General features: G+C 39.6%; 2 protein-coding genes across 2 annotated transcripts; both read left to right on the forward strand.

Annotated features, from left to right (window-relative positions):
* Positions 1-32,226: 32,226 nt before the first annotated feature.
* LOC110925184 lies at positions 32,227-33,342 on the forward strand. The gene has a single exon (XM_022169153.1). It carries the CDS (start codon positions 32,227-32,229, stop codon positions 33,340-33,342), a length of 1,116 nt encoding a protein of 371 aa, XP_022024845.1.
* A 4,115-nt stretch (positions 33,343-37,457) lies between these two features.
* Positions 37,458-38,555, forward strand: LOC110869412 (leucine-rich repeat extensin-like protein 5). The gene has a single exon (XM_022118669.2). The coding sequence runs from the start codon at positions 37,458-37,460 to the stop codon at positions 38,553-38,555; it is 1,098 nt and encodes a 365-aa protein (XP_021974361.2).
* Positions 38,556-72,089: the final 33,534 nt, after the last annotated feature.

Consider the following 72,089-nt stretch of genomic DNA (forward strand, 5'->3'; position numbering starts at 1 on the left):
AATACCGAATATGCCCTTTTCGGCCAAAACATGAGTTCTACAAGGTCTTTTGACCCGATTCCAGTTGCTACTGATTTTAAATAATAAATAAAGTATTTAAACTTTATAAACTGTTCGGGAAACTCAGATTTCCTGTAGAACTCGAAAAACCCTTTAAAAGTCTTTAAAATGACCGATAAACCCCTACGGGGCGTAATAATAACTTAAACTCGTTACGGGCATCACGGAAGGTATCCTACTGATACCACAACCTCTTTAAGGCATATTGACTTAGGAAATAAGCGTAAGACTCTCATGGTTAACCGTTTCGCCTATTGCGCGCACGGTTCGGCTTATGAAACTAGTTTTCATAAAATAGCCGATACGGGTCAAATAATATTATTTGAACCCCAAAATCCAGAGTGTGAACCATAAACCCTTATAAAACAAGTCTCTGAACTTGTTGGGTCAGAATCACACTCCATTCTCGGTTTTTGCCTTTTCGCGCGATTAAACCATATTCATATATCGGAACCAACCGGTCTAGGCTACGGCCAATATAAAGACCCGTTAGGATTCTAAGAGGTTAATTAAAACCTTCGTTCCAGATTAGGAGCCCCGGTAAAAGCTATCGGCGATTTAATCGAATTAAGGATATATACTTGCAAAGGTAAATACTTTTGACTTATTTCCCCTATATGGGCTTGGGTTACGGTATATTAATACCGCTTGATTGAGCATTATATAATTCCATCGCTTAGGTGGTTAATTGATTAAATATGATTGGCTCATTTAAACAGTGTTGTTTCTTATAAGCCTTTGGGGGGTTATTGACCGTTGTACCAGATATCCTTGGCATCATTTTACGAAATGGCCACGACCATCGACATCCCGGTGTAGGCGTACACCCGGTATATATTGTCGACATTAAATTAAAAGACGTAGCCGTTGGTTTTTATACTACGGTTTTACGCAATGTGGTGTGTCAATACATCTTTAACCCGGCACGACCCGGGCTACTGAACGCATAAAAGAACATGTAAAACGTTCACAAGATTATTATAATTTTCCTAAGTTATAAAAGAGTTTGTGCCTTGTGCATTCAAATCAATTTTAAATAAACATTTTCAAATGTGTCAGTTGAACGTATTTACCAGTGTAAACTGATGTGTTTTCCCCAAAAAGATTAAATGCAGGTACTATACGAAATGGACTGGTATTAGCTTCCTAAGCATCATAAATAGTCTCGCGAACTCGATGCTATATCTGAATGGACAATAGTTTATTATTTTGATCCGCTGTGGATATTCGACTTCTGTAATACATTTGATATTACAACCAGAGGTTGAAGTTTATATATTTATCTTTAAAGCTTCTGCTGTGCATTATATAATTGTGTGGTTTGACTATATTGATGCCAACATCGTCACGGTAATCCCCCACCGGGCCCACCGGTGAAACACGTGGAAATCGGGGTGTGACAATCAAGCAAGGAGGATGCATGCAGATTGGCATGCCGGAAGGCCGGTTGTTGAGGATCCACAACATGTGGATTATGCCTCGTTACCGCCTTATGATGGTAGTGTATCATATCCGACTCCACCGCTTCACCACTCACAATGGATTGACCCGAGGCAGCAAGAGGGAGCCCAACATTAAGTCAGTTTAGGGGTGTCCTTTCACCTATTCTCATCATTGGACGTTTGTGAAACACTTTGGGGGCGATTTTGGCTGTCTTGGCTTGGTTCTAAACAATTCCTAACATTCGGTTTGTGTTTTCGATTTGTATGAACATTTAATTGCTTGTTATGATGATTCACCAAGCTATGTGTGGCTAGAACTTATGGTGATCATCTTAGGTGTAGGTTTCTTTTGAACTTTTGTGTGTTTATTTCTGAATTTCTAGAATGATAACTTGTGTTTGCTTGTTTATCATGGTGTATGCATAATTGTTTGTAGCGTGTTAATTGATAGTGCAATTTCTAGTCTTGATCGTACGTTCTTGGTGTCGTTGGCAATCGAGATATCACGGGAAGGGTTAGGGTTGGTTATTGATTAATTGGTCATCGGGAAACAACCTCGCGTTTATACAATCCGAGTACTTTGTTCCCTTTTATCACTTCAATTATCTATACACGAGTTATGTCTATGTAACTCTTTCTAGTTGGAATTACACACAATTGTTTGAAGAAACTGAATCCTAAGATGGTCATTGTTTTCCTAATCTGTTAAACAACCAATTTCAATTTGCTCTTAGTTATTAATTTAGTTTTCTAAACCAACAATCTAAATCATTGATCTTTATTTTCTGCAAATTAGGTTAAGAAGGGTTACAACTTAGATCATGTGAGTGAGTAGGCGGGAACTGAAGGCCATTAATCCTTAGTGTAGGACCGAGGGTCAGTAGCGGTAGATCTATCTGGGTGTAGCGAGCCCAGCCCCAGGCCCAACAGAACGGACCTCGGGGTGACTTTGAGCCCGACGCAAAAATCTGCTAGGTTTGAGTCTTCCTACTGCACTTCACACATATCAATGGCGTTGCAAACCATTGGTGATCTCTTTATTTCCTTATTTGCTACATTACAGGGATTTTTATACTTACAAAGGTTTTACATACTCACTACACATGAACTCGCTCAACATTTTTGTTGATTTTTTCCAACTTACATGTATCTCACGGAATTAAGGATCTGGCACGGTGTGCTATGCTTTCACGCTGCGTTAGAGTTATGGGATCATCCAAGTTTAGGGGTTGTGGCTTTTACCTGGACGAGTCACATTTCTTAAACTGCGTCTGTTTTAAGTTTGTGGTAATGTCTTATGAACAATGTTTTTATTTTGTTATGTTGTAATTCCGTTGCATGTGTCGACGTTTTAAAACAATGATGTGGTATTTTTACTTTAGAACTTAAATCAATGGATGATCTACAAGGTTTTACTTTCATATAGCGTTGTTGTGATTAAGCTATGGTATTAAGAAGTCACACCAAATTAACCCACGCTTCCGCAAAACCAGGGTGTGACAGAATGGCCACGACCTTAGCACACGGGTGTTGGCGTACACCCGTAGTGCATTCAAATCAATAAAGTATAATCATCGGTACCAGAGAAGTTTCGCGGCAGAACTATACTAAGTGGTGTGTCTATTAATCTTTAACCCGGCATGACCCGGACAACTGAACGCATAACAAACATGTAATTCTTTTACAAGATTATAAGCAAATAATTATCCCAAGTTATAAAAAGTTTTGTGCCGCGGGCATTCAAATAAATTTTTAAACCTTTTCAAAATGAGTCAATTAAATTGTATTTACCAGTGAAAACTGACGTATTTTCCAAAAAGGCTAAGTGCAGGTACTACGCGTAATAGGTTGGCCACTTCTTAGCATCAATAAAAGTCTCACAAGCTTAGGATGCATGATTTCTGTTGAATAAAAGTTTCCTCTTTGTTTTGATCCGCCTGTGGATCTATTTCAACTGTTGTGATACTTGATATTACAATTTTATTCGGTTGAAATAAATCTATCTTTTGCTTCCGCTGTGCATTTATATTTTGTATTGTTTGACTATGACGATATCAACTATGTCAACTACGTCACGGAACCCCCACCGGGCCCACCGGTGACACGTGGAAAAATACGGGTGTGACAATTACTGTCCATTAATTCTAAAAATTGTCAAAACAGTACCAGTATCATTCACTTTACTTTTCACGCTCTCCGTTTCTTCATGTAACACCCCGTGTTTTCCAAAAGTCAAAGTCAAAGTCAAGTGTTGACTGTGATTGGAATTAAAGATGATTTAAAAATTATTTTATTTAGTTTCATTTTAATTTTCGTATTATGTTGAGTAAGTGTTGTATAAGCAAAGTAATTGATCGATAATCTAACCGCGAATCAACGACCGACTGTGAATAATAGGAAGTAACAATGCGATAAAGTTAATCAATCAGTAATCAAACTAATCGAATCAATCATCGAACGCAAGTGTGGGAATTTTAGTACTGTTATACGTGTGTGTGCCTTACGTGTTACTTGTGCATGTTTACCTTTACATTGAAGTGCGTGGTGAATCAATCAAATCAAATCAAGACTCGAAGGATAATCAAACCCAATCGAAATCGAACTTGAATTATGTTGTAAGGATGCTTGTAGGTTAGATATAGTAGTTGGGACTAAAAGTAATTTGAATAGAAACTCTATCCTACTCAATTCCCCATCGAAATATCAAAAATCGTTGCGAAACGCTCAAAAAGGGACATTCTGATCGAACAGGACATCCTGATCGAACAGGACTAGCCGATCGAACAGGCTGTTCGATCGAGCAGCCCATTCGACCAGGAATGCTGTCCGAATGAATGGGCCTTTCCTCTTTTGGAAGCCTATAATAGGGCTGTCATTGTCATTCTTTCCACTTTTGGAAAAGCTCTGACCGACCAGCCTCTTCTCTTCACTATTTCTCAGATTTCTCTCAATCCGGTAAGTGTTTTACTCTCAATCTTGTACGATTTTGTTCACCTATTGATTCTACACCTTTCTATCTTTCAAAACTTGGATTTCAACCGTGAAATCACCAAGATCTAAGTGTTCTTGGGTGATGTCATCATGGTGTTCTTCAAGAACATCAAGATTTGGCATCATTCCACTGTGGTTAGCTTAGATCTAACCGATTTCCACATAAATAACTTAAAATCTACCAAAGATCTTAAGATTTCACGGTGGAAAGGGATTGGAAGATGGATTTTCATCAATCTTTCAACTATTTTACACTCAAACCGGTGAAGACGGAACTTGAACCGACTTATGGGTCATTCTAAACAAACACATGGTTCAAGATTCGAATTTTACCACGAGATTTACCAATTTCGGGTTAAACGTTAAACTTAGGTTCTGAAACGCTCACTGACCGGACTTGGGTGATTCCTGCCCGAGTCAGTGAACCAAGTAAAGACTTAGGTTTTGTGGTTCAACTCGTCATCAAACTATCTCCAAATCACACCAAACAATCAAAATAACCAAGTGTTAGAAGATAGGCTAACCAGGTCAGAAATGTTGGCCGAACGGTTAGGCTGTCCGATCGGACAGCCCAACCGAACGAACTATACCAGCTGATCGACCGGGCCAACCGATCGACTAGCACCTGGGCCCACAAACTCACAAAGTGTGATATGGACAAGGTGATGATCGATCGATTACGCCACTCGATTGTAAACATTACTCGTCGAATCATGAGATATTACACTTCAACACTTAACCTTTTCGAAACATTGGAATGTCACCCGATCGAGCATGCCACTCGATCGAGTGACACATTGCCAAGTCCATAATGCAAACCGATCGGTTGGACTAACCGATCGAACGGTCCGTTCGATCGACCAACTTGAAAGGTAATGCTGCAAAAACTTCAAAAGTTCAAACCATCATACACAAACACATCCTTTTCATTAAAGGAAGAAACAATCCACTTGAAAGGACCAGCCGATCAGCCAGCCGGCCGATCGAATGGGAATGTTCAAACGAACTTTCAAACCGGTCGAACAGCCCGTCCGATCGAACCAGCTGTCCGATCGAACGGCCCAATCGATCCATTATCACTCGTTACTCATCGTTATGCTATCGAACTATTCAAGCTAACTTATTCTCAGTGCTCCCTTCAATCCATACCAAACCACTGTGAGTATACTCGATCCCTTTTTGCTTTCAGCACTTTTGGGTGTTACATACGTAAACTATCAAAATCACATTCAACACAAACTATTTGAACGCTAACCTATTCGCATGTGCTACTTGACTAAATGATTGCTGTTTGTTATGTTTACACGTGGAGTGCTATCTACCTGCTTTAGCAACATAGTACTATTGTTTGGACTCAGCACCCGTTCACACGGGGGTTGCTAAGGACAATTACTTGCATGGATTACGGTGGTAATCATGTATTGCGAACTGTCTCGGACAGTCAACCCGCAGTTGTTGGTACCGATGGTCCCATGTTGATAATTTACATGCATCGTTTTCCCTTGTGTACGTGCCTGGTTATGCGTAAACTATTCGAACTCTATATGCTATATCAAACCTGTGTGCTCACCTTTACATTATATGTATTGACTTTATTTTAACGTATGTGACAGGTGTTTAAGGTGTTAGCTTGCTAGGAAAGCGAGGCAATAATAAGCTTCTAGGAGCCCGCAACCTATGGCCCTTGTCCACGAACCTGATCCGGGGTCATAGTTATCTGTAGATCTTGCCACTGGCATTGTAGTCAGAGGGGTCCACAAAATAGAGGTCTTAGAAACATCGAACAATATTTTATTTGGGTTGTAATAATTAAATCTGAGTTGTCGGAACAACGTTAAATTGTTTAGTTGCTTTCTATGATAACTTGTTATTTATTTGGGATACGGTATGGGACGTATCATTTAACTGAATTTGTATGATAGTTGTTGTGGAAACTTCTGGACAATCTGTTTCGCTTAGTGCCGCGCCTCGATGATTCCGCCATCGGTTGGGGTGTGACAGATTGGTATCTGAGCCATAACTATAGGGAATTAGGTTAGACACGACCTAGTCCGGGTCGCTGTCTTAGAGACCTAGACTATAGCTAGGAACCAAGAGACCAGTTTATGTGCTTATTCATGTTGTTCATTCTATCCTATCACTGCACTCGAACTCCAAGCCAAAATCTGCAGTTTGGACAGGATTAGGTGTGAAAGCCGTAAATTCCTGCCTAAATTGTTGGATTTTGCCGATTATTTATGTGTGATTTTCTATCAACAAACGGGGAAAAATTATACAAAATCAGGGCTGAAACCCGCAATCTGATGCAAATTTTCCTCTGGATTTTCTTGAAACAAGGAAGAAATTGCTAAGCTAGGGGTGAAACCCTAACCTTGGCAGTTGTTCCAAATTTATTTTATCTCGCCAAGGCAATTGACGGACTCCAACGACCTGAACTCACAAGTATGACCTAGGGAACGTGTGCATAATGCCCGAGGACTGAGGCAGGAACACTACCCCTAGAGTTGAAAGTGACGACAAGTCCACTGTGAATAGTTGAATTGCCGTGGTTAGTCAATGTCTAGTAGCCGCAGACAATCTACCTTTTGATTTTAAGTGTTGCCTTGCTGATTTTAGATGTTTGCCTGTTTACGTGTTTTATATTTCCGTTGATTATTCGATTTTATCAATCCGCACGACTTGTATTGCTATCCTACTTCGATTCGATTCCCAGATAAAGCAAATCTAGACGATAGTATTATGATACGCCGTGACTTACGCGACCGCTATACTCGAAAGCTTGTGAATTCAGAAATAAGTAGGGTACATAATGCGCTACTAGGAAGGTTTCGTGATCATAACTGCTTCTGTGCTAAAACGTGAATGTGTTTTACGTGTTTTCGTGTCTACTTGCTTATGTGCTTATGTGCTTCTGTGATTATGTGCATCTGTGAATACGTGAACTTTGTGTATTCCGTGCTTTTATGATTATACGTGCTACGTGTTGTACGATACGGCGTGATTCTAAGCTTTAGTAATCTAAGACGTGTGAGATGAGATTCGAATTCGTTGTGTTGAGCTCTGTGGCGATGTCTATTGCAGACCATGTCGTCATCCATGTCTCGCCAACGTCTTACCCGTCAGGAAAAGAGAGATCGACGTCTCGCCGCGATCATCTCAAAGACTGTAGAAAAAGCCGTCAGTGATGTGTTCGAGAACGCAAGCAAATCATCAGAGGAATCCCGAATTGTCACGCCCAAGGATTCCAACAAAGCTACTTTTAGCTTCAAACAATTCAAGGCATGTGGACCAAAGGAGTTCACCGGTGAAGATGGCCCTACAACCCTGTTTCATTGCTTTGACTCAGTGGAAGTTACCTCCGACAAAGCGGATGCCCTGATCACCTCCGTACTCTCAATGCTACTGGTGTCTTCCAGTCTCGTGCTTTGGACTGGTGGACCGCCGAAAGAAACAAGCGCGGAAACGACGCAGCATACGAACTGACGTGGGAGGAATTGAAAGCGATCATGATGGACGAGTTCTGTCCTCCCCACGAACGCCAAAAGTTGGAGGATGAATTCTGGAGTATCAAGCAGAAAGAGGGAGACAATGCTGGTCTCACTGCTCACTTCAAGCAGTTGAGCATTATATGTCCCGACCAGGTCAAGACTCCCGATATGACCATCAAGAAATACATCCGTGCTCTTCCAGACTGTGTCGCGGATTTTGTTCACGCCTCCAAGCCCGCAACGATCGAGGAAACCTACCTGCTCGCCGCTGAGATTAACGACAAGCGGGTGAAGGCTGGTTTCTGGGATAAGCAAGCCAAGTCTCTGCATCAAGTTACCACCGCATCAACCGACAACACCACTGCTCAAGCCTCCAAGTCTTCAAGAAGGAGGAAGAAGAACAAGAGTTGCGCTGCCGCAACCAATGCTGCTCCTCTTCAGTCCGTGCCAGTGCAACAGCAGCAACCACAGCGCACCGCTCCAGTGATCAATGCGCCGCCAGCTAAGCGTGCGTACACCGGCCCCCATCCACTCTGCCCAACGTGTTCCTATCATCATCCAGTGGGTGTGGCTTGACGATTCTGCACTCACTGCAACCTCTACGGGCATTTCACTGCGAGTTGTCGCTATGGTCCCCGTCAAGCCCAAGCTCAAGCCGCTGTCAATCAGGCTCTACTCCCTGCTCCACAAGTCCAGCAAGCCGCTCAGGCCCCAGCAGCAAATGTTCGGACCTGCTTTGCATGTGGTGACCTTAACCACTTTGCAAACCGGTGCCCGAACAGGGTAGTCAAGCAAGAAGCCCAACAGCCCCAACAACAACAACAACAACAGCAGCCTCAGCAACAACAGCCAGCAGCTCACGCCAGAACCTTCAACATCAATGCACGTCAGGCTCAAGCTGACAACAACGTGGTCAATGGTACGTTCCTTGTGAATGGTATATATGCATCATGTTTGTTTGATACTGGAGCCGATAACTGCTTTGTGTCATTTGAATTCGAGAAGCTTCTTAGTCGTAAGCGCTCTTATCTTTCGTCGTCATTCGAAGTTGAAGTCGCTACCGAAGAACCATCGCTGTAAATTCTGTGCTCCGTGATTGTACTCTCGAGCTCAATAATCATATCTTCCCTATCAACCTCATTCCGATGCAGCTCGGAAGTTTCGATATCATAGTAGGCATGGACTTTCTTCGCGAAAACCATGCTGAAGTTGTGTGCTTCGATAAAATGATTCGATTTGTGTTAGCAAGTGGTGATATTCTATGTGTGTATGGTGAAACTGCTGCGAAAGGTCTCAAGCTCATGTCATGTCTTCAAGCCAGCAAATATCTCCGCAAGGAATATCGAGCCTTCTTGGCCAACATTGTTGTAGCGGAGGAGGACAAGAAAAAGAAAGTTGAAGTCAAAGATGTTCCAGTTTTCCGAGAGTTTCCTCAGGTGTTTCCTGATGATCTTCCTGGATTACCTCCAAGTCGTGATATTGACTTTCGAATCGACCTCATTCCTGGAGCCAATCCCGTAGCCAAAGCTCCTTACCGACTCGCTCCATCCGAGATGCGAGAACTCTCGAACCAACTCCAAGAATTACTTGAAAAAGGCTTTATTCGCCCGAGCACTTCTCCTTGGGGCGCACCAGTCCTTTTCGTCAAAAAGAAGGATGGGTCGTTCCGAATGTGCATCGATTACCGGGAGTTGAATAAGCTAACTATCAAGAACCGATACCCCTTGCCCAGAATCGACGATTTGTTTGACCAGTTACAAGGTGCTCAATGCTTCTCAAAGATCGATCTACGCTCAGGTTATCATCAGTTGCGGATTCAAGAGGAAGACATACCCAAAACCGCTTTCCGAACCCGATATGGCCATTACGAATTCGTTGTTATGCCTTTTGGTTTGACAAACGCACCCACGGTTTTCATGGATCTGATGAATCGCGTGTGTAAGCCTTTCCGAGACCGTTTCATCGTCGTGTTTATCGACGATGTCTTGATCTATTCCAGGTCGAGGGCCGAACATGCGCAGCATTTGCGGTTGGTTCTCGAGTTACTTCAGGGAAATCAACTCTACGCCAAGTTCTCCAAGTGTGAATTCTGGCTGGAGGAGGTTCAATTTCTGGGTCACATTGTGAATAGTCAGGGTATACACGTTGATCCCGTGAAGATCGAGGCAGTTAAAGGTTGGATTACGCCTAAGAATCTGTCAGAAGTTCGCTCTTTTCTCGGATTAGCAGGATATTACCGACGATTCATCGAAGGATTCTCTAAGATCGCTGTGCCGCTTACCTCACTTACTCATATGGACAAGCCTTTCGTGTGGGGAACTGCACAAGAGACTGCCTTCCAAACCCTCAAACACATGCTATGCCATGCACTGATTCTTACACTGCCCGATGGAAGCAACGATTTCGTTGTCTATTGTGATGCTTCGAACCTTGGTCTCGGCTGTGTTCTCATGCAATGAGACAAGGTTATAGCTTACGCTTCTCGACAGCTCAAGATCCACGAGAAGAACTATACAACCCATGACCTCGAGCTAGGCGCAGTTATCTTTGCGTTAAAGATTTGGCGACACTACCTGTATGGTACAAAGTGTACGATCTTCACCGATCACAAGAGCTTACAACATATCTTTAATCAGAAAGAACTCAATATGCGTCAACGCCGATGGGTAGAACTCCTCAATGATTACGACTGCGAGATTCGTTATCACCCAGGCAAAGCGAATGTAGTTGCGGACGCACTCAGCAGGAAGAATTACGTGCTAGGTGTTCGAAACATCCAAGCGCAGTATAACCTTGAAGCTCTCATCCGTGAAGCACAACATGCATGCTTCAACGAGCGTACATTGAAGTGGGAGAGAATCTATCACGATGGAGATCATCTCGAAAGCAAGGCCAATGGGATATTCTACTATCTAGACCGAATCTGGGTTCCGAGAAGGACAGATTTGCGAAAGATCATCATGAATGAAGCCCACAAATCCCGATACTTCATTCATCCCGGTGCAGACAAGATGTACCAGGACCTACGCTACAAGTACTGGTGGCCTGGGATGAAACGAGATATCGCTCTATACGTTGGTAGCTGCATAACTTGTGCCAGAGTCAAGGCTGAACATCAAAGACCTTCCGGCTTACTCGAACAACCGTCGATACCCGTATGGAAGTGGGAGAGCATAGCTATGTATTTCATAACTAAGCTTCCGACCACGCCATCAGGTCACGACAGCATTTGGGTTATAGTCGACCGTCTAACCAAATCAGCCCACTTTCTGCCAATACGAGAAGACTATAAGGTGGCCAAACTAGCCCAAATCTACACTGACGAGATCATTAAGAATCATGGTACGCCTCGAGACATCATCTCTGATCATGACGCTCGGTTTACTTCGAGATTGTGGGAAACATTTCAAGCGGCTCTTGGTACGACGCTGAATTTGAGTACCGCATTCCACCCACAAACCGACGGACAGACTGAAAGAACGATCCGTACTCTGGAAGACATGCTCCGTGCGTGTGTTATTGATTTTGGTGGTAGTTGGAGCAAACACCTGCCATTAGTCGAATTTTCGTACAACAATAGCTACCATTCCAGCATCCAGATGGCACCATTCGAAGCCTTGTATGGTAGGAGATGTCGTTCGCCTATTGTGTGGCACGAGATCGGTCATTCCCAGTTAACCGGTCCCGAGATTCTACAAGAAACGACCGACAAGATCCATCAGATCAGGGAAAACTTGGTGAAAGCTCGGGAAAGACAAAAGAGTTACGCCGATAATCGACGCAAGCCCCTTGAATTCGAAGTCGGTGACTATGTACTCCTAAAGGTATCACCTTGGAAGGGTGTAGTCCGATTCGGCAAGAAAGGGAAACTCGCGCCGCGATATGTTGGACCTTTTAGGATTCTGGAAAGAATCGGAAAAGTTGCCTACAGACTCGATTTACCGGAGGAACTCAGCAACGTCCACCCGACTTTCCATGTATCAAACCTTCGGAAGTGCTTAGCTGATCACGATGCGATAATACCGCTGGACGATCTTCAGGTTAACGAGACGTTACACTTCGTGGAAAAGCCTGTCGAGATCATGGACCGCCAGACCAAGCAACTCAGACGCTCTCGCATTCCGATCGTGAAAGTCCGATGGGAAGGCAAGCGGGGCGCGGAGTTCACTTGGGAACTCGAAAGCGACATGAAGGCCAAGTACCCGCAGTTATTTAGATAGATCTGAAGCGTCAAATTGGTAAAATCACACGGCGATGTACGGCTCTCAGCCTAATTTCGGGACGAAATTCCCTAAAGGAGGGGAGGCTGTAACACCCCGTGTTTTCCAAAAGTCAAAGTCAAAGTCAAGTGTTGACTGTGATTGGAATTAAAGATGGTTTAAAAATTATTTTATTTAGTTTCATTTTAATTTTCGTATTATGTTGAGTAAGTGTTGTATAAGCAAAGTAAACGATCGATAATCTAACCGCGAATCAACGACCGACTGTGAATAATAGGAAGTAACAATGCGATAAAGTTAATCAATCAGTAATCAAACTAATCGAATCAATCATCGAACACAAGTGTGGGAATTTTAGTACTGTTATACGTGTGTGTGCCTTACGTGTTACTTGTGCATGTTTACCTTTACATTGAAGTGCGTGGTGAATCAATCAAATCAAATCAAGACTCGAAGGATAATCAAACCCAATCGAAATCGAACTTGAATTATGTTGTAAGGATGCTTGTAGGTTAGATATAGTAGTTGGGACTAAAAGTAATTTGAATAGAAACTCTATCCTACTCAATTCCCCATCGAAATATCAAAAATCATCGCGAAACGCTCAAAAAGGGACATTCTGATCGAACAGGACATCCTGATCGAACAGGACTAGCCGATCGAACAGGCTGTTCGATCGAGCAGCCCATTCGACCAGGAATGCTGTCCGAACGAATGGGCCTTTCCTCTTTTGGAAGCCTATAAATAGGGCTGTCATTGTCATTCTTTCCACTTTTGGAAAAGCTCTGACCGACCAGCCTCTTCTCTTCACTATTTCTCAGATTTCTCTCAATCCGGTAAGTGTTTTACTCCCAATCTTGTACGATTTTGTTCACCTATTGATTCTACACCTTTCTATCTTTCAAAACTTGGATTTCAACCGTGAAATCACCAAGATCTAAGTGTTCTTGGGTGATGTCATCATGGTGTTCTTCAAGAACATCAAGATTTGGCATCATTCCACTGTGGTTAGCTTAGATCTAACCGATTTCCACATAAATAACTTAAAATCTACCAAAGATCTTAACATTTCACGGTGGAAAGGGATTGGAAGATGGATTTTCATCAATCTTTCAACTCTTTTACACTCAAACCGGTGAAGACGGAACTTGAACCGACTTATGGGTCATTCTAAACAAACACATGGTTCAAGATTCGAATTTTACCACGAGATTTACCGATTTCGGGTTAAACGTTAAACTTAGGTTCTGAAACGCTCACTGACCGGACTTGGGTGATTCCTGCCCGAGTCAGTGAACCAAGTAAAGACTTAGGTTTTGTGGTTTAACTCGTCATCAAACTATCTCCAAATCACACCAAACAATCAAAATAACCAAGTGTTAGAAGATAGGCTAACCAGGTCAGAAATGCTGGCCGAACGGTTTGGCTGTCCGATCGGACAGCCCAACCGAACGAACTATACCAGCTGATCGACCGGGCCAACCGATCGACTAGCAGCTGGGCCCACAAACTCACAAAGTGTGATATTGACAAGGTGATGATCGATCGATTACGCCACTCGATTGTAAACATTACTCGTCGAATCATGACATATTACACTTCAACACTTAACCTTTTCGAAACATTGGAATGTCACCCGATCGAGCATGCCACTCGATCGAGTGACACATTGCCAAGTCCATAATGCAAACCGATCGGTTGGACTAACCGATCGAACGGTCCGTTCGATCGACCAACTTGAAAGGTAATGCTGCAAAAACTTCAAAAGTTCAAACCATCATACACAAACACATCCTTTTCATTAAAGGAAGACACAATCCACTTGAAAGGACCAGCCGATCAGCCAGCCGGCCGATCGAATGGGAATGTTCAAACGGACTTTCAAACCGGTCGAACAGCCCGTCCGATCGAACCAGCTGTCCGATCGAACGGCCCAATCGATCCATTATCACTCGTTACTCATCGTTATGCTATCGAACTATTCAGGCTAACTTATTCTCAGTGCTCCCTTCAATCCATACCAAACCACTGTGAGTATACTCGATCCCTTTTTGCTTTCAGCACTTTTGGGTGTTACATACGTAAACTATCAAAATCACATTCAACACAAACTATTTGAACGCTAACCTATTTGCATGTGCTACTTGACTAAATGATTGTTGTTTGTTATGTTTACACGTGGAGTGCTATCTACCTGCTTTAGCAACATAGTACTATAGTTTGGACTCAGCAAACGTTCACACGGGGGTTGCTAAGGACAATTACTTGCATGGATTACGGTGGTAATCATGTATTGCGAACTGTCTCGGACAGTCAACCCGCAGTCGTTGGTACCGATGCTCCCATGTTGATAATTTACATGCATCGTTTTTCCTTGTGTACGTGCCTGGTTATGCGTAAACTATTCGAACTCTATATGCTATATCAAACCTTTGTGCTCACCTTTACATTATATGTATTGACTTTATTTTAACGTATGTGACAGGTGTTTAAGGTGTTAGCTTGCTAGGAAAGCGAGGCAATAATAAGCTTCTAGGAGCCTGCAACCTATGGCCCTTGTCCACGAACCTGATCCGGGGTCATATTTATCTGTAGATCTTGCCACTGGCATTGTAGTCAGAGGGGTCCACAAAATAGGGGTCTTAGAAACATCGAACAATATTTTATTTGGGTTGTAATAATTAAATCTGAGTTGTCGGAACAGCGTTAAATTGTTTAGTTGCTTTCTATGATAGCTTGTTATTTATTTGGGATACGGTATGGGACGTATCATTTAACTGAATTTGTATGATAGTTGTTGTGGAAACTTCTGGACAATCTGTTTCGCTTAGTGCCGCGCCCCGATGATTCTGCCATCGGTTGGGGTGTGACACTTCAGATATGGCCACCTAATTTTCCCCATCACAATCGACGTCCGTAGCAAAACTTGAGGCATACCTGAAAAACTTGAGGGGTGGGTATGAAGTATGAGTGGTGCCCTGTGTAGTGGTAGGAGTTGGTAGAATTCATCGGTAGAAAAGGAGTTGGCCAATGATTTGTTTGAATAGAATAACCATAGGGTGTGGGGGTAGGCGTGGGGTGGGGGTGGGTGGTAGTTTCATGACAGTGGTGGGCATAATGGGCGGTGAATGTGGTTTTCGTTCAGGTATGTGTGTGTGGTGGTGAGAGATGTTAAAGATGGATGAAGTGGGGGAGAGTATGGAGCCGGAGCAGGTGATCTTCCAGCTGGATTTGAGGAAACAGAGAGAGCGAAGAGTAGAGTAAAGGATATTAGATAGATGAAGTTAATCCCCATTGTTTGTGAGTTGAAGGTGGAAGTTGTGAAAGTATTGATACTGTTTTGGTAATTGTTAGAACTAATAGACTGTAGTGGTTATTTTAACACACCACAAGGATGAAAAACGTAACTAATTCTTTATTTATTTTATTTTTTTAATAACAGAGACATTATAGTCATTTCAAATAAACCAATAGAATAATTGGATGACGTTAGTGAGGGTGGACTGTAATAGTTTCGAAAGTGAAACCACATGGATTGTTTTAGCAATTTTTAAGCTAATGAATGAAATAGTGAATTTTGACAACTCATAATAAACGTAATTAATTATATGAAATTTGATGAAGCTCACTATCTCATCAGCTCGTATTAGGGTTGGTGCCATGTATGGGCCGGAATAGATTAATGTAGACGATAGGCTTAGCGGGTTACCCGAAAAAACTCTTTCACAAATACTATCTTTAATGCCTACAAAATTTTCTGTGCGAACTAGCATTTTGTCAAAAAAGATGGAGGTACACTTGGATGTCAGTCAACAATCTTGACTTTGATGATATTCACTCTTTCCATAGTGAGATAGTCTTGTCAAAATTTGTGGACCGTGTGATGGAGAATTGCAAATCGTCCCAAATCCACTCATTCCGGTTACACTTTCCTACTAAATGGGTTAAAAGGACAAGCGTATCATATTGGATTGATAAGGCGGTGAGGTTAAACGTTTGTGACATTGACATACGAGTTCTCATTTTTGAGCTGCCTTTAAGCCTTTTCACTTGCAAGACGCTCACAAAGTTAAGAATAGGTCGTGGAAATCCTACTTCACTTGTTTGGGAGTGTCCGAGTCTGGTCAATCTTCCTTGTTTGAAAACTCTTGACATCGCTGTTCGTGAAAATCCTTTTCTTCGTAAAAATCCTTTTGTCAATGCATTTGAACTCATTCGTGGTTGCCTAGTCCTTGAAAGTTTATCTTTGGGAGTAGGAATTCACGAGGAAGAAAAAGGTTACATATTTAATATTCCTACTTTGAAACGACCGAAACTAACATTGCAAAGAGTATGTGCATTGGTTACCAAAAAAGTTGTATTAAACGTCCCTAATCTTGAATACCTATTTGTTGGCGGTATGTTCCAACAATTCTAATGTCCCTCGACAGTGTATTGTAAATGTTTGTTTATTCAAATATATTAAATTTTAGTATTTTTGGTTTGACTAATTTGGTGGACACTTTGCAAAAAAAAAAAAAAAAAAAAATTGTTGTTTTTATATTACGTTTGGGTAGCTATAGATAGTGTTTTTATTTTACATTTGTTGTATTTCTCATTTAAATGGTCCAACCCTGTGAGTAACATAACAAGACATGTCAATTGAACATGAACACTTTATTGTATTTGACATGATTTCTTAGTCAAAGTTGGATATGACAGTTTTTTAAGGGATAGAAGCTTTGATTCGTCCTCGAGAACGACATCTTGCATATGTTAAACAAGAAGTTAGGCCTCCAATTATCTAATATTCTTTTAATTATATATGATCAACTTTCTTTTGTTAGTCCTATGTTTTATAAGTATTTAAATTTCAAGACGTTAACACTAATTAATCCATCTTATTCTTCACGCATTTTTCATTTGTTCGTATATATGTACAGTTAAGTTTCAAAAAAAAAAAAAAAAAAATTTTGAACCCGTGACTATTCACGGGTAATAACCTAGTACCAAATATATTAATACTGTTTTGGGCTTATAACACTTATTGGGCCAGAATACATTAAAAGAAACCGTGGGCCAGAATCATAGGACAAAAAGTAAATAAAGATAACGGCCACTGAGACAACGGCGTTTTATATCAAGTGATCGTGCTCATGAAACTTTCAAACCGTGTTTCTATTAGGATTTTACTTTGAAATCCCAAACCCTAATTGCTTTTCTTGTCATCTGTACAGGTAAGGATCCAGTTGATTAGGTTTTCATCTTTGAATGTACATTGACAGTTTTTATAGTTTCATAATAAAACACTAATTTACATGTAAATAAGACCCTGCTTTTTTATTAGACGGTTAAAATACAACTACAATTGGTTAGTTTCAGCAAAAAAAATCCTCTGGTGTTATTATTTTTGGGTAGGCGGATTTACAACAATCCTTTGAGTCACGTAATAAAACCCTAATTTACATGTTTATAGAAGCATGTTTTTGACTGAATGTTTAAAATAGGATTACTATTGGTTACTTTCTGATGCCAATATGCATGTTCTGATATTTATTTGTTTGTTTGTTTGTTCAGAATAATAAGGGAGCGAATATAAGTTCTATAAGTGAGAGTGTAGACGACAGGCTTAGCGGGTTGCCTCAAGATATTCTTTCGCACATACTCTCTCTAATACCTATGAAATCTGCTGTTCAAACTAGCATTTTATCCAAAAGATGGAGGTACAGTTGGATGTTTGTCACAAACCTTGACTTTGATGATATTCATAGTGATCCCATCCATGGTTTAGATATATTGTTAAATTTTGTGGATCGGGCACTGGAATCTCGCCAAATGTCCCAAGTTGAATTATTTCGGTTACACTTTTCTAAAATTCGAGCCCCCGTGTCAAAGGTATCAAGTTGGATTGATTGGGCAGTCAGGTTAAACGTACGCGAGTTTGACATACACGTTATCCGGCTTGAGTTGCCTTTAAGTCTTTTAACTTGCAAGACACTGACAAAATTGAGTATAGGTCTTAGTGGCCGTATGTACCATATTTGGGGGCCTCAGTCTCCGGTCAATCTTCCTTGCCTGAAAACTCTTGACATTGTTTTATGGAAGACTCCTTTTCTCATTGCGTTTAACCTTATTCATGGTTGTCCGGTAATTGAAAATTTGTCTTTGGAAGTAAAAGACTGTGGTGATGAGAAAGAGTTCAAATACAATATCCCTACTTTGAAACGGCTGAAACTAACATATGCATATGTTACCAAGGATGTTAGAAACAAAGTTGTTTTAAATGTCCCTAATCTTGTATATCTATTTGTTGGTGGAGTATTGTACTCGTCTTTTGTCATGGAAGATTTGTCGTCTTTGATTGAGGCATCTGTTTCAATTCGTGAAAAAGAATACCGTTGTTATCTGTTGGATGGTCTTCTAAAAGGAATTAGGGGAGTTCAATCGCTTTCACTTCAATGTGCAAGTTTCCATCTTATTGACATCAGTGCGTTCAACCTTTAATGTTGTTTGTTAGATAGTGTTTAATTCTATTTTCTTGCACTAACTATAACTTCATTCTTTATTAAAGTTTCAAGTAGTCGAGATCTGCGTCTTCCTGTCTTTTCGAATATGAAGCACTTGGAGTTGAAGGATATTTGGGAGCCTAAACTAATCCTTAAATTACTCCATTGTTCTCCCCAGTTGGAACATTTATGTATTGAAAAGGTACTTGATTGAGCTTTTTTGATTGATATCTTTTACGATTTTTTCTATATACCTAATTACTTTTTTACCCCTATATAATTTCGGTTTGGTTTATCTTACAATTGTTAAAAACTTTCAGAATCCGAACGATTTTTGGAGTTACCCGAAGTGGGTTCCTGCTTGTGTCCGGAGGAGCCTTACAACCTTGAAATATTTGAAATGCGACGGGAGGAAGTATGATATGGAGCTTCTGAAATACTTGTTGAGGAATGCAGAGGTTTTGAAGATGGTAACAATCACTTGGGAAAACTTACGCATAAAAGAACAAAAGCGGTTAGCTGCACAAATGCTTAATTTTCCAAGGACTTCTAGGTGTTGTGAGATCCAATTTTTGGTAGTTAGTATCATTCTACTCTACTATTAGTTAATTAGCTAATTGTGTGAAATGATTATCAATTTATTGGTAATTAGTATCATTCTACTCTTCTCTTCTCTTCTCCTTTGGAGCTATAAACCATCTATATGATTGATATAGGGGGTATTATTTTATGATTTGATTGAAGGAGTCTGGGTGCGGTAATATTATGGTATGGATACTGGGGATAAGATTGAGTTTAGATAGTTGGGGATAACGTTGTGCAGTTTGTGCTTTTATTTTCATCATCGATTATATACATGACTGTAGGAGTCGTAACCTTGTGCGTATTATGGTAGGCTAGTAGAGATTAGTAAAAGTATAAACAAAACTAGAGAAAGGAACATAAAAGTAAGAACTAAGAAACAGAATGTTACTAATAAAACTAGAGAAATGAACATAAAAGTAAGAAATGTTATGAATTATTACATATTTATTATATGACTATCCATATACTTAACCCCCATCCCTCTATATACTTAACCCCAACTTGTAAAGCCTATAAATAGAGTGTAGGTCCCTCTACGGAGGATGACGAACCTAAACCTTGTTATACAAACCCACTAGCGAGTGCGGAATCCAAGCTAGCAAGCAAACCGGGATGAAGCAAGTATAAACACAAACACACAAGGATTCACCGATTAACACCACTGTATTAATACGAATGAAGGTTCCGGTTACAAGCACAATGTTTACAAATCTAACTTGCAAACTCTCAAAGTGTGTGTGTGTGTTTTGACAGGATGCTCTCAACAATCTCTCTATCTCTCGGGTGTGCACTATCAGAACTGTCTAACACATACACTGCATGGGTATATATATACCCAGCCCATGATGTCTGGTCCGAAGGATCCGATAGATGATCGAAAGATCATCTATCGATGACAAAACTGTTCGAATGATCCACATATACTTCGAAGGATTGCATATCCTTCGAAGTCCAACATTATCCTTCGTAGCCTATCTTTCGATGTCATCGAAGGATCTACAATATCCTTCGATGAGCTATCCTTCGACACAGAACATCTTACAACATTTACAAACTGTTGTCCAAGTCAAACCGGAGGATGGTTGACTTGGTCAACTTACAACACTAACCAGGACATCGTTTACATCGTGACCGAATACAGACAAAGTACAGACACAAGTGCACCAACAAACTCCCCCTTGGCTGTAGCTTTGTCTTGATCTTCTATAATTGTAGACTCGTCTCGAACTTCGACGGTCTTTGGTCTTCGAGTTCCCAAAACTCTGATGTCCTTTCAAGTCTTCATTGTCGGAGGATCTTCAAAGTCTTCACGTCTTGAAAGCAGAGAGTGTATCAACAAACTACCCGTATCATGTAGGAAGTGTGTTAACAAACTCCCCCTTAACATAAGCTCCCCCTAGAGTTATGCTCGCGAAATACTTTATCTTTATGAAGTGAGATCCTTGTGGAGTTGATGATGGCCAGCGGCAACTCGATCATCTTCATCATTTGAGTGCCTTCATGTCGTGTCTTCATTCCAAAGCTTTGTCATCGACCATGTTCTCCAAGCCTTTAGAATCTGCACATGCAAGAAATCTAAACGCGTAATGAGAACACTGCTTGGAATATATTTAATCATAAACAAGTGACACACGCATGACCATGTCACAATCAAACACCGTCCGACAGTTTGAAAGTTTAATAAATTTATCAATTTCAATTTCTAACTTTCAAAACATGCAAATTTCGACCATTTATGAAGATTTAGTCAATTTGGTTTTCTTTTAGGTTTCAGGCAACGAAGACTCGAGTTCCAACATCGTACGATCGAAAATAAGGTAGAAATAAAATCTTTTTGGCATTTTTGAATTTTTCAAATGTAAAGACTGAAAGCAGTAAATAAATATGTACAGACATTCTTTTTGCGAGTTTCGAGGGTAAGAGAATCATATCAGTGTACGGTCATGCCAAAAAGCTCTTGTTGTTCAGTTAGTTAATATTAAGATAAGCATCCTATAACAATTATCGGTATTGTTGTCCACTTAAGCTCAACTTATCAGATGTAATCATGTTTAGGAGATACGTTAGGGTATGATTAATACTTACCGACCGGTGTTCATCCACATCACGACACATTCCCGTATCAAGGTATGCACGAGGGTTCATCTTACCGGTGAGTATACCGATTATCATCTGTTTGACCGTATATGATGTGAGATTCTCACTTATTTTGATTTGAAAACAAGTCCTTTGTGATATAATCACTTATTTATGAGGAACTTGATTTTCATATGCATGAGGGCACAGGAGCAAGTCCGTGAACAGGTCAGTACTTTCGTACAGCAGAGAGACGAACTTGACTCCCGGATAATGTGATATTTTATCACTTATTTGATATGGACATGTGATTGTTTATCACTTATTGAGGTCGAATGCAGTATGTATTATGTACACGTATGTGTAGTATCATGGAAGATCTTAGACTTAGTCTATTTATAGAAGCAACCATGATACCCAGATGATAAGCAGCATAAAGACCGAATATCTCAGAACCTCGGCAATCTATCAAACGAAATTTCGGTACTAAGACCATATGCCAATGAATGGTTCCCACCTGGTCTTCAGTCGGTTTAAGATTTATATCACCCTGCACACTTTAAAATGATTGTGAGCCTACCGATACATCTTATATAGAGCTGCTTATCGTTTTTTTTTATTTAAGATTTAAAGAGGTTTGGATAGACCACTGATGTACTATCACTTTCTCTTTTGCTCGCCAGGAAACTCATTTTTGATTTTCTATTGTTTTTGTGTTTTTGAAATTTTTCGATGTTTTTGGATTTTCATATTTTTGGATTTACTCCCCCTAAAATCAATAAACTAAGACAAATTTAAAAACACAAAGGTGTTTACAAAAATGATTTTCCAATGTTGGTTTTACTCTTGCTTGACCTTAATGCCGTTTACCAATAATAAAAAGTCAAATCTTGATTTGTCAAACGCTTTGGTAAATAAGTCGGCACGTTGGTCATCGGTGTGGACCTTAACAACATCGATTAGCCTTTTCTCAAAGCAATCACGTATGAAGTGATATTTGATTTCGATGTGTTTGGTCTTTGAATGCTGCACAGGATTTCTAGTGATATCTAAAGCAGCAGAATTATCAACGTAAATAGGAGTAGTTAGGAATTCAAAACCGTAGTCCCGCAATTGTTGTTGGATCCAAAGAACTTGGGAGCAACAACTTGAGGCAGCAATGTATTCAGCTTCGCATGTTGATGTAGCGACGCATGTCTGCTTCTTGCACTGCCATGTGACTAGGCGATTTCCTAAAAACTGACATCCAGCCGTTGTGGATTTGCCGTCGATTTTGCATCCGCCAAAATCAGAATCACTGAATGCAACCAATTCAAAGTTATTATCCTTAGGGTACCACAGACCGGTGTCCGGGTAAGCCTTCAAATAACGAAAAATCCTTTTAACAGCTGCAAGATGTGAGGCCTTCGGATTAACTTGATATCTGGCAAGCAGGCACGTTGGGAACATTATGTCTGGCCTTGATGCTGTGAGGTACATAAGAGATCCGATCATTGCGCGATAGTTTGAGGGACTAACAGCTTCACCCTTCAAGTCTGGAGTAATTCCGTGATTAGTTGGCAATGGGGTACCAATGGGCGTTGCATCAGACATCTGGAACCGGTTCAAGATGTCACCAACATATTTAGTCTGATGGATGAATATCCCAGACTCCGTTTGTTGAACTTGAAGGCCCAAGAAGAAGGTCATTTCCCCCATAGCACTCATCTCGAATTTATCCTGCATAATGCGCTCGAATTCCCTACACAAGACAGCATTAGTAGAACCAAAAATAATATCATCAACATATACCTGTACCAGTAGAAGATCTCCATCTTGTTCTTTGATGAAGAGAGTACAGTCGATAAGACCCCTACGAAAACCGTTCTCCAGCAGATAGTGTGATAAGGTTGCGTACCAAGCTCGCGGTGCTTGATGTAGACCATAGAGAGCTTTGTTGAGCAACCAAACCCGATCGGGATGGATAGGATCTTCAAAACCTGGAGGCTGTTCGACGTATACCTCTTCTTCCACCACACCATGTAAGAAAGCACTTTTCACGTCCATTTGATAAACCTTGAATCCTTTGAAGGACGCATAGGCTAGAAAGATTCGAATTGCTTCGAGACGTGCCACTGGTGCATACGACGTTGTAGTCGATGCCTTCTATCTGACGAAAACCTTGAACGACTAAACGTGCTTTGTTTCGGATAACAACTCCGCGGTCATCCTTTTTGCATTTGAAAACCCAACGGGTACCAATCTTCTTGTACCCAGGAGGTTTCTCTACCAGCTTCCAGACACCCAGCTTCTGGAATTGTTGCAATTCTTCCTGCATGGCTTCCACCCATGAGTTATCTTTCAAGGCTTCTTTCCAAGTTCTTGGTTCTTCCTGTGAGACATAACACGCGAAAGACCAATCATTTTGTTGCCCGGATTCTCGAATTGCTGCATACAGGCCTGCATTGTTGTTGTTTCGCAACATGTTTCTTGTTTGAATGCCACTTTGCACATTTCCAATGATGTTTTGTTGAGGATGGGTATTATGAATCCTTGTCTCAGGATTATCTCGAACTGGAATATTGATACCCAGGTTGTTGAGATTGAGATCAATAACCAAATCAAGGCCCGGAATTGACGAAGAGGATGATGCAATAGCTTCAGCTGTTCTGTGGGCATCCACTGGAGGAGTACCCTCTGAAGTACCATGAACTGCTGTTGTAGGAGCTTCTTGATCTGCATCTAGAAATTCATCATCCTCTGAAGATTCGTTCAACTCGGTTGCATCATGAAAATCCTCATTGTTGAGAGTATTGTTGTTCACCGAAGTAGATGGTTCTTGATTGACAAGAATTGGACGAACCACGGGTGAAACTGTTGCATTGTCACTCTCGAAAAACATCCTAGCCGCAGCATTTTCTTCAACGGCTTCAACATTGATCGAATTGAAAAAGTCATCGTACTCAAACATCCAAGGTTGACCAGGACATTTGACTGGCAAGGTGTGCCTTTGTACTCTGACCTCAGACCATTCCTCGACCCTTTTAGTCTCTAGATTCCAGACTCGTAAGTTAGGGGTGGCATACCCAAGAAAGTATCCCTCAATTGCTCTTGCCCAAAACTTTCCATTAGGATCGATCATTGTGTAAGGAGCTCCAAACGGTTCAAGATAAGACAGATCTGGTTTTCGTTTGTTGATAAGCTCAAAGCAGGTCTTGTTATGTCTTTTGACTGTAAGGACTCGGTTCAGTGTATAGCATGCAGAGGCCACAGCTTCAGTCCAGAATGGAATGGGCAACTGCGACTCTACTAACATTGTCCTAGCAGTCTCAATCAATGTGCGGTTCTTACGTTCAGCGACGCCATTTTGTTGAGGAGTATAAGCTGCACTAAATTCATGAAGAATACCCTTTTCAGTGCAAAACTCCGCCATGGCATGATTCTTGAATTCGGTACCATTGTCGCTACGTATCCGCTTAACCTTTAGCTTGTACAAATTCTCAATCTGAACGATCAAGTTTTTGATAATTCCAAAGGTTTCACTCTTGTGTGCCATAAACGCTACCCAAGAAAATCTTGAATAATCATCAGTAATCACGAGACAGTATTGATCACCCCGAATACTTTTGTGCTTGACAGGACCAAACAAATCCATGTGCAAACGTTCGAGGGGAATTGCCACCGTGTTGATCTTCTTTGTAGGGTGCTTCTTCTTTGTTTGTTTACCCTTTTGGCACGAAACACAGACGTCTTGAAGATGGAAATTTTTTAGAGGAACACCATTCACCAATTCATTTGAAACCAAATGATTCATTTTGCGCAAGTGAATGTGACCCATACGTCTATGCCAAGAGATAGTGTCTTTTTCTGTGGCTTTTGAAACGAAACATGTTGCTTGTGCAGACGTAGTAATAGCCTGGCTCATGTCAAGGACGTATAAATCATTTATCCTTGGAGCCGACAAGAGAATCCATTCTTTTGGAATTTTGAAGCCGGGCACATAACATCCATTAGCATCAAAGTGTACTGAGAATTGCTTGTCACAAATTTGAGAAACACTAAGAAGATTGTGATCAAGTTGTTGCACGAAATTGATCTTGTCAAAGCTGACAATCCCGTTGGATATCATTCCTTCACCCGTTATGTATCCACCCTTATCTCCAGCAAAAGCAACATAACCGCCTCTAATAGATTTGACGTCGTAGAGAAGCTTCATGTCGCCTGTCATGTGCCTGGATGCCCCACTATCAACAATCCAGTGACTACTGATAGTTCCTCCTGGAACACCCTGCACATGAACTCAAATAATTAGTTGGAGATGGGGACCCAAGCCATTGTGGTCTTGGGTCTTCCATTTTCATCAATAACAATAACTTCTTGTCTTTGATGATTGGTGAATTGAGATGGTCCCCCTGATTCAGTAACCGTTTTTGGTTTCCAAGCTTGTTTTGTTTCACCAATTTTATTCTTTAAAATTTTAACTCCATTGTTGTTTGAAGTTTTTGAGTTGTTTGGTTTTACAGAAACAGCTGTTTTGTTAACCACATCGGTTTTAATTGCCTTTTTCGATCTTCTTGACCTGTTTCCGTTTCTGTTTCTTTTCCCTTTCTTTTATAAGGCGGGGATCTTGTTTCACAGAAACAGATCGCTTACGGTCATTGTGGTCACAGGGATCATCAACTTTTTCTTTCTGCTTATGAAGATATGGGCAATTTCTAATAATATGCCCAATGGTTCCACACTCAAAACATGACCTTCGTTCAACAAACCCCGAAGAATCATGTGATCGTCTAGCCGATGATGTTGAACTTTGTGAACCCGAGGTACTAGGTTTTGAACTGCTTGGTTCATTTCTTTTCTCGACAATAGCTTTCTTGACAAAATCTAAGTTAGATTGATTTTCAAACTTTTCAATTTTGTCTGTTCCCGTCGATTTCACAAAGTTAACGTTTTTCTTCTTCTTTTGGTTCGGCTTCTTTTGGGCTTGAGCCGGTGATTTTCTTTTGGGCTTGGTGTGATTTTGCTGTTTTGGCACTGTTGGTAATTTCTTGTTGCCAAATTGCTTTCGAATTTCAGCCTTTGGAATAGGAGGACACTGTGTAACTGTAACATGTGGTCCTGCCTTTCCCAAAAACTTACTCGTCGAATTTTCAAAAACTTTACTGATTAAAGATTGATTAACATTTTTAATCGGAAAGTCTTTGTCTGAATAAATCTTATCATCACCAACCAGAGTGTACAGTAAATTCACACTCTCCGACTCTTTCTCAGACACAGGCTCGATTGCAACAGTCTTAGCGGGTTTGGTAGGAGGATCACATAGAATGTAATTCTCAAGAGGTATGTCCTCATCTTTAACCACCGCATCAGACTTTGCTGAATCAGTATCATCAGATTCATCATCAGAAGAATCAGCATCCTCAATCACAACTGGAGGATCTTGATTCTGTTCAGCACTTACAAATGTATCTGCTGACACATCTGAATCTGAGGATACTTCTTTTTAGTATCCGAGCCCTGCAGCAAACTCTTTCACATCTAGAGGCACAGATGGTTCAAAGAACACTCTGTCCTCCTCATCCGGCATGGCATCATAATTGTGTCTAACTGGTGATGGACATTTCTTGTAGCCAATGCATGTGACATCCCTCTTTTCCTTCTGCACGTCAATGATGTGATCTAACACATAGCTAGAGCTCAAATAACTGTCTAGCTTGAGTTGGATTGCATCACTTTCGGTTTTCACACAAGCCATCTCTTTTTGCATAATCTCAAGGCGAGATATATACAAATTAATATCAGTTTGTTTTCTTGAAACCATTTTAGTCAGTTCAGTTTTATCTTTCTTTAATGTTTCAATTACTGACTTGAATTCTTTTTCATGGTTTTCATAAAACATGTTGGCTTCTGTGCATTTTGAGAGATCCACAGTCAATTTCTGATTGTGGATGAATGTCACATCATATTTCTCTTGCAAAGCTTCGTGTTTGCTTTGCAATTCACACCACTTAGCACTCAAGGAACCATGTTTGTCTTGCAAGTCAAACAAACTAGCTTGTAAAGCATCATGTTTGGCTTGCAACTCAGACATGTTTCCCTCTAAATCAGCACATTTAGCATGCAAGCTATCACAGTTAACACAATTAGCAGTAGTGGGTTCATCGACACATACCTGACTTGATGAACTGCCGACATTAGCCATAAAGGCTGAATGAAGAGAAGACGAAGTAAAAGCAGCTTGATCCACCAAAATAGATCTTCTATCAGTTCTGGCTGCAGCTTCCTCTAAAAGTTCATCAATATCTGCATCGATTGCTGCATTTGATGTCTCACCCACATGATCATCACCAGAATTGGATGATTCTTCATCAACACTCCTGCTGTACCCAGAAGAGTCTTCATCTTCAGACGATTCACCACCACTGGCGGAAGATTCTCCAACACTGGTGTGAACTAACTCCTTCACAACTTGAGCAAAACACGCCGTTCCATCGGGAGCATCACCACCCAACTGGATTGACCAGTCACAACCTTCATCCACCTGAACTGCAAGTGCCCGGTTAGTTTGGTTGTTGACAGGCACCAATGTACGCTCATTATTTCTGTTTTGCTGGTTGCCTTGGTTTCTGAAAGGGTTTTGATTCCCGTGCTGGGCTGGCTTTGTACATTCCCTCTTAAAGTGACCCCATTCACCACAGTTGAAGCACTTAACTGCCTGTTTATCGAACCCATACTTGGTGTCTCGCTTACTTTCCAAGCTGGTTCTGCCAGTACTTTCCATCCAATCCTTTGCCCTTCTCACAGCACTAGCAAAGGCCCACTTGATATCCATCAAGTCCATCTCTTCTTTATCAATCTGCCGATAATCTTCTTGTGTCAAATTAATGTTGCCAATCTGACCTTCTATTAACCCACAGTACGCGCTCACTACAGTGTTAAGTAGCTCCATGTGTTCCTTAGCTACTTCTACACTGACTTTAGAGAAGCTTGAAGTGTCGAGCTGCACTGTACTTGGCTTTGTTTGTTGACCAGCAGATGATGTTCCTCCATAACACGCACGTTGTTGTTGAGCAGGAGGAGGAGGAGGTGGTTGTATTGGATTTCCATACATGTCTGTGGTGGGAGGTGGCTTGACAGGAACTTGCACAGTATTTCCATACATATCTGTGCTTGTGACAAAAGCTGTTTGCAGAGGAGCATGAGAACCAGGGTTGCTTGGCACAATGGCTCTTGAAGAAGAAGTACTTGTAGTTCCATAATACATTTCTGGATTCTGTGGCACTGGAACTCTCTTAGCTTTCAAGGTTTCTTCTTGATCCTTGTTCTCCAACAACTGCACGAAGTCGTTGATGTTTGTAGTCGCCATAACCCCATTATACTTTAAAATCTCCAGAAAACTGTTCCATTGGGGTGGCAATGCATCAGCAAACTTCTTCACAACTTCTGTCTGAGTTGTTGTCACGCCAAAATTGTTCAACTCAGTAAGCAAATGATAAAATCTGCTTGTCATATCTCCCAAAGACTCCTTATCCAAGCATGCAAAACCGTCAAATTCCTTCTTGAGCAGATCATGACGCAATTGACGTGTTGCCTCATTCCCTACTCCTCTGGTCTTTAAACCGTCCCACAACTTCTTCGTAGTCTTGAAGCTGACAAACTGGTGATAAATATCTTTGCTTAACGCCTGAGTGAGAATGGCGTAAGCTTTCTTTTCCAGATCATAAGTTTTCTTCTGATCCTCTGGAAGATCTGCAAATGTGGCAGTCGAAGAAGCAGCAACCTCGATAGCTTGATCAAAATCTGTGGTGAACCGTATCCACAGCTCTGTATTCTGACCCAGAACATATGTACGGAACCTGTCAGCCCAACCCGGATACTCGTTTAGATGCATCAGCTTAGGAGGTCGATTCAAACTTCCAGTTTCGCTTTCGCTCAATAAGATACTCTGAATGCTCGGAGTTTGATTCGAAACTAATGCCCACTGATTTCCCTGAGAAGATGTCGATACCGGAGACTCGGCCCATGAAGGCGATAGACTTATAGACGTGTACTTTCCACTGTCAGGAGCCGGAGTACCCCACCATGAGGGAGTGGAACCAGAACTTGTATATTTACCACTGTCTGGGGCCGGATTCCACCAATTCGGATTCATGATTGATAAGCAAAATAAATGCTAAGTGAGAATTTCGAAAGATCACACAGCCGAAGGATCCTGGTCCGAAAGATCTGAAATCACAGAAACTTGTTAACAATAAAAGACCACTATCGAAAGATCAAATCTTGTTCGAAGGATCAACAGTGCTCGAAAGACCACTGTTGAATCTCGAACAATGATTTCGAAAGATTCACAAGCTCGAAGGATTCACTATTTGAAAGATCCCTATCTTTCGAGCAAAATCCTTATCTTTCGAATAAAAATCTTTCGAATAGATTCCCTTGGTCGAAAGATATGTTTCGGACTTCGAAGGATGGGTCGAAAGATGATGATCTGTCGAGCCTTCCTTGATCGAAAGATGGTCTTTCGAAGTCGAAGGATATCTTTCGAGAGATTCTGACACACTGACGCTGATGTGACAGGTTGGTGAAAAGGTGATGGGTTGGTAAGTCAACTTTCGGCAAAAGGGATGTGCAGGTTGTACTTTCCCACCAACTTTGAAAATTTTGCCAAAAATGAACACCTTATCCAGAACTGGTCACCGGACTATTGACCGGAATTTTCGCCGGAAAAACACCAAATCACTTAAAAACAAGTTTTCAAGTTACCCAACCCAACCTTGAACACTCCCGAAGGTTTAGAAACCGTTTTTCAGTTTAGGGATGCAAGAAAAACCACCAAAACGGGTGCTAAACCAAGTGTCCAAGAACTCGAACAACCCGGTTTTAAACAAGGTAAAGAGCCAAGCTCTGATACCACTTGTAGGTCCCTCTACGGAGGATGACGAACCTAAACCTTGTTATACAAACCCACTAGCGAGTGCGGAATCCAAGCTAGCAAGCAAACCGGGATGAAGCAAGTATAAACACAAACACACAAGGATTCACCGATTAACACCACTGTATTAATACGAATGAAGGTTCCGGTTACAAGCACAATGTTTACAAATCTAACTTGCAAACTCTCAAAGTGTGTGTGTGTGTTTTGACAGAATGCTCTCAACAATCTCTCTATCTCTCGGGTGTGCACTATCAGAACTGTCTAACACATACACTGCATGGGTATATATATACCCAGCCCATGATGTCTGGTCCGAAGGATCCGATAGATGATCGAAAGATCATCTATCGATGACAAAACTGTTCGACTGATCCACATATACTTCGAAGGATTGCATATCCTTCGAAGTCCAACATTATCCTTCGTAGCCTATCTTTCGATGTCATCGAAGGATCTACAATATCCTTCGATGAGCTATCCTTCGACACAGAACATCTTACAACATTTACAAACTGTTGTCCAAGTCAAACCGGAGGATGGTTGACTTGGTCAACTTACAACACTAACCAGGACATCGTTTACATCGTGACCGAATACAGACAAAGTACAGACACAAGTGCACCAACATAGAGGCACATGTAAATCATTTGAGATATCAATAAAATATCCATTCCCCCAATTTCTCTTCTTATCTCTATAATGTTAATAGGCTAGTTGTTTCAAACACGTTATCAGCACGAGTTGCTTTTGGAGTTGGATCGTATTATCACAAGGTAAATTAATTTTCATTGTTCTTCATTCTCTTAAACGTATATTGCAATTCACACAATGCTATGTTCATAGATTTGTTTTGTTCTCTCTTAAATCTCACAAAATAATTCACAAGTTTACTTATTATACAAGTCTGGATACTTATATTTATTGTTTACTAATATATTTTCACAATAAAATGGAATGTTGATTCATGTTTCTTATAAACAGGAAGGATAGTGATTATCTCATTATTTTTTTTATTATAGATATTGAGTGCAAAATATATTCCATATCTTTATAATTGATGATAAAACTCATTTTGTCATTTAAACTAGTTAATAATACTTTCGGTATGTTGATGGACCTTACGGACAGATTCAATCAAGAAACAAAACACATAAAATGTTTTGTTCAAAGGTCCATTATGATATATATTATTGATTATACCTTTTAAAAAAAGGAGGTGAGAACGGTTTTCTGTTTCCTTTTAATGTCAAACCATAGAACTTTATTCCATCTTTCACAATCAAAGGTTTTGTTTTTAATGAATTCTAAGAGTCTTAATAAATGGCAATATATTTGATAAAATTGGACTTTAACCCCTTGGGCTTGCTTGTCTCTTTTAAAATTCCTGCCAGTTATTATGAGATAGAATTAAGATATGATAAATGACAGTTTATTATAATCCGATGAGTTTTGTTAGGCTTATAGAACTAATTATATTAAGTATTGTAATTTAAATTTACATATTTATTTGTTTGGATTTATTATAAGTTGGTAAAACATACAAAAATAAATAAATAAAATTCACTTGTAGTATAATTTAATATTTCATTACTGGTTACATGTTCATTAATTACCAGATTATATTTACTTGCTTATTAATCTATAAACTATATGCAATTGTTTATTATGTTATCACAATGCAATATTAGTATATCACTGTTTAGCGGCAAATTTTGAAGAAGTAAAAAGTATATGTATTTCAAATTATTGGCCTCTTCCATCGATTAACTAACCTAATATCTATATATGCATGGACATATCACATACAAATACATGTAAACAAACTTTATATTGGTAATGTCTAAATACATTATCATTTTGTTAGTCTTGTTTTATTTTATAGTCAATAATGGTTACTAAATTTTATTTGATTATAATTTGGATAACATGCATTAATCTATGCGTATTTCTTTAATATAGTTAATCATGTCGAACCTTGCAAAGCTTGAGTTTATGGCCTTAGACATCACTGGAAAAAATTATTTGTCATGGGCTTTGGATGCTGAAATCCATCTAAATGCCAATAACCTTGGGGACACAATTAAAGAAGGAAATAAAACAAGTACCCAAGATAAAGCAAAGGCGATGATTTTCTTACGCCACCATATTCATGAGTCATTGAAAAATGAATATCTCACTATCAAAGATCCACTCGTCCTATGGACCAATTTAAAAGAAAGATATGACCATCAGAAAACAGTAATATTACCAAGAGCTCGTTATGAATGGATAAATTTAAGGTTGCAAGACTTTAAGTCTATAAGTGAGTATAACTCAGCAATGTTTAGAATCACGTCACAATTGATTCTATGTGGTGAAAATATTACTGATAAGGAGATGTTGGAAAAAACATTCTCCACCTTTCACGCCTCAAACATTGTCTTGCAACAACAATATCGTGAAAGGGGCTTCACCAAATACAGTGACTTAATATCATGTTTGCTTGTGGCTGAGCAAAATAATGAGCTACTAATGAAAAACCATGAAACTCGTCCGGTTGGTACGACCCCGTTCCCAGAAGTGAATGTGGCAACATATAATGACCAAAGTGGAAGTCACGGACGTGGTCGTGGCTATCAACGTGGGCGTGGTCATGGTCGTAGTCGTGGTCGTGGTCATGGACGTGGACGTGCATATGGTCGGGGGAATTATCATGGTGTTCAATTCAAAAATAGAAGAACCCACCAGAAGTTGCATGATAATGAAAAGAAATCCAATGATGAAAGAGGTAAAAAGAAAAGTGGAACCTCATCTAATGCATGCTATCGATGTGGTGGTAACAACCACTGGGCTGGTACATGTCGTACAGCCAGACACTTAGTAGAGCTTTACCAACAATCTATAAAAGACAAACAAAAAGGAATAGAGACAAATTTCACATATGAAGATGGAAATGTTGATGTCCCAAGTGGTGAAAAGGACCATTCTAATGCAACTAATCTGGATTATGATGATTTCCTTATCGAGCAAGCCAATTTGGATTCTGGTGATATCATGGCTGATACAAACCAGTTGGATGCTTGCAATTTTCCCTATGCATGAATGATTATATTTATAATTATGTTATTTCCTTGATGTTTTATTAAGACATTTTGTTTGGGATTTTGTTATGCTTTGTTTTTGGGGCATTTTATGAAATTGTTATGTTTGAACCATATTATACTTTTATTTATGAAGCTTTATTTTGTTTTGAAGCATATGGAGAATTCAACTAAGCTTCATATTAATGGTGAAGATGTATGTCTAATAGACTGTGCTACTACACATAAAATCCTAACGAAAAGGGATTATTTCTCTAGTTTAACAATGAAAAAGGTAAGCGTTGGTACTATATCTGGTAAAACAAAGTTAATTGAAGGCTTTGGAGAAGCATATGTAGTTCTACAAAGTGGAACTTTGCTCAAAATTAACAATGCCTTATTTTCCCCACTGTCTCAAAGAAATCTGATAAGCTTTAAAGATATTCGTCTAAATGGATATCATCTTGAGACTACATGTGAAGGACATGATGAGTACCTTCAAATCACAAATATTATTTCGGGAAAAAAGCACATATTAGAGAGGTTACTCGCATTTGCCTCTGGTTTGTATTTGTAACACCTCGAATTTTTGTGTCCAATGATGTGTTAACACGTGTCGTTTGATTACACGTGGCATCCATAATAAATAAAGGACTAATTTTGGCAAACCTTGAAAGTATATAAATTCGAGGGTTATAAATGTCAACAAGGGTAAATATATTGTATAGTAACCTTAAATAATGCTTGTACCTTCAAACGAATAAATCATAAATCGTACGGAAGCGAAACGCGGAAGAAAGTGAGAGATTACGAGCTACAGGGGTTAACTGTGTCAACATGTTTAATTATACCTCTGAGTGACCCTTTAACGTTCCCAAGGCTTCGTAACCGTATTACACGCTCACTAGAATATACAGTATAAATTCCGCGAAGTTCCGTTCTAAAACGAAAGAGTTATACTCAGATTCGTATGAGAAGGGTTAAAAGCGTCAATTATGAAAGTTAAGGCTTTCTGATCAATTATTAAACTAACCGGGGACTTAATAACGCGGGTAAATAACACGAGGTCCTTCGTTGTAATTAACCGAGGGCCAAACCGCAAAGTTACCCCTTCAAAACCGAAAGGTCAGGTAAATCATTACGAAAGATTTCGTTATTAATGGCCAGATTCTGTCATCATTACAAAAGGATTTGAAAATCCTGAAATATTAACCTCTCGCGGCCCGCGAGAAGGTTAAGGGTAAGTTGAGGCGGGCCGCGAGCCACCTCAATTACGCGCCTGAGTTCTTAACCTCAGGCGGCCCACGTGAAGGTTGCATGGAATGTCCATGCGGGCCGCGTACTACGCCCAGATGCAGAAAGTTGATGTTTTCTTGACTTTTGGAGCCTTTGAACGATCAAACACCAATGTATGAGGCATGGGCACCCTACACTTGACCCATAGCTTCAGGGGACACCTACCCATCACCCCTGACCTGTTGTAGTGCTTGTAATGATCATGGTTGCTTGGCATTGGCTATAAATAGCCACCTTAAGCTCATAACATTCACACAACACAAAACACACATCTCTGATCATTCTAAGTGCTCCCAAGCATCCATCTCTGCTCTATAAGCAAGAAACAACTTCTGTAAGTCGTTCACAATCAATTTGGTCTTGCATTTCCATAGCTATAGCTTATAAACACAACCGTCGTAACTAACGGTTGGCATTACAATAACTTGCAAATGGTTCAGTCTTATGACGAATCAAAAGTAGTTTTGAGTTGGTATTTATGTGGGTAATAAACCTCTAAAAGGGTTTCCCCTGATCACCACTCTAACTATGTCAAATGTCGAGTCAAACGTGCGGTTAAAAAGTCAACAGAAAGCTATTTTAGCGATTTACGCATAATCTGTAATGTATATGTTATGGAACCTGTTTTGACACTCATAAAATATGATATTAAGTATATAAACTTGTTTGCGCTCGTTTGAATCGATCATTTGCTATATTGAACCGGTTCGGAGCCGAATGTCGCAAAAGTTTGACTTTTGCTTTGACTTCAGTTCTGACCCGTTTTAGTAAGGTATAGATATGCCTTAGGACTCTCTTAGGACCAGGTCACATGTTGGTATAAACCTCTGTGATCGGTTCATGAGTTATCCGAGTTTTTACGAGTTTCCGTCATTCGCCTAAAAGTTGACCGTAACGGCCTTTTTAAAATAAAACGAGTATTTCGGACACGTGAACGGACCAGAACCTTGCTCATTAAATTATAAGCATGTCCGTAAAGTTTCACGCCAATCCGAGGTCTAGAATGAGAGTTATGCTAATTAGCGCAAATTAAATAAACTTTTGTAATAAACGGCGCAATTAGCATAACGCCTATCTAAGCCAAGATTTCGTCACCAAAACTTTTACCCACTGTAGTAAAATAATATTTTGGGAATTTTAAAGATTTTTAATAATTTTTACCTCGCTCATAACCTGCGGTTATGGCTACGGTTCGGTAAATACCGAATACGCCCTTTTCGGCCAAAACATGAGTTCTACAAGGTCTTTTGACCCGATTCCAGTTGCCACTGGTTTCAAATAATAAATAAAGTATTTTAAGCTTTATAAGCTGTTCGGGAAACTCAGATTTCCTGTAGAACTCAAAAAGCCCTTTAAAAAGTCTTTAAAGCGACCGATAAACCCCTACGGGGCGATATTTTAACTAAATCTCGTTATGGGCATTACGGAAGGTATCCTACTGATACCACGACCTATTTAAGGCGTATTGACTTAGGAAATAAGCGTAGGACTCACATGGTTCACCGTTTCGCCTATTGCGCGCACGGTTCGGCTTATGAAACTAGTTTTCATAATTTAGCCGATACGGGTCAAATAATATTATTTGAACCCCAAAATCCAGAATGTGAACCATAAACCCATATTAAACAAGTCTTTGAACTTGTTGGGTCCGAATCACATTCTATTCTCGGTTTTCGCCTTTTCGCGCGATTTAGCCATATTTATATTCCGGAACCAACCGGTCTAGGCTACGGCCACTATAAAGACCCGTTAGGATTCTAAGAGGTTAATTAAAACCTTCGTTCCAGATTAGGAGCCCCGGTAAAAGATATCGGCGATTTAAATCGAATTAAGGATATACTTGCAAAGGTAAATACTTTTGACTTATTTCCCCTATATGGGCTTGGGTTACGGTATATTAATACCGCTTGATTGAGCATTATATAATTCCATCGCTTAGGTGGTTAATTGATTAAATATGATCGGCTCATTTAAACAGTTTTGTTTCTTATAAGCCTTTGGGGGGTTATTGACCGTTGTCCCGGATATCCTTGGCATCATTTTACGAAATGGCCACGACCATCGACATCCCGGTGTAGGCGTACACCCGGTATATATTGTCGACATATAAAGTTTAAAAGACGTAGCCGTTGGTTTTATACTACGGTTTTACGCAATGTGGTGCGTCAATAAATCTTTAACCTGGCACGACCCGGGCTACTAAACGCATAAAAGAACATGTAAAACGTTCACAAGATTATTATAATTTTCCCAAGTTATAAAAGAGTTTGTGCCTTGTGCATTCAAATCAATTTTAATAAACATTTTTCAAATGTGTCAGTTGAATGTATTTACCAGTGTAAACTGACGTATTTTCCCCAAAAAGATTAAATGCAGGTACTAAACGTAATGGGCCGGTATTAGCTTCCTTAGCATCATAGATAGTCTCGCAAACTTGATGCGATATCTGAATGGACAATATTTTTCTATTTTCGATCCACTGTGGATATTCAACTTCTGTAATACATTATTATTTTCACCAGAGGTTGAAATATGTATTTATCTTTAAAGCTTCCGCTGTGCATTATATAATTGTGGTTTGACTATATTGTTGCCAACATCGTCACGGTAATCCCCCACCGGGCCCACCGGTGAAACACGTGGAAATCGGAGTGTGACAGGTTGGTATCAGAGCCAACAATTGAGTGAATTAAACACTACCCTAAAGTGTTTAACCTCAATAACACAATTGCACATACTTGAGTCTAGACATTAACTTAGGACAAATTCGGATTAATACTCCTTTTTGTCTTTAAATTTTTATTTTTATTTACGACTTTTAATAAGTTTTGAAGCAGGAAAATGCCACCTGTTATATTTCGCGGACGAGGAAGGGGAAGACGAGGCCGAGGAGAGATCGTTACCCGTAACGATCATGAAGCTGGGCCATCAGGTACACGACCTCCCTCAATAACAAGGAGCGAGGAACCTCAGAGACGAAGAGACCTGTACGAGCCGGCAAGGCACTCAACCTCGCACAGTTCAACACCATCCTACCGACACTCGTTCGGGCCAGACTCGGAGAACGACCCGAACAACCCACAGCCTTCCTACATCCCGCTACAACGCTCGGTGTCTCACCGTGCATTTGGGGATCCTACCCCATACTTCATAGGTCAGTTCAATCCGGCTGACTATATACAGGAACCTTCTGGATTCGTTCCGCTTGGTCCTCAAGACCATTTTTCTGAAGACCCCATGGATGAAGACGAGGATCCTACTGAACCAGCACGTGGTACGCCCACGCATCCGATCGAAATCTCCGATGGATCTTCCTACCATGGTCCTCAATACCAAGGCCCTGACAGCTTTATGGCCTTGTTCGATCAGCATGAGTGGTATTACACACCATCTCACCATGAGTCGTCGCAGCAGCAACATCCGCGAGATCCTTCTGAGGATCCGCACTTCGAGGCAGTGACGCCACCGCCTCCCCCAGCTACTCAGCCAATAATGCCCGATCCGCCAAGGCGAAGAAGATCAGGCGCGAGAATGTCTACCCGTGAAAGGGATTTCCACTTTAGCACCCCTCGACATTCAAGTGGTAGCCATAATCCATCCTTGCCGGAGGAAGGGCCTTCAAGCCCAGCTCACGAGGCGAACTCAGCACCGGTTGCACGAAATTCGCCGCCATTTGGGGACGACCGCCCGTTACCTCCGTACGCAACAAACTATAATCCGTATGAGCCATCAACACAAGCGCACTACAACTACAACTACGAGCGCGACCCCTATGTGGTAGCGGCCAGGTACGACGCCCGCTATCCAGACAGAGCTCACGGACCTCCAAGAGCGCCAGATTACTCAGCTCATGGGTATCCAGCGCCACCAAGACCCCCAGTTCCTCAAGCACAACCACGTTTCTCTCCCCTGAGCAGGAGGAGATACTCCAGCGGTTAGACCGCGTGGAGAGAGAGTTTGAGGAAGAGAAGAAAAGCCACCGAGGCTTCCTGAAGGGCTTGGCGAGCCTATTGAAGGGCAAGAAGAAAAAGCGAGACCACTAGCCCTAATGGTTGTACTAGTGTAATTTCTCTTTATAAATAAGTCCCTGCGTGGACACATTATAGTATTTCAGTCCTCATATGGACTTATCGTATTTTAATCCTACAAGGACATAAGTCATGAACTAGTCCCTGTATGGACCTATCTGTTATTTAACCTTATTAAAGGTATGCATTGTTTAAAAGACCCATTTAGAGCAACGTGTGATAATAGTTGAAACCTATGGAATGTACTTTATAAAGTTGTTTTCATATGTATGAAATAAATCAAAACCATTCCTTTTACATTGATCTGCCTAAATAAAGAATCTTAAAAGGTGAAACCTAGCCTGGTGTCTTTTAAGATCCGGTCATGATGGTACGACCTAATTAAAAGATTCAGATTCCCTGTTAACCTCTGTAAGCATGTTAACTCTCATGGCAGATGTGATTCGTTAAAATCACACACGTCATTCTGATACAATAATCCTTTTAAAGGATTCTAAAAGTCCCAACTAAATGATTTATGAATCGTGGGCTAGATCACGTTAAAGGTGATCACAATATAAAACATCCATTAGTGATGTAGTGCCTACGGGCCAATCACATTAAAACATCCATTAGTGATGTAGTGCCTACGGGCCAATCATATTAAAAGCATCCATTAGTGATGTAGTGCCTACGGGCCAACCTTATTAAAAGCATCCATTAGTGATGTAGTGCCTACGGGCCAATCTTATTAAAACGTCCATTAGTGGTGTAATGCCTACGGGCCAATATTATTGAAACATCCATTAGTGGTGTAGCGCCTATGGGCCATAATAATTGTCTTATAAAGACAAAGGACAGTGGTGGTTTATGACTCCCTGCCAGAAAAGAGATGAAAGAACTACGGTTCAATTCTCTATGCCTTTGATTCTCTGTAATCTCGGCCAATATTATAAAACATCCTCGTGATTAGGCTTTATGCCGCCAATACTATTATTATAGTTGAAATAGGATATATTCAAATCCTAACATTAAAAGCGTAATTAGTTAACCAGATATGGTCTCTGTTACCATGGTTAACGAATTGTCATAAAAGACAAATCCATAATAAAATTCTAAATAAAATTCTTGTTATCTTCTGTGGCAGATTTCAGTCGCAATGGCGGATCCTGATGGAAAAAACAGCCACACAAATGAAGACAATTACGATGATGCTCAAGTGCACCTAACCGGCGCACAATTAAAAGCTCTAATTGACGAAGCTGTCCAGGCAGCTCTGAATCGTCAATATACTGAGACCAACAGCAGGTCTGTGACAAAACCACTCTCTCGACCAAAGTCACAACCCAAACCACCTTCTCAACCCAAGAAGGATGACGACAGACACTCGTCGGCTGAAAACAGTGTTCATCGCGAGCGCGAGTACATTGATGCGTCTGGTGCAAAGGGTTGCACTTACAAATACTTTGTATCATGTAAGCCCCGTGAGTTTACAGGGGAGAAAGGTGCGGTTGACTGTATCACCTGGCTAGACGAGATGGACACAATAGTGGACATCAGCGGGTGCGCTGAGAGAGACGTGGTAAAGTTTGTATCCCAGTCGTTCAAGGGCGAGGCCCTAGCGTGGTGGAGGGCTTTAGTGTAGGCTTCAGGTAAGTCTGCTTTGTACAAAATGTCATGGGGGGAGTTTATTGCCCTCATAAAAGAAAACTACTGCCCTCAACATGAGGTTGAGAAGATAGAGGCGAATTTTGTCTCGCTAGTGATGACAAACCTGGATTGCCAGGCATATCTGACAAGCTTCAACACCATGTCACGCCTGGTGCCATATCTGGTGACACCAGAACCTCGAAGGATTGCCCGTTTCATTGGGGGTTTAGAGCCGACGATCAAGGCCAGTGTGAAGGCCACTAGGCCAACGACCTTCAGGTCAGTTACTGACCTCTCCTTGTCTCTTACACTAGATGCTGTCCGTCTGAGGGCACAAAGGAGCAAGGAGGCCGAGAAGCGGAAACGTGAGGATGATACCTCACGAAAGTCTGGGAAAAAGCACCGTGGAAACGGTGAGGGCAAGAGAGGGTCGGAGGCAAAGAAGGAGGGGCAATCTGATGGAAGACCTCACTGCAAGGTCTGCAAGAAACCTCACTCCAGGAAGTGTAGGTTTGCGTCTGGTTCACAGTCGCAACAAAAGACTCCATCCTGTGGGCTATGCAAGTCCAAGGATCATAAGACCGTGGAGTGCAAAAAGATAAAGGATGCAACCTGCTATGGTTGTAATGAAAAGGGGCACATCAAGAGTAACTGCCCTTAGTATGCCAAGAAGGCGGAAGAGACTAAGAAGTCAAATGCGAGAGTTTTTCGCATGGATGCAAAGGAAGCGGTCCAGAACGATAACGTGCTTACAAGTACTTTTCTCGTAAATAATATATTTGCAAGAGTACTATTCGATTCTGGAGCCGATAAATCTTTTGTAGACCAAAAATTTTGCCAACTATTAAATATGCCGATCAAAACTCTAAATATAAAATACGAAGTAGAACTGGCGGACGGCACGATGGAAACCGTCTCCACTGTTCTAGAGGGATGCGAGATATCCATTAGGAACCACTCTTTTCCTCTATCTTTACTTCCCTTCAAGCTAGCAGGTTTTGACATTGTGCTAGGCATGGACTGGTTATCCCATAACCAGGCCCAAATCATGTGCGGCAAGAGGCAGATAGTTTTAAAGACTCCGAGTGGTGAATCGCTTACCATTCGAGGAGATACGCAATACGGGTTGCCCGAAGACGTATCTATGCTTAAAGCTTCAAGGTGTTTGAACAGAGGCTGTGTAATTTACATGGCTCAGGTGTTAATAGAAGAGCCTAAGCCGAAGATAGACGATCTTCCTGTCATTTCCGAATATCCGGAGGTTTTTCCCGAAGAACTACCTGGTTTGCCACCAGATAGACAAGTGGAGTTCAGAATAGACATCATTCCAGGAGCAGCTCCCATAGCAAGAGCACCTTACAGATTAGCTCCAACGGAAATGAAAGAACTAAGGACCCAGTGGGACGAACTGCTGGCGAAAGGTTTTATCAGACCCAGTTCATCTCCCTGGGGAGCACCGGTCCTTTTTGTAAAGAAGAAGGACGGGTCGATGCGGCTGTGCATCGATTATCGAGAGCTAAACAAAGTTACTATAAAGAATAGGTATCCTTTACCAAGGATAGATGATCTATTCGACCAGCTGCAAGGAGCCAGCTACTTCTCAAAAATCGACTTGAGGTCGGGCTATCATCAGCTCAGAGTCAGAGATGAAGATGTACACAAGACTGCATTTAGGACTCGCTATGGTCATTACGAGTTTCTAGTGATGCCTTTTGGGCTCACAAATGCACCGGCTGCGTTCATGGACCTCATGAATCGCGTTTGCAAGCCGTACTTGGACAAATTCGTCATCGTCTTCATCGACGATATTCTGATATACTCTAAAAGCCAAGCTGACCACGAGAAGCATCTCCGTTGCATTCTCGAATTACTACAACGTGAGAAACTCTACGCCAAGTTCTCGAAGTGTGAGTTTTGGCTACGAGAGGTTCAGTTTTTAGGACACGTTGTAAGTGAGCGTGGTATCCAAGTGGATCCCGCTAAGGTAGAGGCGGTCATGAACTGGCAGGAGCCAAAGACGCCTACCGAGATTCGTAGTTTCCTGGGATTGGCAGGATACTACCGAAGGTTTATTGAGAACTTTTCGAGGATTGCTGCGCCCTTGATTTCTTTGACCAAGAAGAAAGAAAAGTTTATATGGGGCCCAAAGCAGCAGGAGTCCTTCGAAGTCCTGAAGCAGAAGCTAAGCAACGCTCCTGTGTTAACGCTACCAGAAGGTACTGATGAGTTCGTAGTTTACTGCGACGCATCACACACAGGCATGGGGTGTGTGCTTATGCAAAAGGGCAAGGTGATTGCCTATGCTTCAAGACAACTAAAGGTGCATGAAAAGAATTACACCACCCATGATTTGGAGTTGGGTGCCGTTGTATTTGCACTAAAGTTATGGAGGCATTACCTTTATGGTATTAAATTTGTGATTTATTCAGATCACAAAAGCCTTCAGCACTTGTTCAACCAGAAGGAGTTGAACATGAGGCAGCGCCGTTGGATGGAGACCCTGAATGATTATGACTGTGAAATCAGGTACCATCCCGACAAGGCGAATGTGGTCGCCGATGCCTTGAGCAGGAAGGAAAGGGTAAAACCCATTCGAATCAATGCCAAGAGCATTGAGGTTAAGAATAATTTGATGGAAAGGATATTAGCTGCTCAGCGAGAGGCTGTGTTGGAAGCTAATTATCCAAATGAAAAGCTAGGAGTAACTGAGGAGCAGTTGACTCTTAGCAAGGATGGAATCTTGAGGCTGAATGGACGTATATGGGTTCCGCTTTATGGAGGGCTACGAGATGTTGTTCTCCAGGAAGCCCATAGTTCCAAATACTCGGTCCATCCTGGTGCTGATAAAATGTACCAAGATTTAAAGGCAAATTATTGGTGGATAGGCTTGAAAAAGTCTGTAGCCGCCCACGTAGCAAAGTGCTTGACTTGTGCTCAAGTCAAAGCCGAGCACCAAAAGCCATCTGGCTTGCTACAACAGCCTGAACTTCTCGAGTGGAAGTGGGAATGTGTAACTATGGATTTTATAACCAAGTTACAAAAAACCAGGAAAGGAAACGACACGATATGGGTCATCGTCGATAGGCTGACTAAATCAACACATTTTTTACCCATTAAGGAGACATATAGCTCCGACATGCTAGCCCAACTGTACGTTGATAAGATTGTAGCCTTGCACGGCATACCTGTGACTATTATCTCCGACCGAGATACCAGGTATACATCTCACTTCTGGAAAAGTTTCCAGCAATCTTTGGGCACGCGCTTAAATTTTAGTACGGCTTACCATCCACAGACGGACGGTCAAAGTGAGCGTACTATCCAAACATTAGAAGACATGCTTCGTGCATGTGCGATCGATTTAGGCGGTAACTGGGATAAGAACCTACCCCTAATCGAATTCTCCTACAATAATAGCTACCATACCAGCATAAAGGATGCGCCTTTCGAGGCCTTATACGGTAGGAAATGTAGATCGCCTGTTTGTTGGGCGGAGGTAGGAGAGGTCCAGTTATCGGGACCAGAGATAGTGTTCCAAACAACGGACAAGATTGTCCAAATTCGGGAACGTCTCAAGGCTGCCCGTGATAGGCAGAAAAGCTACGCCGATCCAAAATGTAGGGATCTTCACTTCGAAGTAGGTGAAAAGGTGTTGCTTAAGGTATCACCCTGGAAGGGAGTGATGCGTTTCGGCAAGAAAGGTAAACTGAGTCCGAGGTACATAGGACCTTTTGAGGTTATTGAACGTGTCGGATCAGTCGCCTATAAATTGAACTTGCCTGAAGAGCTCAATGGAATTCATAATGTGTTCCACATCTGCAATCTCAAAAAGTGCTTCGCCAATGAATCATTGGTGATTCCACACACGGATGTGCATATAGATGAGAGCTTAAAGTTCATAGAAAAACCTTTGTCGATCGAAGATCGACAGGTAAAGAAGCTTCGCAGGAAACACGTGCCGATCGTAAAAGTCAAATGGGATGCTCGTAGAGGTCCTGAAGATACGTGGGAAGTCGAAGCTACAATGAAAGAAAAGTACCCCTATTTATTTGAGTAAATCTCGGGTCGAGATTTATTTTAAGGGGGTGAGGATGTAACACCTCGAATTTTTGTGTCCAATGATGTGTTAACACGTGTCGTTTGATTACACGTGGCATCCATAATAAATAAAGGACTAATTTTGGCAAACCTTGAAAGTATATAAATTCGAGGGTTATAAATGTCAACAAGGGTAAATATATTGTATAGTAACCTTAAATAATGCTTGTACCTTCAAACGAATAAATCATAAATCGTACGGAAGCGAAACGCGAAAGAAAGTGAGAGATTACGAGCTACAGGGGTTAACTGTGTCAACATGTTTAATTATACCTCTGAGTGACCCTTTAACGTTCCCAAGGCTTCGTAACCGTATTACACGCTCACTAGAATATACAGTATAAATTCCGCGAAGTTCCGTTCTAAAACGAAAGAGTTATACTCAGATTCGTATGAGAAGGGTTAAAAGCGTCAATTATGAAAGTTAAGGCTTTCTGATCAATTATTAAACTAACCGGGGACTTAATAACGCGGGTAAATAACACGAGGTCCTTCGTTGTAATTAACCGAGGGCCAAACCGCAAAGTTACCCCTTCAAAACCGAAAGGTCAGGTAAATCATTACGAAAGATTTCGTTATTAATGGCCAGATTCTGTCATCATTACAAAAGGATTTGAAAATCCTGAAATATTAACCTCTCGCGGCCCGCGAGAAGGTTAAGGGTAAGTTGAGGCGGGCCGCGAGCCACCTCAATTACGCGCCTGAGTTCTTAACCTCAGGCGGCCCGCGTGAAGGTTGCATGGAATGTCCATGCGGGCCGCGTACTACGCCCAGATGCAGAAAGTTGATGTTTTCTTGACTTTTGGAGCCTTTGAACGATCAAACACCAATGTATGAGGCATGGGCACCCTACACTTGACCCATAGCTTCAGGGGACACCTACCCATCACCCCTGACCTGTTGTAGTGCTTGTAATGATCATGGTTGCTTGGCATTGGCTATAAATAGCCACCTTAAGCTCATAACATTCACACAACACAAAACACACATCTCTGATCATTCTAAGTGCTCCCAAGCATCCATCTCTGCTCTATAAGCAAGAAACAACTTCTGTAAGTCGTTCACAATCAATTTGGTCTTGCATTTCCATAGCTATAGCTTATAAACACAACCGTCGTAACTAACGGTTGTCATTACAATAACTTGCAAATGGTTCAGTCTTATGACGAATCAAAAGTAGTTTTGAGTTGGTATTTATGTGGGTAATAAACCTCTAAAAGGGTTTCCCCTGATCACCACTCTAACTATGTCAAATGTCGAGTCAAACGTGCGGTTAAAAAGTCAACAGAAAGCTATTTTAGCGATTTACGCATAATCTGTAATGTATATGTTATGGAACCTGTTTTGACACTCATAAAATATGATATTAAGTATATAAACTTGTTTGCGCTCGTTTGATTCGATCATTTGCTATATTGAACCGGTTCGGAGCCGAATGTCGCAAAAGTTTGACTTTTGCTTTGACTTCAGTTCTGACCCGTTTTAGTAAGGTATAGATATGCCTTAGGACTCTCTTAGGACCAGGTCACATGTTGGTATAAACCTCTGTGATCGGTTCATGAGTTATCCAAGTTTTTACGAGTTTCCGTCATTCGCCTAAAAGTTGACCGTAACGGCCTTTTTAAAATAAAACGAGTATTTCGGACACGTGAACGGACCAGAACCTTGCTCATTAAATTATAAGCATGTCCGTAAAGTTTCACGCCAATCCGAGGTCTAGAATGAGAGTTATGCTAATTAGCGCAAATTAAATAAACTTTTGTAATAAACGGCGCAATTAGCATAACGCCTATCTAAGCCAAGATTTCGTCACCAAAACTTTTACCCACTGTAGTAAAAATAATATTTTGGGAATTTTAAAGATTTTTAATAATTTTTACCTCGCTCATAACCTGCGGTTATGGCTACGGTTCGGTAAATACCGAATACGCCCTTTTCGGCCAAAACATGAGTTCTACAAGGTCTTTTGACCCGATTCCAGTTGCCACTGGTTTCAAATAATAAATAAAGTATTTTAAGCTTTATAAGCTGTTCGGGAAACTCAGATTTTCTGTAGAACTCAAAAAGCCCTTTAAAAAGTCTTTAAAGCGACCGATAAACCCCTACGGGGCGATATTTTAACTAAATCTCGTTACGGGCATTACGGAAGGTATCCTACTGATACCACGACCTATTTAAGGCGTATTGACTTAGGAAATAAGCGTAGGACTCACATGGTTCACCGTTTCGCCTATTGCGCGCACGGTTCGGCTTATGAAACTAGTTTTCATAATTTAGCCGATACGGGTCAAATAATATTATTTGAACCCCAAAATCCAGAATGTGAACCATAAACCCATATTAAACAAGTCTTTGAACTTGTTGGGTCCGAATCACATTCTATTCTCGGTTTTCGCCTTTTCGCGCGATTTAGCCATATTTATATTCCGGAACCAACCGGTCTAGGCTACGGCCACTATAAAGACCCGTTAGGATTCTAAGAGGTTAATTAAATCTTCGTTCCAGATTAGGAGCCCCGGTAAAAGATATCGGCGATTTAAATCGAATTAAGGATATACTTGCAAAGGTAAATACTTTTGACTTATTTCCCCTATATGGGCTTGGGTTACGGTATATTAATACCGCTTGATTGAGCATTATATAATTCAATCGCTTAGGTGGTTAATTGATTAAATATGATCGGCTCATTTAAACAGTTTTGTTTCTTATAAGCCTTTGGGGGGTTATTGACCGTTGTCCCGGATATCCTTGGCATCATTTTACGAAATGGCCACGACCATCGACATCCCGGTGTAGGCGTACACCCGGTATATATTGTCGACATATAAAGTTTAAAAGACGTAGCCGTTGGTTTTATACTACGGTTTTACGCAATGTGGTGCGTCAATAAATCTTTAACCCGGCACGACCCGGGCTACTGAACGCATAAAAGAACATGTAAAACGTTCACAAGATTATTATAATTTTCCCAAGTTATAAAAGAGTTTGTGCCTTGTGCATTCAAATCAATTTTAATAAACATTTTTCAAATGTGTCAGTTGAATGTATTTACCAGTGTAAACTGACGTATTTTCCCCAAAAAGATTAAATGCAGGTACTAAACGCAATGGGCCGGTATTAGCTTCCTTAGCATCATAGATAGTCTCGCAAACTTGATGCGATATCTGAATGGACAATATTTTTCTATTTTCGATCCACTGTGGATATTCAACTTCTGTAATACATTATTATTTTCACCAGAGGTTGAAATATGTATTTATCTTTAAAGCTTCCGCTGTGCATTATATAATTGTGGTTTGACTATATTGTTGCCAACATCGTCACGGTAATCCCCCACCGGGCCCACCGGTGAAACACGTGGAAATCGGGGTGTGACAGTATTGTACTAGAATTGGTGCAGTTGAATCAAATGCAATCATAAACCAAAAGTTTATGGATCGAGAAAATTTTATCATTTGGCATGACCGGTTAGGCCATCCCGGATCAATAATGATGCGAAAAATTATAGAAAATTCATGTGGTCATTCTTTGAAGAACCAAAAGATTCTTCAATCTAAAGATATTACATGTGTTGCATGCTCACAAGGGAAGTTAATCACTCGCCCATCACCACTTAAGGTAGGGACACAATCCTTGAGTTTTTTAGAAAGAATACATGGGGATATATGTGGACCTATACACCCCCCCAGTGGACCATTTAGATACTTTATGGTCTTAATTGATGCATCAACTAGATGGTCACATGTGAGTTTACTATCAAGTCGTAATATGGCATTTGCACGACTACTTGCTCAATTAATAAGGTTAAGAGCACATTTTCCTGATTATCCCATAAAGAAAATTCGGTTGGACAATGCTGGGGAATTTACATCCCAAACCTTCAATGATTACTGCATGTCTATTGGTATAAGTGTAGAGCATCCAGTACCTCATGTACATACGCAAAATGGACTTGCTGAATCGCTTATCAAGCGACTTCAAATGGTTGCAAGACCAATGATTATGAAATCAAAACTACCAGCATCTGCTTGGGGGCATGCAATTTTACATGCAGCAACACTAATTCGCATCAGGCCAACGAGTTATCACACTTCCTCCCCATTAAAGTTGGTTTTTGGTCAGGAACCAGATATTTCCCATCTAAGGATTTTTGGTTGTGCCGTATATGTTCCTATCGCTCCACCACAACGAACAAAGATGGGACCTCAAAGGAGGTTAGGAATATATATTGGGTATGAATCGCCATCGATCATTAAGTATTTAGAGCCATCAACAGGTGATTTATTTACAGCCCGATTTGGTGATTGTCATTTTGTTGAAACAACATTCCCAACATTAGGGGGAGATGAAAAGCAGCTAAAAGATAATAATATAATTTGGAATGAATTATCACTATCTCATCTTGATCCTCGAACTAAAGAGTGTGAACAAGAAGTTCAAAGAATAATTCATTTACAAACATTAGCAAATCAAGTACCAGACGCATTCACTGACCTAAAGAGAGTGACTAAGTCACACATACCAGCTGCTAATGCTCCAGTAAAAATAAGTGTCCCAGAAGGACAAGCACATGTTGGAAATGAATCTAATGCACGTCTCAAACGTGGTAGACCAATCGGTTCTAAAGATAAAAATCCTCGAAAGAAAAAAGGAGCAAATAATGATGGTCCAGTCGAGGTAATGATAATGCCAAGAAAAGAGTCTCCAGAAGAGACACTAGACATGATGGTTCCAGAAGAACCTCAGGTACCTGAAAATGAAGAGATCTCAATAAATTATATCATGTCTAGAAAGGTATTGAACCGAAATGAAATCGACGTCGATGACAGTTTTTCATATAACATAGCGCTAGAAGTAATGGAAAATAATGAGGATCAAGAACCAAAATCTGTTGAGGAATGTAAACAAAGAAATGATTGGCCAAATTGGAAAGACGCAATTAAGGCAGAATTAGATTCCCTCAATAAACAAGAAGTTTTTGGACAAGTAGTCCCTATACCTAAAGGTGTAAAGCCTGTCGGATATAAGTGGGTCTTTGTGCGAAAACGCAATGAGAAAAATGAAATCGTACGATACAAGGCACGATTAGTAGCACAAGGATTTTCGCAAAGACCTGGGATTGATTATGAGGAGACATATTCTCCGGTGATGGATGCGACAACTTTTCGTTATCTTATTAGTCTGGTAATACAAGAAGGGATTGATCTACGCTTAATGGATGTTGTGACAGCCTACCTTTATGGCTCACTTGATACTGATATTTACATGAAACTCCCTGAAGTATTCAAATTACCAAACTCATGTACATCTAGTTCTCGAGAACATCTTTCAATTAAATTAAACAAATCATTATATGGGCTAAAACAATCTGGGCGTATGTGGTATAATCGCCTTAGTGAGTATTTGTTGAAAGAAGGTTACAAAAATGATTCAATATGCCCGTGTATCTTTATAAAAAGGTCAGAATCTGAATATGTTATAATTGTTGTATACGTTGATGACTTGAATATAATTGGAACGCCAATGGAGCTCCAAAAGGCGGTTGAATGCTTGAAAAGAGAATTTGAAATGAAAGACCTGGGAAAGACAAAATTTTTGTCTCGGGTTACAAATCGAACACCTCAAGGGTGGAATTCTTGTACATCAACAAAACTACATAGAAAAGTTACTTAAAAGGTTTTATATGGAAAAATCACATCCATTGAGTACCCCAATGGTTGTAAGATCTCTTGATGTTGAGAAAGACCCATTCCGACCTCCGAATGATGGAAAGGAAATTCTTGGTCCAGAAGTACCATATTTAAGTGCAATTGGTGCACTAATGTTTCTTGCTAGTCATACACGACCAGATATATCATTTTCTGTAAATTTATTGGCAAGATATAGTTCATGCCCTACAAAGAGGCATTGGAATGGGGTAAAACAAATATTTCGATACCTTCAAGGTACAAAAGATATGGGGTTGTATTTTACTAACCAATCGACAACAAGTTTGGTTGGTTTTGCAGATGCAGGGTATTTGTCTGATCCTCACACTGGACGATCTCAAACTGGATATTTATTCACAAGTGGAGGCACTGCTATCTCATGGCGTTCTGTAAAGCAAACCATCACAGCCACATCATCTAATCATGCAGAAATATTGGCGATTCATGAAGCTAGTCGAGAGTGTGTTTGGTTAAGAAGTATAATACAACACATTCGTGGGTCTTGTGGTATTTCTACGAGAGATGAGGGACCGACAATTTTACATGAAGACAACGCAGCATGCATTGCTCAACTTAAGGAAGGATACATCAAAGGTGACAGAACGAAACACATTTTACCAAAGTTTTTTTTCACACATGATTTGCAAAAGAATGGAGATATCACTGTCCAACAAGTTCGTTCTAGCGACAATTTGGCAGACTTGTTTACAAAAGCACTTCCGACCTCTACATTCAAGAAACTGGTTCATGGGATCGGGATGCGTCGACTCAAGGAGCTTAAATCATCAGGGGGAGAATAATACGCGCTGCACTCTTTTTCCCTTAGCTATGGTTTTATCCCACTGGGTTTTCCTGGCAAGGTTTTTAACGAGGCAGCATCACCAAGCGTATTAAGAGAATAATATATTATTTTGTCACGTGGATAGTCAAGGGGGAGTGTTATGAATTATTACATATTTATTATATGACTATCCCATATACTTAACCCCCATCCCTCTATATACTTAACCCCAACTTGTAAAGCCTATAAATAGAGGCACATGTAAATCATTTGAGATATCAATAAAATATCCATTCCCCCAATTTCTCTTCTTATCTCTATAATGTTAATAGGCTAGTTGTTTCAAACAAGAAACAGAATGTTACTAGCTGTAAGTTGGTTAAGAGAGAACATGATAGAAATAGTTGGATTTGTGAGATCGAACAAATGAGGGCAGATGGTAATCAAGTGATTTGAAGCAGCTACTATAGGTTGACGAAAATATTGATCATTACGTAGGGGAGGGCGGTTTCAAAAGGGGAACAAATGCAGTCAACGGGGTTGATCAAGATTAAGGTTGGAGGCTAGTGTGAGGATGAACTAAATTGTAATTAACTGACTTAACGAATTAATCCGAAACCAAAAAACAGATGGGTGGTGAAATTAAATTAAAAAACCGTTTAGGTTCTGTTTTGGTGTTGGAGTATGCTATGATATATTGATTATATAAATCAACGTGCGTTATGAGTCAACAATTTATAAGTTAGATTCAAGTTCGTAACTTAATGTCCAAGTTTATGATCTTCTACTCGTCTTAAATTTATTAAAAGGGAAAGCCTGACATATATTAGGGGTTAGTTCCATTATGTTTACCATAAATGTGTATAATGTGTATGAATCTAATAATCTTTAGTTAAAGTATAAATTTTGATAAAAGGAATAATTTTTATCCAATGTCAAAAGTTTTGGCTACTAACCAAAAAATTGAACCGACCCAACTGAATCATGTAACCAAAACCGTGAAGCGATCGTTTATAATTGCTTGTAACATATATATGAATCGATTCCACGCTCAGATTGAAATATCATAACAATTCTAGCTTTGAAATAATAACGAGCTGAACTTGAGCTTAGATGAACTCTATCTCGGCTTTGCTTGTTTATGTTTGTGTAATTAATTAAATGAGTACTAGTTTCTCTTAGTGAGGTAACATTATTATGATGATGGTCATTGGGTAAGCTTTAAATAGCATTGGATAACTAGATCTTTTCAACAAGCTAGCCGAGTTGAGAACTGAAGATCAAGCTCACTATCTCATCTTCGTTATATGCCACACCCTTTGCTTTATTTTATACAAACCTACTTTCTATTTTTTTTTTTTTGAGTAAATTTCACTTTTTGTCTTTTATGTATTATCTGAATTTTAAAATGTGCCCTTTAAACGTTTTAATTTCATTTTATGTCCAAAGAACACATGTTTTATATCACTTTAAGTCCTTTACACCAAACTGAGTTAAATTACACAGTTATGTTTATTTAAGGCAAGGGTATTATTGGTATTTCACCTTTGATTCTAGCTGTCAACACATTTCCATTCATTACAAACCAACTTCAATACATTATAGCTACAAAACATTATCTACAACAGCATGTTTATTGATTGAATACAAATACATAGATAACAAAATAACAATTTAATATCTTCAAAACATCTTCGGTGGATAAGAAATCAACATTAACCTTTACAAAAAGAAACAGAAACATAAACAAGGGTTAACGAACTGTATTGAAATTTATGCGTTTGTTATGTAAATGAAAGGATATCCTTTACTTTAATAATTTACTGAACCAGCAATGTTAAATGAAGAAATCGAGAAAAAGAGTTAAGATTACCTAGGCTAGAAAAATTGGTGAAACGGTTATGTATATTGGTATCTGGTGTTTCATCCATTTCAAAAGGTTATCTATTGTTTGTATCTTAAACAATGGGGGTGTGTGTTAGACAAATGGGTGTAAATAAAGGAGTATGTGTATCTTAAACAAAGGAGTATGTGTGTTAAATAAATGAGTGAAAACAAAGGGGTATGTGTTTTAAACAAAAGGGTGCCTGTTAATTTTTGTATAGATATGAGTTGACGTTGACCCGCGCGTTGCAGCGGTGTCATGATTAGGAATACGTTTAGTACACTATAATATGAGATACCGAAATTCTTAACTTTATGTAAAACATTCTTTCATTTTTCCTTGATCCCCGGCCCATAACACCACACCAAAGCATTATACTTTCAAAGAATATAAAGTGTTTTGGAAAATGACCCAATTTTGTAGTCATAAATTTGAACCGAACATTTTCTGACCACGATTTAGTAGGCTGAAAGACTAAACCGATTATATGTAGCCAATTTTTTCAGGATCCCAAATATTTCAAGCTTAAACATAATTCAAGTTTAAATGTAAAATGAAAAACAAACTCGTATCCAAAAACCTAAAACCAACCAGTTTCCTAAACCTATTAAAACTTAAATTTTGGTTTTGGTTTGGTTTTAGTCAAATTTAAATCCAAAACCTTCCCAAACCAAATTTTAAAATCGACTCACGCATGCTGGGATGCAAAAATTTGGTAAGGTTCGTTTGACTTGTGTACTAGTAATTTACCTGGCAAAATAAAGTCATATCAAAATGCTAAAAAATTAAACACGTCATAATTATTTTAAAATTAAGGTTAAAATATTAAAGTTATTATTTCAATAATTAAGTTTAAATATTATACATTTCTATGGTTATTTTTAAAATATTAAATAAAAAAGAAAGAAAAACAAACACAAAATAAAATAAATCCTAAAATCAAAGTTTATACAAGTTTTTTAATGGCATATGGGATATGCAAAATGGGATTTTGTAAAATAAAAATTGAAGAGAAAAAAAAAAGCAAATCTATCAAATGGTGTTCGAACATCCGAACCCGATTTTCGTGACGATTAATTACTAAGCACATCGTTTGGGTTTTTAGATATTTATTCAGTTTAATTATTAAACGTGATAATATAGAATGCATAACCGTTTTAATGTATCTAACTATTTAATATGTAATAGGGTATTTTATTTTTGAAACTTTAATATTTAACAGGGTATTTTATATTTGAAGCGGTGGGGTGATTAGTTTTGAAGTGGTGGGTTTGAAAGTTGGTAATTATCATACCTAGTTGCGATGGTTTGAAAGAACCGGGTTACAACATGAATCGATGCGATACTACTCATAGGGTGTGTGAATAAATTGAAGGGTCTTGAGTTGTTACCATATATATTGTGACTTTAAATATAAATATTCAAATAAAAACATATGTTCTTGAGGAGGAAGATAAGTAAGAACTTAATATATATAATGTGATTTACGTTGGTTATATTTTGTGTGAACTTAATGCAAATGTTATTTACATTGGTTATATTGTGTTGCTAACTGTAACCATAATATGACTTTAAATCTACATATTCACCAAATTAGATTTTGTTGAACAAAATCTACATATTACAATAAAACATAGAATTTTGAATTTTTAAATGAAAAGATACAAACTTTATATATATATAATTGAGTAAATTGCACAAAACGTCCTTTAAGTTTCACCAATCTTGTTGATTTCAGCCTTAATCTTTAAAAGTTGTCAAAACCAGCCTTTAAGATTAATTTTGTTACAGGTTTCATCCTTTATTACTAACACAGTTACTAATCCATGTTAAATAGCCTCTAGGGGTGAGCAAATTAACCACCATAACCGAAAATCGAACCATAACCGAACCGCTAATAACCGATAACCAATATAACCAATGGTTATGGTTATGAAACTTTGTATAACCGCTTAATCGGTTATGGTTATGGTTATGAAGCTTTGGTTAACCGAATATAACCGAAACCGAACCGAAGTTGTGATGTTAACTTTATATAATAGATTTGTGTTTTACAAAACCATATAGAGGGTTTTTACTAAGATTAAAGTGTGTTAGTAACAAAATGATCTTGATATAGATGTCATTTATTTTTATAAAGAACTAAGGTGTTATGGCCATAATTGTTTTTGTTTGAGAATTACCTTATTAAAAAGAACTCTAAATCGGTAGTTTAACCAAAAAGTTTAGTCTTCGTTATCTTTTAAAATAGGCTCAAGCTAAGTTCGAATCGTGCACAATCCTATTTATTTCAAACCTTGCTTGGTTACTTAACCAAAACTAACCAAAACCGAACCATAACCAACTTCATAACCGATTAACCATAACTGAAGTTTGGTTATGGTTATGGTTACCAAAACTCCATAACCGAACTAGCAGTTATGGTTATGGATAATAGTAAAACCAACCCAAACCGACCTATGCACACCCCTAATAGCCTCACATGCATAACATGTGAGGGTAAAACCGTCTTTTCATCTCTCTCTCCACTTTCTTCATCCTCAAGCTCCAAAACCACACATTGTTGACAGCTATGTCGTTCCTTCCAACCCATAGAAATCACTTCAGTGTCCGAAATCTCTTCAACTGATGGTGTTTTGCCGCCATTAATCCCCCTTTACTTGATAAACCTCCTGATACTCTCTCAAGTTCGTATGATTATGGCAGTGTTAATTTGGAACCCCAAGGTGCTTGTTTTCCCCAGCTGCCACCCCATTTTGGGGAAGACGATCATGTTCGTAGTGTAGAACACCTCAAAAATACATCAGGAGCCGCTCACCTCTCTTAAAAGAACGTTGATTCTTGTCCTATATCATACCCTGTTACCTCCTTTTTGAGGAGTGTTGACACAAACTCGAACCCTAGCCATAGGAGTGTGTTAGTTTCAATAAACTCAACTCCAAATCTGGAGATGGATAAGCATAATCAAGACCAGCCCCCTAATTCTTCTCCAGATACAATCCATCCTGAAGAAATTACTCAACCCGAGCCGCAATTTTCATATCATGCGCATGTTAATCGGGCTTCAGGTAACTTGGAAACCAACGATATGGAACCAGGAAATGCAAAATCGGCAGCCATACCATCTGGAAACAGGAAATGGAGAATGAAGAAGACTAAGAATTCGGTAAGATTTAACCCCCTTCTAGCTAATCTTCGTGTCAAAGAATTTGTTCAACAAACCCCTAGGTTCTGTTATAACGTGCGTACCACGTGTGGAAACTCTAGTGTTTCTTCGGTAAAATACCCCCAATCGCAGGGGTTTGTTGATGAGAGTATGGATTTGGAATGAAACAACAGGGAGTTGGATACCACCTCTTCTGACCTGGAGGGTTCTGAGCAAGCGATGGATGTGGTGGGTGTTCAGCAGTCAGCCGCCTCTGCTGCCCAGTCGGCTGGTGAACAGGTAGGTGCTGTTGCAGGGGTCTCGTTTGACTTAGAGATGGAGGATGGTTTGGCGGGTAAATTAGGAGGTCTCGTGGGGTTAGGCTTAGATGAACACGCTGTTGTTAATGCAGCCGAAGAGGCTGTGCAGAGTCAAAACCCATAAATTGGAAGGAACGACATAGCTGTCAACAATGGAGGGTTGAAGCTATGGTGGTTTTGGAGGTTGAAGATGAAGAAAGTGGATAGAGAGAGATGAAAAGACGGTTTTACCCTCACATGTTATGCATGTGAGGCCATTTTACATGAATTAGTAACTGGGTTAGTGATAAAGGATGAAACCTGCAACAAAATTAATCTTAAAGGCTAGCTTTGGCGACTTTTAAAGATTAAGGCTGAAACCCAGCAAGATTGGTGAAACTTAAAGGACGTTTTGTGCAATTTACTCTCTATAATTTCTAATCGACACGACTTTTTAACGAAAAGGTAGAAACTCATCCATAGAATTTCCAATCAATACAACTTTTAAACAAATGGGGTACAAACCTCAAGTTGGTAAGGGGTATGAAATATTTAAAAGTAGTTTGAAGGGTTGTGACTTTTTATAAGGGTGTGATGTTGGACCGTGTTCCGACCCTGAATAGTCAGTACAGAACGTTCATCTTCACATACGAAGGCGGAATCAACGTAAATGAAGTAACAACAGCTTTCCTATTCAATTCCTTTCTTTTTATTGCTTTCTGAAGTGAATTTGACAGAGTTTCAAAACCAAAAGCTCTCAACAGTTTCGCTTTAACGTACATGCACGAATGACAAGGTTTCGCTTCAAATGCCTTTATATAGTCCATGTGGTTTCGCTTGAATGACATGACCTTCAAGCGGAACCTCATCAAAAACCCTATAAGCGAAACCTCTATGACACATAAGCGGAACCATTTAGCTAAGTGTACACACAAGCGAAACCTTTATATAAAACCTAATTTTGACATTCTAGATCCAATGTTGACCTATCTAGACCTAAGACTTGATGTAGACGTAGTCAACAGACATTCCATGCATCAACAGACTCCCCCTTGGATGTTGACGTAGTCTTCAGCTCCTGGGTCTTCAGTCTTGGTCTTTTCTCCAACTCTCTGTCTTCTCATCATTCAATCTGTCTTCACAGGTTTAAAATCACAACCTGACTCCATCTTCAATCTTTCCTTGGACTGTTGATCCAGACTCCCCCTTTCATAGACTCCCCCTCTCAGTATGCTGGGATCTGAGATCTTAATCTGGCTCAAGCTTTCACAATTAGCTTCCATGGGAATGATGAAGTTCCAAACCTGTTACTCAAACAATAACATTACAATTCTATCTTTTCAACAATAAATCACTAACACAATCAGCTTTAGAAATCCACTCAAGTATTCAGATTCAAGTTAATGACCCTGATACTCAATTAATCTACCAAGTTCAACTTAATGACCCTGGTTGATCATTTGACGAATCAAACTGATTTTACAAAAATTTCAAACTTTTTCTGAAAACAACAAGTATCAAGTTAATGAACTTGTTTTGACTTTCGATAAACTCAAAGTTTATCAAGTATAAGCTCTCCTCATTCTTCAGTCCAGAATCTCCTGCATCTGCTTCAGTCTCTAAGAATCAGACAATCAACTTTCCACTCTGGTTTGTCTAAAATAAAGCAGAAATGTAAAATCTTTTTGAAGTTTTTAAGGTGATCTAAACTAAGAAATGAAATAACAGCAAACTTAAACCACAGAAAGATAAACTATTTACAAACTTATTTTTGGTTGAGCGTGTCAGGGAATCATATCAGTTATCAGACAAATTATCAGTACCGTTAAGCTTCAGTTCATACTCAGAGTCAAACAATTCACGTAGATAGTTTTTAAATTCTCACACAATTTTCAATCTATGCAGGATACGATTTAGATGTTTTAGGAACTTAGCTCATTCATGTGTCTCACCTCTTGAATATACTCCCATATCCAGAATCTCATAATTAAGACATACAGGTGATTGTACTAAAATGATGTCTGTACATAAATTAGGAAATGCGAGGACTGAGGGATCTCAGGTCGATACTTCCGTATACGCAGAGAGATATCAGTTTCGACTTTTGTAGTTTGTTCCCTTTAGAGAATCTTTTCAGCTACAACAGAAGATTATCAATTTTATTGTCTAATCAACTGAGGGCTAATGCTGTGTTTCAAGCATTTCAGGCAAAGAAAGGACTAGGTCAGAACTTCCATTCAGCAGAAGTCCCGGAATAATACCCCAGACATCATCTAGTAGAAAAACCTAGTAAATCAGAATAAGAGACCTTTCAAACGAGATTTCAGGGGTTACCTATATATCCAAATAATGTTCCCCACAAACTTTGCAAGTTTGAAATTTTAGGTTTATATCCCGAATAAATCTACTAAATGTGTAAAACTCTATCAACACATCGTCAGTAAAACCGTTTAACTCTTTATACGTTACAAATCTCTAGCGTACGATAACTGTCAAACTGATGTACTATCATTTTCCCTATATACACAAACTCTTTTTCAGATTTTATATTGTTTTTGGATTTTTGCATTTTTTACTGTTTTTGTATTTTCCGAAAATATAACTTTGTACATCTATATCTACTATCTCTCCCCCTAAATACCAAAACAAGTTAAAAATCGACAAACCATTGCAGATTGCTTCTCGTCTTCATCCGCAATAGTACACTCATCAACGCTCACAATCCCATCCGACACCGAAAGCAATTTCATACCATTCAATTTTAACAAATAGTTAAACCGATTTTTATCAAACGCTTTGGTATGTAAATCAGCTTTTTGTTCGTCAGTGTGGATTTTATCTATTCGAATCAACTTCTTCTCGAAACAATCTCGAATGAAGTGATGTCGAATTTCAATGTGTTTAGTTTTAGCGTGATGTACTGGATTCTTTGTTATATTTATTGCGGCCTCATTATCAACAAAAAGAGGTGTGTTAAGAAACTGCAAACCGTAGTCGCGCATCTGTTGCTGTATCCACAAGATCTGAGAGCAGCAACTGCTAGCAGAAACATACTCCGCTTCACATGTCGACAACGCCACAGACGTTTGTTTCTTATACTGCCAGGTAACCAATCTAAGGACCAAAGAACTGGCATCCTGCAGTTGTTGATTTAGCATTGACTTTGCAGCATCCGAAATCCGAATCGGAATACCCTTCGAGCGTAAAATCGCCTTTCCTAGGATACCACAACCCCAATGATGGAGTTCCTTTCAGGTAGCGCAATATCCTCTTCACAATAATCATATGCGAAGCTCTCGGGTCAGATTGATATCTTGCTGCGATGCACGTTGGGTACATGATATCAGGACGTGAAGCTGTTAAGTACATCAATGAACCTATCATGGATCGATAAAGTGTCTCATCAACCCTATATCCGGTGAGATCCGGGTGAATCCCATGATTTGTTGCAAGTGGGGTAGCAGCTGGAGTAGAACTTGACATCCCAAATTTCTCTAGAATATCACGAACGTACTTCGTCTAGTGTATGAAAATTCCCTCAGGTAGTTGTTCAACTTGAAGACCCAAAAAGAATTTCATCTCCCCCATTGATGACATTTCGAACTTTTGCTTCATCACTGATTCAAAGTCTTTGCATAGACTTTCATTCGTTGACCCAAAAATTATATCGTCCACATAAATTTGTACTATCAGAAGATGATCGTCGACGACTTTGGTGAAGAGAGTGGCATCCACTTTTCCACGAATGAACTTGTTGGCTAGTAGGTGTTGAGACAATGTCTTGTACCAAGCACTCGGGGCCTGGTGTAAACTATACAACGCTTTGTCCAGTAAGTAGACCATGTCTTTGTGGATTGGATCGGAGAAGCCCGGCGGCTGTCCGACATAAACCTCCTCTTTGACCATCCCATAAAGAAACGCCGATTTTACATCTAGCTGATATACTTTGAAATTCTTCCAAGATGCAAATGCCACGAAAATTCTTATAGCTTCTAGTCGAGCCACAGGAGCATAGACTTCGGTAAAATCAATCCCCTCCTGTTGACTAAAGCCCTGAACAACGAGTCGAGCCTTGTTTCGAACAACAACTCCTTTATCATCTCTCTTGCACTTAAATACCCATTTTGTATTTATCTTTCTATGACCATCCGACAAATCCACTAGCTTCCACACTCCTAACTTTTCAAACTGACTTAACTCTTCTTGCATCGCAATGACCCAAGAGTCTTCAGTAAGAGCCTCTTTGTAAGTTCGCGGTTCGACCTGCGAAATAAAACAACTTAATGAAAATTCAGTTTGTAAAGGTGCTACTGTAGAATAAAAACATGTAAGGCCTTGGTCAATTTGACGTCTCGTGCGAACGCCTGATTGCAATTCTCCTATAATCAACTCCTCTGGATGATATGAAAGAGTTCGCGGCATCACTTCGCTTGGAACATCTACATTTCCTTCCAGATTAGTAACATTCTGTTCTACATCTTGTTCACCAACTTGGTTTGTTTGACTTGAAAACTGGATCTGCTCCCCCTCAGGATCTGAATCACCATGATCAAATACTGGCATGTTTTCAATTTCTTGATCATTATTCACTGCCGACTGATTACCAGGAGCAACATCATCATCATGTTCACCAGCATTACTAGGACCTGCTTCATCGTCATTTGAAGTTTCCCGAGGTCTTCTAGAATACTCCGCTGGGAACCTGAGCTGCGACTCATACTCTCGCAAAATATCCAGCTCATCAAGGAAATCTTCATCTTTCTCTAATTCTTCTCTCATGTCAAACGAATCCCAAAGTTTATCAAAATGATATTTCCACGAATCACCAGGATTCTGCGGCGGCATAGTATAACCTTGACATTCAACATTCGCTGCTTCAATAATCCGCTTCTCATTTGGAACGAAGACACGTCGCATTGGGTTAGCATAACCAACAAATATTCCTTCAATGCACTTCGGACCAAACTTTCCTTGAGATTCTATAACTGTACAGGGTGACCTGAACGGTTCTAGATACTTCAAATTCGGTTTGCGGTTATTGATTAGCTCAAAACACGTCTTGTTGAACTTTTTGACAGTGAGAACCCTGTTGAGCGTATAGCAAGCAGCTGAAACTGCTTCTGCCCAAAACTTAATCGGTAACTTTGAGTCTGCAAGCATAGTTCTAGCCGTTTCGATTAGCGTCCGATTTTTGCGTTCTGCAACTCCATTCTGTTGCGGAGTGTACGGAGCACTAAACTCATGCAGTATACCTCTTTCATCACAAAATTTTTCCATTCTGCTGTTCTTGAATTCAGTACCATTATCACTTCGAATTCTTTGAATACGCCGTTGGTACAGATTCTCAATTCTTTTGAACAATGCCATCAAGCTATCAAATGTTTCGTCTTTCGTTTTCAAGAATGAAACCCACAAAAATCTGGAGAAATCATCAGTTACGACCAAACAATAGTAATCCCCTGTAATACTCTTGACATTCACAGGACCAAACAAATCCATGTGAAGCCTTTCCAGAGGTCTCGAAACTGAATTGACTTGCTTTGTAGGGTGTGACTTTTTCTTCTGCTTGCCTTTGACACAGCTTATGCACTCCCCTTCCAGATGAAAACTGTAACATTTCTAAATTTTTATAAAGTTATTACCCGAGTAAACCATGGGTAAGTTGACCAAAAGAAAATAAGGTATTTTGGCAACCGTAGGAACTGTTTCAGAAAAATAAAAATACATTATATTTGAACCTATTCCGTTTGAATGAAACTTGGTTCAAAATGTAGACACAAATATTCTCGTTCTAACCAATATATTCATCATTTTATAAAAGGTCATATTTTAGAAGTTATAAGTGCCAAATAAGTGAAGCAGTTGAATTAATTATAATATATAAATAATAAAATAATAATTTAACTTACATTTGAAATTTGTTGAATGCATGTATACGTATGCATTAGATCAATGCATGAACGTGGACTAATAATCTAAAATAATTGCAATAGTGAAGGTGTACGTGTCCAAAAGAATCTACCATTTCGTGATCTTCAAGACTTGTGTTCAATTATAAATAGGATTGAAGCCATCAAAGAAACTTTGTTCATTCCTTTCTTCTATCTCTATGTCTCACCCTCTTTCTTTCAAAAATTATAGTCTATTTTCTTTTTAATAATAATAATAATAATACAGCCATGCCCTGTTTTAAGTATTTTAACCCTTGATCACTGATACCCTGTCCGACTGACGTAGGACCCCGTAACGTATGTCAAGGCTCTGCCTAAATTCGTTGGGGTTCTGTCTCGTGACGTAGGGATAAAGTGAAATTGGTTACTATACTTAATGAAAGTGCATTATATATTTTATTAAATTGTACCAAGATATATCAACCCTCCAAAAATATTTCTGACACCCCTAATATAATTAGAATACCCCTATATGTCTTAAATTACACCCCGTATACGAAAACCGATCCCGAATACCCTTATTTTTGTAAAAATAAAATAAAAACAAATATGCAAGCCACTCGCGGGCCGCGTAAGGCCACACCATTAGTTAACGCGGGCCGCGACAACTCAAGATCCAAACACACCCGGAAGCCGCCACGTGTCGATGACTCAGCACACTCAAACCGCCCTACCATCGCTCGCGGGGCGCGTAAACTTTCTCTTCGTCCTACGCGGGCCGCGAGAAACTGAAGATCAGGCCCTATAAATAGCAACCATCGGCAGTTCATTCAAATCGTTCAGAATTCTTATATCTCTCTCAATTTCTGTAGTGTAGGCTCTATACCCGGGTATTATACCCCCCTAAATAGCGAAGCTCTGCCTCGTTGTAAGTATCATAACCCCTGGATACGTATTAGATACGCTGCCCGATTGATCTAGGGTTCCGTAACGGCTGTCGTGGTTCTGCCCGACGTAGTCGTTGGAATGCCGTCTCGGGGAGGGTATTACTAATGTTAAAATGGGTTATTATACTAACGCGTGTGCATTGTTTATTTAATTAGATTATAACCAGGAAGTCACAAAGGAAAAGCCTATAATAGCAATGTGAGTAATCTCCTTTTTGTTAACAGTTTTTACAAAACCTTAACCTTTTTACAATGCAATTTAGCAGTGATTGAGTCTTTGTAATTCTACAATTACTGCCGGTATGTTGGGGTTTCGTATACAAAATTGGAGTAACGTTACCATTGGACGACGAGTTAGCCAATGTGTAATATGACCCTCTGTCAGACTTGACACTACTGAATGAGTAATTGGGTAGATATAAACATTGTAATCGCCCTCAACACTGTTTAAATTAAATTAATAATTCTTGATTAAACTGGGATTCACTCACCAGTATTTCCTGCTGATAAAACCTTTTTAAACGCGTGTTTCAGGTAACTACGTGTAAAGCCAATAAAAGCCAGCTGGAGGACACTGAAGGCTTAGAAAAGTGGCAATAAAAGTTACCTAATTAAAAAGGAGAAATATTTTCAATAATTAGGGATTATTCCCTATCGATGTACCAAAATGAAAATCGGGTATTGTCCCACTTATAAAGGTATTATCAAAGAAACTTGGGTTTATCCCATTTCTTTAAATTCAAATATTTTTGGTGTTTAACTCTGATAAAAATATTTCCTAACTACGGTCCTGACGAAATTTCCGCTGCCAAATTAATAAACACCGATACCACTGAAACTGGCTCACGGCCGCCCGCTCCCGGAATAGGGTTCGGGGGTTGTGACAAAAACCTTTGACATGCACTCCTGTGACCAAATGGTTATGCACCAAGTGATTCATCTTTCTCAGGTGAATATGCCCCATTTTCCGGTGCCATAATCTCGATTCTTTTCAGTTGCTCTAGACACAAAATAATGAGCCTGACCCGTGGTTGTAGTAGCTACGCTCATGTCCAACACGTACAGATCATTGACTCTTGGTTCCCTCATGATGATCCACTCCTCAGGTATCACAAATCCCGGCTTCAAGAGCAAACATTCTTTGTTGGTGAAGTGAGTAGTATACATCCTGTCACAGATCTGGGAGATACTCAGCAGATTGTTCTCCAGCTCAGCAATGTAGTCTACTCTCTCAAACGTAATAATCTCATTGGATAACGTTCCTTCACCTATAATCCTTCCTCCCTGATTACCAGCAAAACCTACGTAACCACCATTAATGTTTCTCACATCATACAACAACGCGGTCTTCCCTGTCATATGTCTTGACACTCCACTATCCATGATCCATCTGGATACAAGTTTTGGAAGATCCTGCACATAACACACTATGACTTAAACAAACTTCAAGAAAGATGCCGATACATGCTTCGCGATCCAGGAAGCTCCGACAAGTCAAACTATTTAGTCAAACATGGTGTCCACCCAGGCCTCACCAGCCTTAGGTGTAACCTTGACTCTTGCGATTTGAATTTTGAAATTTTTAGCCTTAAGAGGTGGAAAATTCGAATCATAATCAACCGTAATTGATTCTTCAGACGTTTTCACCTTAGAAGTTGAAATTCTCTTTTCACTTTTTGGCTTCCAAACTTGTTGAGATAATGCAAACCTTTTGTAAAATTTGTCGTTTTGAGTTACCAACTTCTTTACGGGTTCATTTTTCACACTTTTCTTCTCAACAACGATTGGTGTTTTACCATTCACATCAACTTTCTTTTGTTGAGTCTTCACAGTTTCAGTCTTAGGCTTCACACTGGTACACTTTCGTGAAATGTGACCAACTTTATTACATCTGAAGCAAGTTCGAGTATCAACACCTCGACTTGTGCCTTCAGACTGAGCCTGTGAAGCTCTCTTTTCAAAGAATTCTTTGTTTGATTTTGAAAAAAATTGTTTCTCCTCATCAGCAAGTGAACGCGAACTGTTCACAAACACCTTCTTCTCAGCAAACCTCTTGGTTTGACCATTCCATTTCTGATAACTCCTACCACCTTGATAACCTCCCGACCAGTTGTTTCGATTGTTATTATAAAACCGTGGTGGATTAACAGATTTCTTATTATTGTAGGATCGTTTGCTGACCCGAACGAGTCGTTCAGAGGTTGTCTCTTGCAATTCAGATGCGGAATAATAAGAAAAGCAAGTAGATATAGCTTGTTCTTCCTCCTAATTGCTTGATTTACTGATTTGAAACAATTTACAGCTCGATCTTCACACCGGCAGAGCTTCGGCGTGGAATACAAGGAATTTCTTATGAGGATCGCTCAAGGTAACCCTATATATAGAGGTTTGGAACCGCTCATGTGAACATGACCATATGAGCGGTCCAGACTTGTTCACATAAGCGGCCCACATGTGCCACATAAGCGATCCAAGCCTCTAACAACCCTATAAGCGATCCAAGCTCCTAAAACCTATACAGACTCTCGTTTTCTCGTAAAACGTGCCCTATGCTATACAATACAATGTAAGACCTGATCCTAGACACTTAGACGGAATCAACAGATGTAGTGCACCAACAGACTCCCCCTCAGATGTTGATGGAGTCGCAAATACACCTTGTCTTCAAAGCTGTGTCTTCACATCTTCAGACTAGATCAGTCTCTGGGCTTTCTCTTCTTTCAAACTTTAGACTCCCCTCACGATTTACTGGCATTCTTTTGTTCTTCAGTAACATCTTCAGGATCGATGTCTGGCTTTAGAACACTCTAATTCTCTTGATCAGATCTCTTGATTCCTTAAGTTCATCAGCATCATCAGTTGACATGATCTTCAGAATCAGACTCTGATCTTCACAGGCTTTTTAGAAACGATCTTCCTGACTCTATTTAAACTTTCAGATTTGATTTCTAGGATCGTAACCTGACTACCTGCACAAGCTCAACCCTGAAATAAATTTCTTTCACAAATGTTTTAAACAACTATGCACCAACACTTAACTCCCCTCATATTTATCAAAACATTCATATAATACTACCAACTCAGATTCTCTCAAATCTTTATGATGAACCACTTGAAGAAGGTTAGATTTACCGAAAACGGTTAAATTTTCACAAACACTCCCCCTCAAATGCTGCTCATCATGTTTAGCATTTGGAATTTTGAAAATCAGTTTTCCAACATCAGTTGTCGAAAATCTTTTTGACTTTTTCAAAATATAGCTAAAACACGCTAAAATCTTTTTGGATTTTCTGAGAGACATTATCTGACACCACTAGAAGATAAAAACATATAGTAATGTAATATATACAGACTATATTTTTGTGAGTTTGTGCAAGAGGATCATATCAGTTTTGAGACCTATCACCAACACCATTAAGCTTGATTTCATTTTAAGTTTTAAACAATTTACCTAGATTGTCAGTATGTTCGTCCTCTTAAATCTTCAACACAAATTTCAATTGATTCGAGATACGAAGTTAATGTTTTAGAAAATTAAACTTAATTGTGTATCACTCCACTTGAATATACTCCCGTATCCAGATCTCACTGTTCAGATTTACAGGAAAATATACTACAACCGATATCTGTATATAAATTAGGAGTATGCGAGGGCTGAGGGATCTCAGGTCGATACTTCCGTATGCGCAGGGAGATATCAGCTTCGACTTTTCGGTGTGTCCCCTTTAGGAGATCTTTTAGCTACAACAACTAATTATCAATTTTATTGTCTAATCAGATGAGGGCTTAATGTTGTGTTTCAAGCAATTTTCATCAAGTATTATCCGGGGACTAGGTCAGAACTTCCATTCAGCAGAAGTCCCGGGATAATACCCCAGATATCACAGAGTATACAAACCTAGTATATCAGAAAAAGAAACCTTTCAAACGAGATTTCAGGGGTTACCTATATATTCAAGAATAGATACCCACAAATTAAGCAAGTTTGAATTAGATTTATATCTCGTTTCAATTTACTAATTGTGCGAAAATCTACTGACACATCCATAGTAAGATTGTTTAACACTTTTAAACTTTTCAATTCTTTAGCGTGCCGTGATAGTCCACTGATGTACTATCATTTCCTCTTTTTTCGCAACAAAACTCATTTTTGATTTTATCATGTTTTTGGCTTTTTCAAATTTTTCAAATGTTTTTGGATTTTCTGAATTTCCCTACTCCCCCTAAAATGCAAACTCATTTCAAAGAAAAATTTGAAAACTTCTAAACTCTAGACCCACTGGAAAACATGAAAAACAAAAACAAACTATACAAAAACTTGACAACTGATATCGAATCACATCAAATCTAAATTCTTTCTGCATAAACAATCAGAACTCCCCCTATCACAAATCATTTTCTCATTTAGATTTCAAAACACTTAAGTTTGTTTTAATCGAAATGACTTTCCCGGAAAATGAATTCGTGTTGACCACTTGTAAGTTTAACAACCGGGGATGTGGTTCATCATTTTGTCTATCTTCCGTTCATGAATAGTAAATCAAGAACAAATTAATGTCCCTGATTTACCATTTGCAATTTAGAACCTACTGTACCACTTGTAAATGTAAACCTCTCAAACCATAATCATAAATACCACTTGTAAAATCAAGGTTACCACTTGTAGGAATATTACGTCTACATCACCATTTTACCAATCAGGATGCCGATTCCTGCTTCGCAATTACCAACCTGGAAGCTCCGGCGTGGAATACAAGGAATTTCTTATGAGGATCGCTCAAGGTAACCCTATATATAGAGGTTTGGAACCCCTATAAGCGATCCAAGCTCCTAAAACCTATACAGACTCTCGTTTTCTCGTAAAACGTGCCCTATGCTATACAATACAATGTAAGACCTGATCCTAGACACTTAGACGGAATCAACAGATGTAGTGCACCAACAGTTATACACTTTTTGTTTCTCAAAACTCATTTTATTTTTCTTATGACTCAAATTGTTCACTTCTGACAAATCAAGTTCGACCAATTTGAAAACCTTTGTCACTTTCTTCATGTTTACATTCTCAATCAGAAACTCTGAATCCGAAAAGAACTTATCCGAACCCAACATCTTGTACATGACAAGATTTGTTTCTTCATTTAAGTTGTTCTTGGACTTTTGTTTCGGAATGTATTTGTCCAAGAAACACCCATCTTCCTCAGTAGTGTCAATATCCGTTTTCAGCACTTTTTCAACAACACTTTTTACCACATCATTTTGAACACTATCGTCATTGGAAGATGTGAACGTGACATCAATTAAATCTGGAAGATTCATTTCACTTTCTTCTTCAATTTCAACCAACCCAGATTGTTTTTTCGTGTAATTATCAAGAACAGGTGGTGGAACTTTATGAAAACCCACCCCGGTTTCATCAGAATACACGTCTTCTCCAGCTTTGTTTTTGCCAATGGGTTTTGGAACAATATGTTGCAAAACAAAGCTTGCAGAGTTATAACTGTTAAGCTTCAACTGGATTCGTTCGTTTTCAATTACTGCCTCTTGAACTTTAAGTTTCAGTTTAGCAATTTCATCCAGTTGTTCATTAATTGATTCTTCTTTTACTCTAAGCACTGCTTTTAAATGAACGTTTTCTTTGTAAGTTTTACCATTTCGATCATCATTATCTTTCATTGTGCTTTTGAGTTTTTCAAACTTTTCAGAAATATGACGGTTTTCAAGAATTAACCTTTCATTTTCTTGTTTAACTTTGTCATGATCAATTTTATCATTTTCTATTTTGTTAGTTAACTCTTTTAACCGTTCAGTTGAAGCTCTAATCATTTTGTCACGATCCAGAATTTGATTCTCAACGCTTCTGACTTTTTCAGTCAGATCATCAACTTTCTTTCCGTTGAGATACGTGACAGTGTTACAAAATTTGCATTCTTTGTTGCAATTTTTGCAATCAGCATTTCCATCAACTTTCTTACCTGACACATTCGAACTGACCTGGCTTTTTGGCCCAGACACGGAGTTAGAGTCTACCTCAAGTGCCTTAGCAGCCAGCACTTTGTCAACCATTTTTCCCAAGTTCTCAGCAGTTAACTCCTGCGTTGTGTTGATAATTCCCATGTCAGCCTTCTTTAACTTCTCATTTTCTTTTTTCTCTCTCTTCTCTTTCTCTTCTTTCTCTTTGTCGTCTCTAGTTCCCCACCATTTATTCTGCCAATAATCATCTTCAATTTTGAACTCATTGATTATGGCTTCTATATCAAGAGTGTTGTGATCAATTGCAATATTTCCATACGGATCAAGATAACACTCCCTGTCTGGATCCCATCTTCTTGCTCTCTTCGCTTCCAAGTATATTCCAGATATCCGAGTAATTCTGTTTTCTGCTAACATTCTTCTGTATTTGTATTTCTCCTCTTCATTTCTAGAATCTTTCCACGGAATAGGTTCATTTTTCGCCATGAATGCGTAGCCAACCGCATCTTCTTCTGGTAAAACCTCTTTACTCCAATCATACCCCTCATCATCATAAATCACCGCTAGAGCTCTAGATTTTTCTCTGTTGTCTTCACTCTGCTTCAATCTAGGCGGCTCGGATTTATTCTGATGGTATATTGCCTTTTTGTGGTAATCGTCTCTAAAAGGATTCTCCGACTCATCAGCATAAGCGTTCCTGCATTCTCGCTTGTAGTGACCCTTCTGCTTACACTTAAAGCAAGTCACCTTCGATTTGTCGAACCCCAACTTAGTAGACGGACCACCGATTGTCTTTCTTCAGGTAATTTCCATGAAGCGTTGTGCTCTGCGAACAGCACTGGCCATCGCCCAACGAATATCGATCAGCTCCATTTCTTCTGGATCTATCTAATCATAATCTTCTTTCATCAGATTTCTATTCCCAATCTTTCCAGCTACCAACCCTTCATACGATTCCAATACCGATGCCAAGAAAACCATTTGTTGCTTAGCCGATTCCTCGTCAAAACTCTGAGCATTCTTCAAATCTATTGCGATGTTGCACTGAAAACGATTCTTTGCCTCAGAATGACTAGCAGATGATGAAGATCCACCAAGATAACCACTGTGACTTCCACTGCTTTGACTGCTTTGACTTTCTTTGCCAGCATTGACACATTCTCAGTAGAAAATGCAGTCTTGGGAGAAGTTGCTTTTGGCAACATGCTTTTCGGATAATAAAGATCCAAATTCTGCTGGTAAGATGAGTGATTGACTTTGTACGTCTTCTTCAGTTCCAACTCATGACTCTCGAGTTTCTCAATCACCAAATCTGGAGTCAACTTATCAGAAGCAATAGTGTTCTTCAACATCAATGCATAATATCTCCAATCTATCTCATTTGGTAATGAATCGAACAGTTTGTCAACTAGCTCATCATCAGGATATGTAATTCCATGTCTAGCTAGTTCCAGCTTCAGATGTCCTAACCTTTCAATCATTTTACAAACTGATTCGTTCTTTAAACACCCAAACATATCAAAGTCTTTCCTAAGTAATTTCTTTTTGTTTTTCTTAATTTCTTCACTACCAATACATTTCTTTTCTAACTTTTCCCAAAAATCTTTAGAACTAGAATAATCAATCAAAGATATGATGTCTTCTCGCACTGATTGAAATGCAACACATTTCTGCTCCGCAACAAACGAGTCTATCTCCTCAGTAGTAGATAACATTTCTGTTAGTGCACGGCGTCTGTAGCTTCCGTCAGCATGAAGTCTTCATTTTGTATAGTTGTATAGATTATATGTATAAGGCATCAGGATATAGGTTATTATTGTAAAAGTGCTATTTTGTAAGCCGATCGGCTGGCCTAGCCAATCAGACAGCCCAGTCGATCGAACAGGCTGTTCGATCGAGTGGAACCGATCGGTTAGCCTAACCGATCGGACAGCACTTTAGTCTATTCTGATGTGCCTATAAATACTAGTTCAGTCAGCTCATTTAGGACTTTTGAACCTTTTGTCAACTTAGAGAGCTGAACTCAGAGAATAGTCTGTGATCATTCGGAGTTGTATTTTGTCACATCAATTTATTGAATTGCAGACTGGTTTGAATGGAATTCATATGTCTATTTGTATCTGTACATAATTCACTGGATTCCGCACAGTAATCATATTGCTACATTCATCAACAGGAAGATCCCTATAGATCAGGGACCAACAAGTGGTATCAGAGCTATGGATGCTGATTAAAGATACTAGAAGACATAGTCAATTGATCTCAGTCGAATTCTTGAAGTTTTGAAGAGAAATTCAACTGAATTCAGCCAGAGTTGCAGCGTGTAGAACAAATTTCACCGGAAATTTGTTTCTGACATAGATTTCACCGGAAATCTAGCCGATTTTCACTATCATTCTGAAATTTCTCTCTGTTCTTCATCTTTCTCATCTTAAAACTCGAAAAATTCAAAATTAAGATAGATTTCATGGATAAAACTTGATAAATCTACTATCAATCGGTTCGGAATCTTAAAAATTACAATCCTACTAACTTTCATAATCAGATTCAAACAAATTCGTGTTGAAATTGAACAAATTCAATGAAAAACTGCTTGAACTTGCTGATGTCAGCCGGTCGAACTGATTAGCATATTCATTCACTTGCTGACGTCATCGATTTGTGTGAAATAACCGTTCAAAGATATTTTAGAAGTTGTTACTGACATCATCATTGTAATCCGATCGAATGAGCAGATCGATCGGACAGCATTGTTGATAATTGAAAGTTTGAAATTCTTCAGATTCCTACTCGATCGAACACGCTGATCGATCGAACAACAGTTTGTTTAAAAATCTCATTTGTCTAACCGATCGAGCGAGCTAATCGATCGAACACGCTATTCGATCGAATACCCTGTTCGATCCAAGTGTTTGTGTTAGTGACTTTAAAATTCAAAAATTTTGTTCTAAGTGATTGTTTAATTTTGCAGGAACATTCACAATGGACGACATGTTCATGAATCCTTTTAGTGACATGTATGCATTCACAGGAAGTTCGGGAAACGATGACTCAACTTCAAACAACAATAACACGAATCAAACAAAAGA

Source organism: Helianthus annuus, chromosome 17 (genome assembly GCF_002127325.2).
Source record: "Helianthus annuus cultivar XRQ/B chromosome 17, HanXRQr2.0-SUNRISE, whole genome shotgun sequence".
Lineage (NCBI taxonomy): Eukaryota > Viridiplantae > Streptophyta > Magnoliopsida > Asterales > Asteraceae > Helianthus > Helianthus annuus.

Coding starts and splice junctions, on each gene's coding strand:
- LOC110925184 (XM_022169153.1), top strand. CDS start 32,227: ATGTCGAACCTTGCAAAGCTTGAGTTTATGGCCTTAGACATCACTGGA.
- LOC110869412 (XM_022118669.2), top strand. CDS start 37,458: ATGCCACCTGTTATATTTCGCGGACGAGGAAGGGGAAGACGAGGCCGA.